General features: G+C 38.3%; 1 long non-coding RNA gene across 1 annotated transcript; it reads left to right on the top strand.

Moving 5' to 3' along the window:
- The first annotated feature begins 40,422 nt into the window (after positions 1 to 40,422).
- LOC145521325 (uncharacterized) lies at positions 40,423 to 64,446 on the top strand. Its single transcript, XR_014065320.1, has 3 exons — positions 40,423 to 40,562; positions 40,648 to 40,791; positions 63,450 to 64,446. It is a non-coding gene; the product is annotated as an uncharacterized LOC145521325 (long non-coding RNA).
- The last annotated feature ends 7,643 nt before the right edge of the window (positions 64,447 to 72,089 follow it).

Below are 72,089 nucleotides of genomic sequence, written 5' to 3'. Positions count from 1 at the left end.
ACCCACTCGAACGCTGGTTTCAGAAATAATTTCTGTAAAACCCAAGGTGACTAGTCATTCTGGTTTGCCTGGGATAGAAATGTTTCCCAGGATGTGGGATATTCAGTGCTATAATTAGGAAAATCCCAGGAAAACCAGGACGACTTGGTCACCCTAATAATAGCCGGTGGCCTGAAAAAGTTACATAACAGAATCTCTTGCTCAGGCACCAAAATTGTTCCAAAATATTTGTCTAAATACTGTATATCAACCCCATATAGATTTTCTTAGGCATATATAAATGTGTCTATGTCTCATCTTCATATCTCTTATCTCCATATGGCTATTAGATTGAATCACATAAAACTGACAGAATTCAACTATTTTTTGACAAAAAAATTCTCACAAAACCCAATCTTTTCATATAGTTCAACCTATTCTTATTTATTGGAGAAGGAAATGGCAACCCACTCCAGTATTGTTGCCTGGAGAATCCCATGGACAGAGCAGCCTTGTGGGCTACAGTCCATGGGGTCGCAAAGAGTCAGACACGACTGAGTGACTAAACAACAATTCTTATTTATATCTATCGTCTTAGGCTCTATGTTGAGCATCTTCCATGTATTAATATATGTAATTATCCTAACAACCTTTGGAGATTGTGTGACTACATCATCTGATAACAAAGAAGCTAAGATGTTAAGTTAAGCAGGATATATAACAAGTAACAACAAATTAGATGCTGCATTTTCCCACCTAAGACCAAGTATCGTCAATTCTTTTTTTTTTTTTTTGGCCAAGCCACCCAGCTTGCAAGATTTTAGTTCCTTGACCAGGGATTGGACCCATGCACTCTGGAGTGGAAGCTCAGAGTCCTAATTACTGGACTTCCAGGGAAAGTCCCATTTTCACTAACTTGTAAGGTGGGGGTTTGCTGTACTTATTTTGTAGATTAAAGCAATGACATAAGGAGAGTTTGCACAAAGTGCTCAACTTTCTTTAAAGATTATTGTCTCATCTCATGCTGCCCTTCACCAGGCCAGTTTTCTTCTAAAAATGTACTGGCTTTAGGAATGACCTTGGTCTTCATGCATTTAACTAAATACAATTGTTTCTCAGTATTGTCTTGCAAAAAATTACAAATACAGAAAATTTGTAAGAATTTTATAGTGAATATGTTTATTTCCATGCCTAGATTCTATCATTTTAACGTTTTGACATACTTGCTTTATTGTATATCTATTCATCTGAACATCTGTTTAACCATCGAATCATCTTACTTTTCAGAGAAGGCAATGGCAACCCACTCTAGTACTCTTGCCTGGAAATCCCATGAATGGAGGAGCCTTGTGGGCTGCCATCTATGGGGTTGCACAGAGTCGGACATGACTGGAGCGACTTAGCAGCAGCAGCATCTTACTTTTTGATGCATTTCAAAGTGAGTTATAGACATCAGTAACTTTCACCCCTAAACATTTCAGCATGTATATCATTAATGAGTTCAATATTGGTTTATAGTCTTTCCTTTTTAAAAAATTGAGACATAATTGACACATATTAGTTTTAGATGTTTTCAGGCTCCTTTTTAAAGGTAAAGTTCACGCGCGTGTGTGTGTGCGTGCGCTCAGTCACTCAGTGTCCAGCTTTTTGTGACCCCATGGACTGTACCCCACCAGGCTCCTCTGCTCATAGGCTTCTCCAGGCAAGAATACTGGAGTGGGTAGCCATTTTCTTCTCCAGGGTATCTTCCTAACCCAGGAATTCAACCTGGGTCTCCCGCATTGCAGGTGGATTCTTTACAGTCTGAGCCATCAGTGAAGCCCAAAATTCACACACAACACCTAAATATTAAATATACCATTTGATAACTTCTAAGAGACACATATGCCTGCATATAATAGCCCAAACCTTTATAAAGATGGAGAATACTTTTTATTATCCAGAAGATTTCTTCAAGCAACTTTCTAGTTGGACTTGATCCCCACTTCCACCTTCATGGGTAACTAATGTTCTGATTTTTTTTTCACATAGATTAATTTTCTCTGCTCTAGAACTCCATATAGATGGAATCAAACAATAAGAGCTAGTGTGTGTAATACTTCTTTCACCCAACATAATTATTTTGAAAGTTTTTATCCAAGTTTTTACACAAATCAATAGTTTATTGCTTTTATCGTTTTCATATCCCCATTCAATGACATGATCTAGTTATCCATTTTCTTGTTGATAGGAGAATAGATTATCAATCAGTTGCTTCATTCTTTTACTGTTATGAATAAAACCCACACTGAACATTCTTTTATAAATTTCTGTGAAGACATATGGATTTATTTCTCTTGGGTAAAAACCTAGAATTAGAGCTGTTCAATTACAGGAAGGTGTATGCTTAATTTTATAAGAAATTGGCAGAACTTTTGCCAAAGAGGTTGTGTCCCATGAGTAATGTATGAGAATTCTGGTTGCTTTATCTCCTCATAACTCTTGATATTAATGTTTTTAGTCATTCTGGTTGCTGTGTGTCAGTATCTCATTGTGGTTTTGATTTGCATTTCCCTGATGATTAATGATTTGGTCACTTTTTCCATGTGCTTATTGGCCATTCATATATTTTCTTTGCTTAATGACTGTTCAAATTGTTTGCTCATGTTTTTTTATTTTTGAGTGAGCATGAATTTTCAGTGGCAGCCATACCACTCCCAAGTAGGCAAAAATTGGCTCTTTAGAGGAGGGGTGAAAACATCTTAAGTATTACAATAGTTTGTAGCCATACAAAAGGCCACAATACATAAAATATATACAGTATATTTGTAGTATTAAATTTTAATGGAGGGTGGGAGATTAGGGGGAAAAATGTTTAAAAAGTCTCGTAGGGGTATCTGTATTGAAAAAAAGGTTGAAAAACTCTGTGACTGAGTTGTGCAGATTTTTAAAATATATATTCTGTGCACAAATCATTTTTCAAATGTATTTTGACAAGTATTTTCTCCCAATCTATGGCTTGTTTATTCATTTTCATTATTGTATCTTTTGTTAAGCAAAATTTTACAATTTTATAAAGGTTATATTTTCAGTTTTTAAAAAATATTTTCTGTATCCTGCCTATGAAATCTTTGCCTACTTTTAGCTTTTGATGAAATCAATATTTATGAATTTTGCAAATTTTCTTCTGTTGTTAATTTCCAATTTCATTTCATGTGGTAGTAGAAAATATTTTGCATGATCAATCCTGTACATTTATTGAGGCTTGCTTTATAGCCTAACATAAGATGGTTTTCCCTGGAAAATATTCCATATGTACTTGAATAAACTGTGTATTCTTTTTTTGTTGTGTGGATACCTGTTAGTTCTAGTTGGTTTATAGTGTTAAGTCTTCTATTTCCTTGTTGATCGTCTGTCTATTTGTTCCATCTATTATTAAAATAGCTGATTTAAAGTCTTTGTCTAGTTAATCCAACATCTGAGTTCCCTCAAGAACAGTTTTATGGACTGCATTTTTTTCCTGGATATGAGCCTATATTAGTCAGAATTCTCTAATAAAACAAAACCATTAGGGGATCTATCTATCTACCTATCTATCTAAATGTATCTCCTGTATATGCAAGTGCTACATTCTTTAATTTATCCCAAGTTCATTTTCCCCATGTTATCACATGTGCTAGGCTATGTTCCCTTCTATTTCCACTCTTTCACTTCTTTTTCACATTAGTCTCTGCTCTTAAGGATATGACCCAGACTTCTTGGCCTTCTCAATGCCTCCACCTAATTGGAGAATTTCAGACTAATGGTGTAACTGATTTCCTTTTTCTGATCTTTGCTGACCCCTTTGACTATCTTGAATTACAACTATACTTTCCATTCTGGCTTATGTTTAATACCACCCACACCCTCTCCATTCATTTCTGACTTTCAGATGCATTTAGCTCCTTCTAATTTACTGGAAGAAGCTGTTAATAATTTTTCTCAGAAAGACGATCTGATACTTTCTCAATCACATGCTCTTTCTGTATGATGTTATATTATTTTCCTTTTCAGTTTTTTTCTTACATAATTGTAAGATGAGAGACAAAATGCTTGGGTTTTCCCTGTGGGAACTACTACTCATATTCTTATTGTTGCTGCTGAAAGACTGTCTTTTAATCTTTAGACTTCTCACTTCACTGAACTTGCATAACAACTGCATGCTTTATGTCTATATACACAAACTGCAACCCAGAAGCACATAGAGTAAAAATTCATTTCAAGAACTGGCTACTTTAAATTGCTAGCAAAAATTCAAACCAGTAAGATCTTTTTTTCCCCTACACTCTTCTCTGAATTTGAAGATGTGTCATATAACACATATCTGAGATAGTGTGGGAGCAGCCTGGGAATGGTAACTGTGCATTCTTAAAACAACAAAAATGTCATGTAGCACTTTGGTTTAGATAAGTGAACATTTGGGCTGAGGACAAGATGTAGGCAGAGGATACTAAAGCTCCAACTAATTAGGGAGTTATCACTTGAAAAGTTACATAGCTCTGGGTCACTGAAGTAACAGCTATCAAAGGAAACTTCTGGAAGCCATCTTGCTTTCATTTCACAATCTTCTGATGACAGAATAAGAAGTATGATATGGGAGCATGTTCTTTGAAATATCACTGCCTTTTTCCATGTCAGTGACAGAATACAAAGATCATGAAGGAACAGAAAAGCATTCCAATAGTTTTAAATTCTGTGACTTTTAAATGGATTCTATTAGATATTAGAATTAACTAGACTTAGCTCAAATTACATAGAATTAAGCTCCTTAAAAGCAAACAGTGCCTATTGCTCATTGAAACTCAAAAAAAAAAAAAAAATTCAAAAGATTTTTGACATTTGTTTGTCTCTGACACTATAAGGACTTTTCTAATGATCTTGGAAAATCGGAAGTTAGAGCAATAAAGGATGTGACAAATTTTTTACTTTTTAAAAATTTCTGAATATAATATGTAGGCATAAAGGGGCCATAAAGCTCCCTTGTCTCTTTTTGTTTAAGCTACATAATTGTCATCTCTAATGTATAAAATATTGATACATGTTTTAGGGTCACACACATATACACATGCAGAACACATTTTTAAATGATGTTTACAATCTGAAATACGGTTGTAAAATATGAGCATTTTGACAACTAAATTTAGTATAGAAATTAAGATAAAAGGGAGATTATTTGGGGATTTGGTGGCCGGGAAGAGTTCATGAAGGATGTAATCCTTGAAAGATAAACATATTTAGAGGTGAGCAAGTGGCAGCAGCACAAACCAAAGTTGTAGGTTGCAACCCACATTAAATGGGAACCATATAGGAGACCAGTTTTGCTGTCAAAAGGGGTTCATGTAGAGACTGCCGGGAGGAAGCATCTTCTGAGGCCATGCTATAGTTACAAATCAGACCTACTCTACATTTTATGTCAGAAACTGTGAGCAGCAGCAGTGGCAGTGCTTCAGCGTCCCTGTTGCTTGTCCTTGTCTGGCATGCTGCTCCTTCATGGCAGGACTTCCATGGCTTCTTTCATTTCAAATATCATTTATTCATTTATTTTGCTGCATCGGGTCTTAGTTGTGGCATGCAAAATCTTAGTTGCAGGATGTGGGATCTAGTTTCCTGATCAAGGATTGAACCCAGCCCCCCCCCCCCACATTGGGAGTGTGGAGGCTTAGCCACGGAACTACCAGGGAGTTTCCCCCCATGGCTTCTTAACTTGTCCTCTATCTCTCTGCTCCTTCTTCTTCCATTGCTTCTCCTTGCTGGCCTCATTCAACATCCTATCTCACCTCTTACAGCCCATTTGATTATTTAAGTGCATATGATTGAATCCTTTTATATTGCTGAAGCCCTTTTAAAATTTAACTTTCTTACTTCTGGAAAAGAAAAAAAAAATGAGATAGTGTCCCAAATCACACAACACAGTAAGATTTAAAAATATTAAGACATTAGCACCAAAGAATATTTTAAATGCATAAATAAATAAAGGCAAAGGCAAAATAAAGTTTGAACTGTAACTACTAATGGTGGATTTTAAATTTGGATCTTAGCAAAAAAAGTGCAGGGCAATGACACTGCATGTACAGGATTTACACAGCTTAGGACTCATTAATCTGTAGGTGACTATTTTGATGTAGCCCAAAGTCTTCAAGACTAGAAATAAAAAGCGTACTAGTCTAAATTCTAGTCTTAGCTCTTTCAGTAATGGCTGTTGACAATCATGCAATCTCATGAAGTCTTAGTATCCTCATATGATTTTTTAAAAAGTTTAGTTCGAACAGTCAGAAAAGCTCTTCCCAACTTGAACATTCACTTTATATACTCTGGCGTATAAATTTTTCGAGCAAACATGTCCTTGAGAAAACCCAACTAAAAAGGAATGAAAAGTGAAATAGAAACTCTTCTAATGCAGGAGACATAAGAGACACAGGTTCGATCCCTGGGTCGGAAATGACAACACATTCCAGTATTCTTGCCTGGGAAATCGCATGGACAGAGGAGCCTGGCAGGCTACAGTCTATAGGGTCTCAAAAGAATAGGACATGACTTAGTGACTAAACAACAACAATAACAAATGGGTCTTAACCCAATAGGTCACATTTAGGAAAGCAACCAGACTGGGTCATATTTAGCTTGGAATAAAAAGAATGTGTATTCTGGTCCAACAGGATTGAGAATGGGCTCAGAATTGTACAGGAGGCAGGGATCAAGACCATCCCCAAGGAAAAGAAATGCAAAAAGGCAAAATGGTTGTCTAAGGAGGGCTTACAAATAGCTGAGAAAAGAAAAGACACAAAAGGCAAAGGAGAAAAGGAAAGGTATACCCATCTGAACACAGAGTTCCAAAGAATAGCAAGGAGAGAAAAGAAAGCCTTCCTCAGTGAGCAATGCAAAGAAATAGAGGAAAACAATAGAATGGGAAAGACTAGAGATCTCTTAAAGAAAATTAGAGATACCAAGGGAACATTTCATGCAACGATGGGCATAATAAAGGCCAGAAATGGTATGGACCTAACAGAAGCAGAAAATATTAGGAAGTGTTTAGAATATATAGAAGAACTACATTAAAAAAATCTTCATGACCCAGATAACCACGATGGTGTGATCACTCACCTAGAGCCAGACATCCTGGAATGTGAAGTTAAATGGGCCTTAGGAAGCCTCACTATGAACAAAGCTAGTGGAGGTGATGGAATTCCAGTTGAGCTATTTCAAATCCTAAAAGATGATGCTGTGAAAGTGCTGCATTCAAAATGTCAGAAAATTTGGAAAACTCAACGAGGGTCACAGGACTGGAAAAGGTCAGATTTCATTCAAATCCCAAAGAAAGGCAAGCCAAATAAAGTTCAAACTACTGCACGATTGCACTCATAGCACACACTACTAAGTAATGCTCAAAATTCTCCAAGCCAGGCTTCAATAGTACGTGAACCGTGAAGTTCCAGATGTTTAAGCTGGATTTAGAAAAGATAGTGGAACCAGAGATCAAATTGCCAACATTTGTTGGACCACTGAAAAAGCAAGAGAGTTCCAGAAAAACATCTACTTTTGCTTTATTGACTATGCCAAAGCTTTTGACTGTGTGGATCACAACTGTGGAAAATTCTTCAAGAGATGGGAATACCAGACCACATGACTTGCCTCCTGAGAAATCTGATGCGGGTCAAGAAGCAGCAGTTAGAACTGGACGTGGAACAACAGACTGGTTCCAAATTGGGGAAGGAGTACATCAAGGCTGTATATTGTCACCCTGCTTATTTAACTTATATGCAGAGTACATCATGAGAAATGCTGGGCTGGATGAAGCACAAGCTGGAATCAAGATTTCCAGAAGAAGCATCAATAACCTCAGATATGCAGATGACACCACTTTTATGGCAGAAAGTGAAGAAGAACTAAAGAGCCTATTGATGAAAATGAAAGAGGAGAGTAAAAATTTGGCTTAAAACTCGACAATCAGAAAACTAAGATAATGGCATCCGGTTCCATCACTTCATGGCAAATAGATGGGGAAACAATGGAAACAGTGACAGACTATTTTTTTGAGCTCCCAAATCACTGTAGATGGTGACTGCAGCCATGAAATTAAAAGATGTTTGCTCCTTGGAAGAAAAGCTATGACCGACCTAGACAGCATATTAAAAAGCAGAGACATTACTTTGCCAATAAAGCTCCGTCTAGTCAAGGCTATGATTTTTCCAGTAGTCATGTATGGATGTGAGAGTTGGACTATAAAGAAAACTGAGCACTGAAGAATTGATGCTTTTGAGCTGTGGTTTGGAGAAGACCCTTGAGAGTCCATTGGACTGCAAGGAGATCCAACCAGTCCATCCTAATGGAAATCAGTCCTGAATATTCACTGGAAGGACTGATGCTGAAACTGAAACTCCAATACTTTAGCCACCTGATAGGAAGAACTGACTCACTGGAAAAGACCCTGGTGCTGGGAAAGGTTGAAGGCAGGAGGAGAAGGGGATGACAGAGGATGAGGTGATGGCATCACCAACTCTATGGACATGAGTTTGAGTAAGCTCCAGGAGTTGATAGGGAAGCAGCAGTCTATGGAGTCGCAAAGAGTCGGACACGACTGAGAGACTGAACTGAACTGAACTGAATTGATTCTGGTCCAACAGGATTGAGAATGGGTCACATGGCAATCTCCAGGGAGAGACGGAAGATGACCTCTCTACTTTCTACCAGCTCTAAGTCAGTTTTAGTCCCTCTCCCCACCACCACATCCTTATTCCTGCCATACCAGCCACAAGGAAATACACCAGTTATGCTTTATGTCTTAAAGTTCAGGTACAAGCAATCATCTCACTTTTATTCATACTCTAAGATAAAATTTTCCATCATCAAATATAGGAGTGAAATGGTAGTTTAAATATTTGTAGTTCTTACTCTACTGGGTTTTCAGTGTTCCACTTATCATTGGGTTAAAAGCGCAATCAGCGAGTGTAGCTTTTCCTGGCATACTGTCTAGCAACATCTTCAGGACACACCAGCGTGTAAGTGATATTCTTCAGCACACACCACATTTTTCATAGTAGCAATTTTGCTTTCAGCTGATGAAGCAAGACCTTACATTCTTGCTGTTTGGGCAGGACTAAAAGATACCGTCCTATAAATGAAAACAGTACAGCATATGATGGCATGGTAGTTCCACAAACAAAGCATTATTATTTGATAATGTGTTTCACTGCAGGCTTCGCTCGTGGCTCAGATAGTAAAGCGTCTGCCTGTAATGCGGGAGACCCAGGTTCAATCCCTGGGTTGGGAAGATCCCCTGGAGAAGGAAATGGCAACCCACTCTAGTACCTTTGCCTGGAAAATCCCATGGACAGAGAAGCTTGGTAGGCTATAGTCCAAGGGGTTGCAAAGACATGGACACAATTGAGCAATTTCACTTTCACTTTTCTAAGTTTTCTATGAAGATTAGCTACACCCTTATTCAGAGGATCATTCTGAAAAACATCTTCAAAGGAGTACACATTCAAGGCATCTTACCAGGGGAGAGGCAGAACCCATAGGGCTGGGAATCCCACCTCTGATTCCTGGGTCCAGAATGGAGAAGCAGGGTTTAGGCTAACCCATAGCATCACATACTTTGCTCTTCTCCAAATTGTCTTATAATATTCTTAAAGTCCAAAGAAGACATTCAGAGGTGTGTTTTTTTTTTAAATCACTTCCAAACTTTAATTACTAAATAGATAACACAGAGATGTCCCATATATAAATATTTCAATTTTCATGTTAATATAGATTTTTGAAAATCTAAAAATGAAGTAATAAACAAATCTTACTTTAATATCTTTTATATCAAGAATCTTTTTAAAATTAATTAATTTATTTTAATTGGAGGGTAATTACAGTACTGTGATGGTTTTTGCCATATATCAACTTGAATCAGAAAGAGAAAGCAAATACTGTATATTAACACATATATATGGAATTTAGAAAGACAGTAGTGATGATCCTACATGCAGGGGAATAAAGGAGACACAGATGTAAAGAACAGACTTTTGGACTCAGTGGGAAAAGGGGAGGGTGGGATGATTTGAGAGAATAGCATTCAGAGGTTTTTAAAACATCCTCAATTCAACACATTCTTTTTTTCAACTTCCAAAAGGTATCAAACAGTTCCCTTCTATATGCAAAGTCATTTTCTAGACTCACGGAAAGATAGAGAAAAGCCATAAAATATGACCTCCCCCTGAGGTGACTGGGAAAATAGGAACTAGCATTTCTGAGCTCTTAGTACATGCCGGGCACTGTGCATTTTCTTGTTTGATTTTCACAAGACAATTCTGACAGGTAGGTACTGTTATTATCCCATGTTACAGATGAAAACCCTGAAGTTTAGACTGTTTAAAAACCTCAGTAAACAAAACAGCTAGGATTCAAATTCTAGCCAGCTGGCTCCATAACTCATCTCTTCCATGATGCATCATCAATGGGGTTGGAAACTGGTCTAGAAGGTTGCAGTGTGATGAACCAAAGAACTGGTGATAGACACTTCCCAAAGCCAGTTGAATGCAGACTTTTTTTTGTTACTTGGGAATTCACAGATACACAATAGTTTCATAGTATTAGGGAAATACATAAAAAGAGTCCTGCACAAAAGTCTTTTGAGTGCTGCAGAGATTGATAAATATGCCCCCTCCTTTCATTCACACTAAATATAGTATTTCTGCTGCTTAACATGGACCACAAGATCAGTAGTTCTTAAAGAGAAAATAGTTTAAATTTTTCTTTCTAGATTAATTTCAAACTGTGTCTTTATCCAGGGCTGACCGTATTTATAATATTATGTGGTCACCATGGCCATTTCTAGACGATATTACTTCGTGCTATCTGCCTGCAATGCAGATCTGGATTCGATTCCTGGATCAGGAAGATCCCCTGGAGAAGGACATGGCAATCCACTCAAGTATTCTTGCCTGGGAAATCCAATGGACAGAGGAGCCTGGTGGGCTACAGTCCATAGGATTGCACAGAGTTGGACATGACTGAGCAACTTAAACACAATACACTTACTCATTATGTTCAAGGTACAAGAAGGGTGTTCAGTTTTCCTTTCCATTTTTAATAGCTCTGCTAGAAAAGCGGATGTTACATTTTTCTCCTTTTTCAGATATATACATTTAGATTTCCATAGAACTCATGTTGGGAAATACTTGTGTTCTTACTCATTGAAGTATGCCATTTTTTAAAGGCAAAATATTGTATCTGAAGAGTTTAAGGTGCAAAATTCAATGTCCTTATAGCTACTGATCAATCAGGAGAGGAAGGCACTGCTAGGGTACTAAAGGAATTGATCTCCCTAGAGATTTTCCAGGCTAACTTTGCCTCTGGGGCTCACAAAGCACAATTCTGTCATAGATGTCTCATCTCTGAGCTGTTAATGCTATGAGCCGTTAAAACCACAGGACCACCATTGACTACTCCTGGAGTGGCAGCATTTTTCCAACTGCAGTCTGGTAATACTTGGTACAGATTTATCTAAGGAGCTAATTAAAAAAAAAAAATGCGGAGTCTTATGACTCTACCTGAAGTCCTAGGTGAGGCTCTGGAATTTTCATTTTAAGTAAGCTTGTCAGGGCCTGTGTGCCAAATCAGTTTGTCATGTCTGACCCTTTGCGACTCTCTGGACTGTAGCCCTCCAGGCTCCTCTGTCCGTGGGATTCTCCAGGCAAGAATACTGGAGTGGGTTGCCATGCCCTCCTTCAGGAGATCTTCCCTACCCAGGGATCGAACCTGTGGCTCCTGCATTGCAGGAGGATTCTTTACCGCTGAACCACAGGGGTAGCCCAAATAAGCTTCTCAAGTGACCTTGCTTTGAGGAATTCTGATCTCAAAGTAGTTCTGTGAGCCTCAAGAGAATTGCAAGCCAGTGTGCCTTCAATCCATACATTCTGAGAAATTCCAAAAGGTTTCATCAGTGTTTTCTAAAGTAATTTCTGCAGAATGACAATCCCAAGAGATGATTTGTAATGAACAATTTCCACAGCTAAATAAGTTTGGGAAAATTCCTTCCAAGAGCCTTCCTCTTAGAGGTTCCTAGCACGCATTTTAAAGGTTCTGAGATGTATGGCAGGAAATAAACTTGTGCAACTAAACCCAAGTGTTTCCCAGGCAGGTTACACAATAGGACTCTTTTTTGGAGGGGATAACACTTGCCATGGAACTAATAGTATTCTTTAAGCTTCCTTTGGAGTAATGCCAGTTATAGGCTCATGGTAGAATTTCCAGAGGAGATGAACTAGGTTTGGAGATCCAGGGACTCAGCTTTAATTCTCGATTCTTAGGAATCATATGGAAAGGTGAGAAACTCTGTAGCTTATTAATTACACTTCACATCTGTGTGGTTTTTATAGTTCCACAGGCCCTTTTTCACACCTTTTCTCATTAAAGAAAAATCCTCATTTGATTTCTGTGAGCCAAGCAGATTAGGCATTACTATCCCCATATTACAAGTGAATAAATACATTTATAGAGGGTAAAGGGTTTGCTTACTGAGGTCATGAAACTCTGCTTCTTGTGCTTTCTTCATAACATCCCAGCTTTGGAATGACCTGGCAGCTAAGGTTCCTAAAACATATCAGCCTATAAAATTTTGCTGAATTCACTAATAAAGTATTATCTTTTTAATAGAACTGGTGATGATACTGATTGGCTATTGGTAGAAAGACCTGTGAATTATTTTTCCAATGGGGTGATAAATTGACTTGAACTCAGGTCTTCTGGTTCATCCCTCCTGTATCTGCTGCTGCTGCTGCTAAGTCGCGTCAGTCGTGTCCGACTCTGTGCGACCCCATAGATGGCAGCCCACCAGGCTCCTCCATCCCTGGGATTCTCCAGGCAAGAATACTGGAGTGGGTTGCCATTTCCTCCTCCAGTGCATGAAAGGGAAAAGTGAAAGTGAAGTCGCTCAGTCGTGGAGCCCAAACGTCCAGATTATTATATATAGTCATGTCTAGGCGAAGGAGGTTTGTAATGGGGAATTTATTTTCCTCAGTGTAGTTTTATTTGGTCTTTATAAGACATGAATTAAATTGCTCCTACACTATGTCCTGATCACATAAGTTAACATATTTCTTGATGTAATCGTATTTCTTTTAGCAAACAAAACCTAGGGTTTTGGGGACTTTTCTGGCCATCCAGTGGATAAGACTTTGCCTTCCAATGAAGTGGGTTCAGATTCCATCCCTTGTCAGGGGGCTGAGATCCCATATGCCTTGAGACCAAAAAATAAAAACAGAAAACAAAAACAATACTGTAACAAATTCAACAAAGACTTAAAAAAAAAAAAAAAACCCTAGGGCTTTTAAGGGTTATTATCTTAGTAACTTTAGTCTTCTTTCATTTTTGTGACTTTTTTTTTTTTTTACATTTTCTACAGCTTGACTTCTCTGGGGCTTATTCTAATTTCTTTCAGTCCCAAGACTTACAGGTTTTGCTTCACAAACGTGACTGTCACAGAAATATTTAGACCAATAGCAAATTTATAAGATGATGTTTAAACACATCTGTAATAAATGATTCCAAACAGTGAGCATAGATCTGTGTGTATCTGGAGAAGTTTTCTGCATGTCCAACTTTCTTGATAATGTGGATAAATGACACATTCCTAGATTTAATATATCTTCCCCCGCCCTCTCTCAACTATCATCCAACAATTCAGCCTTAAATTTTGTGACAAATTTAGGATATGAATGTAGCTTAGTTTAAATTTCAAGGATTATTGAACATGTGTAATTGAACAAATTTCCCCTGAGTTTTAGTTTCTGTATTTTTTTCAATGTCCAAAAATTCACTAAGTTATTTCCAGCAACTTCTTTTCTTGTGGATTAAACTGGCTTTATTTTCTTAGGCTTTTTAGCTAAAAAATATTTCTAGAAGCAGTCTATTCTCCACCCCAACCCTGTAATCTGTTTTGTTCTAACTGATCCAGAAAAAATAAAAATGCATCATGTTTGAAGTCTTCACCGTTCGAGGGTAAACTGTGTCTCACTTTGAGTCATATTATATGTTCATTATATCTACAAAAACAATTTGGATAATAAAAGTGCCAAATGTTAACTCCAGCTATAAACATACAATGGCATATTTACATCATGCATCAAACTTTTCTAGATTTCTTTGCTTAATGCTTCTCTTCTTGCACTAAAATTCTTAACCCATTTGTTCCATGATTTATGGGATAGATTAATTATTTTTGATGAATAAAAATTGGAAACTATAATTGGATGCTATTTGAGGTTTGGTTGCATTAAATGAATCTACTGGTGATCAAAAATGTATTTTTAAAGGGAGTTTAGGCTAATATATCAACAAATGAGGAGCTATAAACATGATTAATATACACATTAGACTTTCCTTATCACATTCTGCTGGCAGTTTTTATCCGGTCACAGCTGAAATTCCATTGAGATCTTTCTCCTTTTGTATAAAATACAGATTATGTGGAGACAGCAGTCTGAGCAACTGGAGTTTCATCATGTCTGCCCATTAATTATTAATGCTGTTTCAGTACTTCTTATCTATCACTGCGAGAGATGGAGGGCTGTATTTTTATAGTCAGTTTCCAGTAAGAAAACAGGCTGGATGGTGCCTCTGCACTTGGCAATAGAGAAAGGATCAAAAGTACTTCCATTTTTATGGAACCTTGAAAAAGGAATGTTCTACATCATTCACTTAGCTATTGCCCTGAAAGGTGGTATGATTTTTGAAGCATAAATAAAAACTGAGAAGAGCATATGTCTAATTTTGATATCTTTTTTTTCCAAAATACTGTAATTTCCAAGGTATTGAATCCAAGCCACATGGAGAATTGGGAGATTATGCATTGTTCAGATTATGTCAATATGTCCATGTGAGTACAATTTAGCTTTAAGGACTTGACGGTCCTACAGAGGTACAGTGTTGTGATTAGAGTCCAGGCTGCAATGTAAGAACACTAGCTAAGCCAAGCGACAGAGTATCGAGTCTCAATTCCCTCATTTGTATGAGGATACATTTTTCACCTGGGAGGGTGGTGGTGAAAAGGTTTAAATAAAACATAGCATTTCAATGCACAGAAAGTTTCAAGCAAGGCTAGTAAACTCTGAAACTTCATTGCTATTGTCTGTTTTGTTTACTAAGATCAATGAAATGTACAACCCTAATGCTCAATAGGAAATAAAACAAAAAAGTGGATTCAAGAGTATTTCAACCACTGAACTGAATTGAAGTTGGGGGCTGAGAGGGAGTGAGGGGGAAAACACAATAAAATTGCTGGACTAGGATTTTCATCAATTCTGATGAATAGTAGAAAAGTATAATAGGAGATCTGATTTACTAAGTAGAATTGCATTTGAGATATTGAGACACATTTTCATAATTATTTGATGACTTAAAACAGATTACCTATATTCCTGCCCATGTTCAATTTCTCCTTTATTAAATGCATCAGGTAATCCTGATGTATGTGTGGAAAATCTCAGTGAACATGAGAACACACACATACCACACACACAGCCTTATATTTACATCTACAACAGCTCCAGGCTCCTCTGTCCATGATATTTTCCAGGCAAGAATACTAGAGTGAGTTGCCATTTCCTCCTCCAGGGAATCTTCCCGATCCAGGGATTGAACCCGCATCTCCTGCATTGGCAGGTGGATTCTTTACCACTGAGCCACCTGGGAAGCCCTTGGGCTTGGGGTAGTGACCCTACATCAACTATGTGAGCAGGATAAAATCATAGCAGTGTGCAAAGTAACAACATGGAAGGGACCCGAGTCACTGGATGATCCTGCAAAGAAAAAGAAACTACCCATCTCTTCCACAAATTGTAATGCAGAAAAAAATGAACTTCTATAGCATTTGATGCTTCCGTTTGGAGTTTCTTATTTATTTATTATTTTGCAGCACCTTACCATAATCCTAACAAAACAGTGGCTGTTTTTCCTAAGTGTTAGGTCTCTTAATGTAGGTGGCTAACTGATGGATATATGTAACTTGAAAGAATGGATGTGCTTCATGATGCAGATGACTCTGGTCTGTCATTGTGACTTGCAGCAGAATGTAGTTTCTAGTTCAAAAATAAAAAATATATTCTTTGGTATACACATAAAATGTTATGATATTTATTCATTCTTTATCTTTTTATGTTTGGGGGACAAATAGATGAAGGAAGAGAGACCGAGGGCCATACAAATAGAAATTTCTTGCTGATGTTGTGACCTGGATTTTGTGGTAAGAATGCATTTTAGAGACTCTGGGACAGAAAGTAATACTGACTGTCAAATCTGATATACATAGCAGCTGCTGATACCAAAAATAATGAAGTCTCATTGTACAAATCCCTAATTCCTTTCCCTAATGTATTACTACTTCCCTGAGGACACAATTATTATTTTGATTCACAGTGGTGTTTTACCAGCCAATAGAAACACAATAATATTAGTGCACATACTAGGATTAACACAACTCCAAGCTATGATAAGAACTAAATGCCTTTGAGCTGTCTGCATTGAACCTAATATGTGACATGTCATAAAATAATAATATTTTATGAAATGTTAATATATTATAATAAAATAGGATGAAGCACAAGCTGGAATCGATTGCTGGGAGAAATGTTAATAACCTCAGATACACATATGACACCACCCTTATGGCAGAAAGTGAAGAAGAACTAGAGACTCTTGATGAAAGTGACAGAGGAGAGTGAAAAAGTTGGCTTAAAGCTCAACATTCAGAAAACTAAGATCATGGCATCCGGTCCCATCACTTCATGGCAAATAGATGGGGAAATAATGGAAACAGTGAGAGACTTTATTTCTTTGGGCTCCAAAATCACTGCAGATAGTGACTGCAGCCATGAAATTAAAAGACGCTTAGCTGCTTGGAAGAAACGCTATGACCAACCTAGACACCATATTAAAAAACAGAGACATTACTTTGCCAACAAAGGTCCGTCTAGTCAAAGCTATGGTTTTTCCAGTAATCACGTATGAACGTGAGAGTTGGACTATAAAGAAAGCTGAGTGCCGAAGAATTGATGCTTTTGAACTGTGGTATTGGAGAAGACTCTTGAGAGTCCCTTGGACTGCAAGGAGATCCAACCAGTCCATCCTAAAGGAAATCAGTCCTGAATATTCATTGGAAGGACTGATGCTGAAGCTGAAACTCCAATACTTTGGCCACTTGATGGGAAGAATTGACTCACTGGAAAAGACCCTGATGCTGGGAAAGGTTGAAGGCAGGAGGAGAAGGGGATGACAGAGGATGAGATGGTTGGATGGCATCACCAACGCGATGGACATGAGTTTGAGTAGGCTCTGGGAGTTGCTAATGGATAGGGAAGCCTGGCATGCTGCAGTCCATGGGGTCGCAAAGAGTTGGACATGACTGAGCGACTGTACTGATGATAATATATTATGATAAAAACAATAATGATAAAATTGATACTAAGGGAATGATAAATTGATCCCTTCACCTCTAAAGCATGGGTCTAATTCACTCTCTACATCTCAAAAGTTTAACATCTTTCTAGTCATTTTTCTAGGATTAGTTTGGGACCAATGTATTGGTTCATCCAAATTCCCTTTATAATATGCATATGTAACTCCTCTCCCAGTCAAGGGGTTCATGTGACACTAATTAGCCTATACATGGCTTTAACAGGAAAAAGAAAGTCTAAATAACTGAGCTAATCAAACCAGCTATGTTTGGTGGTTCTGTCTGTAAAGACTCTGCCTTCAGTGCAGGAGATTGCCTGCAATGCAGGAGTCCTGAGTTTGATCCCTGGGTTGGGAAGATCCCATGGAGAAGCAAATGGCAACCCACTCCAGTATTCTTGCCCAGGAAATCCCATGGACAGGAAGCCTGAAGCGCTACAGTCCATGAGGTCATGAGAGTCAGACACAACTTAGAGACTAAATCACCACCATGTTAAAAGTACATATGCGAAACTCAAAATGCTATAGTTGATTTCCTACTACCATAATTAAATCATAAGTAGTTAAGAAAAGGAATATCATACCTAGATCATTGGGAAGGCATTAGTGGTTAATTGCCAGTTCAAATCTTTGTGAAAAATATTCCCAAAGTATGCAATACTCTTCCTATCAGACACTGCTGAGCAAATAATGGGCATTTAAGTATTCTCTGGTGTATCTGTGGCCCAAAAATTAGCCGGGGGCAAAAGTTGTGTTTTAACCACCAAGTAATCTTCCTGCTCTGATTAAACATATACTTTAGCAACAATTTCTAGAAGACACTAAAGTTTTCATGCAAAAAAACATTTGAACTGTTGCTGAATTCCTGCCTATCTGGTTTCTCTTTATAGCATCTGAATTAGTTTGACAGGTGAAGCTATAGTTGACCTCTAAAATGTGGCAGTGAGATAACTGGCTTAGTGACAAGAAGACCCAAATCAGGAAACAAGGGAAAATAGCAATCCAGAGAATAATGGCTGAAAGAAGAACATTAATACTAAATAATGAAGAAGAATGTAAACAGATAAGTGATTCAGAGAGTCCTAGATATTTAAAAGGCTGAAAGAGGGATGGTAAAGATAAAAAATGATAAGACCTGTCATGAAGAACAAAGTCAGTGTGTGTGCATTATTCAGTTTAAGGAATTAGAGTCACAAGGTCAAGTGTGGGTAACATTAAATATGAATAATGAGGAATAAAATCAGTAAAAAGCAAGTTAGTTTCATAAATCAATTCCAGAGCAACTTGGCTGGGGGATGGAGAAAAGGAGAATGGAGGATAACCCACTGTAGCCTGTTGAAATGTCAGGATCTATTACCAATTACCAAATATCAATATGGTCATGCAACATGCCAGTGTTTGGGGTCGTAAAACAGTGCATTCCATTGACCAGTGGGAACTACAGGATTTGCACTTTGAAGTGTGTTTAAACAAAACAAAATAGGACAAAACAGAAAACACTGGCATTTCTAAGAGGAGGGAATTGTATGTGCAACAGCAGATGGAGACAAGAACACATGGGTTCCCATCACCCTATGTTATCCCAGGACGGTTTCTGAGGTGACCTGGGAGGGAACCCCTTTTTCTGCCTCTTTGCAGTGTGGACAATGCCAAGGAAGAAGCTGCTATAAAGGATAAGCAGAAGGGGGAAGATCTGGAATGAAGATTTGGGCAACAGTCATACTTCAAGGTTAAGGGCCAGAGCTCCTGCTCTTCATGCTCTCCCACTGGGAGCTGTCCAGGCAGGAGGAACCGGGATGGGCCCCTTGAGGAAGAAGGGGGACACTGGAGTCAGCCACTAACAACAGATTAAAGCCAAATGTAAATAGTGTGCCGGACACATGTGGGCTGCAGAGAGAGGGGTGATGAATAAGCATGCATCCAGACAAGGACTTCAAACAGAAGGAGGCTGAGCGATGATGAAAATGATTCAGTGCCTTCACCAATGACTTGGGAGGAGCAGAGAATGTGAGGAAAATAAAGAAGAAGTGTCTGCATTTATCAAAGCACTTGACAAAGGAGAGGGGGCTGCACAATTAGAGGGAACAAATCATCAGGACAGGAGAGGGAAAGGAAAGAGGCTGTGGCCAATGTGAAAAGAAGAAATCCAATGATGGAAGAGCAGTGTTATAAAATGATAGATTAATCCACTCTCACTGAAAGGTACTGAATACAAACTAATAATCCAGCTTTAATCCAAGGGACATCTGAATCACATCTGTCTAGCACTGGTCTCTACCTGCTTTGGGATCATCTCTATTCATGGGCTCTTTCTCCCTTTAGAGAAGGCTGATATCCAGCAGGTACCCATGGGCAGGGCCTGACTAGGTGTTACTGTGCCCATACCATCCCTAATTGGGCAGTGTTTACACACTATGCATTGCTGCAAGGTTTGATTATCATCTGTGCCTTCAGTTATTCTATGATAATACATATCTTTCTTGACTTACAATGGAGTTGTCGTTGTTTAGTAGCTAAGTCGTGTCTGACTCTTTGTGTCTGACCCATGGACTGTAGCCCTCCAGGCTCCTCTGTCCATTGGATTTCCCAGGCAAAAATAAATACTGGAGTAAGTTGCCATTTCCTCCTCCAGGAGATCTTCCTGATGCAGGAATCGAATTCCACATCTCTTGCATTGGCAGGTGGATTCTTTATCAGTGAGCCACCAAGGAAGCCCAAATAGAGTCACGTCCTGATAAACTCATTGTGAGTTGAAAACACCATAATTCAAAAATGCATTTAATAACCTAACCTAGTGAACATCATAGCTTAACCTAGCCTTCCTTAGATGTACTCAGAACCCTTACATTAGCCTAGAGTTGGACAAAATCACTTAATACAAAGTCTACTTTATGTATTGACTATATACTTTATTGAATACTGTACTGATAGTGGAAAGCAAAAAACGGAATGGCTGTATGGGTACAGAATAGCTTTAAATGTATTGGTTGTCTACCCTCTTGAGGGCAGGGCTGACTGGAAGTTACAATCCCCTGCTGCTGTGTCATGAAAGAGGATTGTAACACATTTAGCTAGCCTGGGAAAAGCTCAAAATTCAAAATTCGAAGTATGGTGGCTACTAGGTGCATATCTCTTTTGGATCATTGAAACTTCAGAAATCATTAAGTTGAATCATCCTAAGTCTATATTCTGAATCCATTTGAACTAAGCCTTTCTTAAAATTATAGTTGATGCACAATGTTACATGAGTTACAGGTGTATCATAACTGTGAATTCACAATATTTGAAGGTTATACTCCATTTATAGTTATAGCTTATTTTATGCATAATAGTTTGTACTTCTACTCCTATATTGCCCCTCCGCTTCCCTCTCCCCACTGATAACCACTAGTTTGTTCTCTGTATCTGTGAGTCTGCTTTTTTCATTTACTCACTAGCTTGTTGGATTTTTTAGATTTCCTTATAAATGATATCATACAGTATATGTCTTTCTCTTCCTGACTTATTTCACTTAGCATAATACCCTCCAAGTACATCCATATTGTTGCAGGTGGCAAATTTTATCCTTTTTTTATGGTTGAGTAATATTTGATTGTATATATGTACCACATCTTTATTCTTTATTCATTCCATCTGTTGATGGACACTTAAGTTGCTCCCATGATACAAAAATGTAAATTATGCTGCTATGAATATTGAGATGCATGTATCTTTTCAAATTAGTGGGGTCCCCCCCAATATATATATCCAGAAGTGGTATTGCTGGGTCATATGGTAAATCTATTTTTAGGTTTTTTGAGGAGAATCCATACTGTTTTCCACAGTGGCTGCACCAATTTACATGCCCATAAACTGTGTATGAAGTTTACCCTTTCTGCACATCCTTGCCAACATTTATTATTTATGTTCTTTTTGATGATAGCCATTCTAACAAGTATGAGGTGGTATCTCACCTCATGAGATATGTGAGTGGTTTTGACTCACATTTCCCTGATAATTAGAGAGACTGAGCATCTTTTCATGTGTCCATTGGCCATCTGTATTTTCTCTTTGGAAAAATGTCTATTTGGGTCCTCTGTCCATTTTTTAACTGGCTTGCTTGCTTTTTTGATGTTGAGTTTGTACGAGCAGTTTGTATATTTTGGAAATTATGCTCTTGTCAGTCAAATCATTTGCAAATATTTTCTCATACTCCGCAGGTTGTATTTTTGTTTTGTTTATGGTTTTCTTTGCTGTGCAAAAACTTCCAAGTTTGTGTACAGTCTAAGTGTTCATCAAGAGTAAAATGAATTCTTATTGGTCTGTTTCTACAGAGGAATACTATACTCTACAGTAATGAGAATGAATGAAATTCAAAATATGCAACAACACAGGGTACCTCTCATAAATATAATACTAAGTAAAAGAAACAAGACATGTTAGGGCACATAATTTATGAATCCGCTTATATAAAATCCAAAAATCATGTAAGCTAATCAATGTTATTGGCTAAATCAGGATGATGGTTTCTCTTGAAGGAATAGTGGGGGTAGTTACACAGTGTGTTCACTTTGTATATATTATACTTCCAATGAGCATTTCCTTGCATGTATATGATTTTTCAATAAATTAAATTTAATGCAATATTGGGGGAAAAAACTTTCAAGTTTAATTGGTTATATTTGTTTAGTTTTGTTTTGATTTCCATTATCCTAGGAGATGGATTCAAAAAGATCTTGCTGCAATTTATGTCAGAATGTTCTACCTATGTTTTTCTCTAGGAATATTACAGTATCTAGTTTTAGCTTTAGGTCTTTAATCCATTTTGAGTTTTTTATAATATGGTACTAGAGAATGCTCTAATTCTTTTACATGTAACTGTTCTGTTTCCCCAGCACCACTTATTGAAGAGACTGTCTTTTCTCCAATGTATATTCTTGCCTCCATTGCTGTAGGTTAATTGACCATAAATATGTGGGTTTATTTTTGGATGCTCTATTCTATTCCATTCAGCAATATGTCTGTTTTTGTGTCAGTACCATACTGTTTTGATTACTATAGCTTTGTAAGTATAGTCTTAAGTCAGGGAGTGTAAATTCTTCATCTCTGTTCTTCTTTCTCAAGATTTTGGCTACTCAGTCTTCTGGCTATTTAAGGTGTTTAGTGTTTCCATACAGATTTTAAAATTATTTGTTCTAGTTCTGGGAAAAATGCCATTGGTATTTTGATAGGGATTGCACCAAATCTGTAGATCATTCTGGGTAGCATGGTCATTTTAACACTGTTAATTTTTCCAAATGACCCATATAATCTTGAAAAAGAAATTTGAGGCAGAGGAATCAGGCTCCCTGACTTCAGACTATACTACAAAGCTACAATAATCCGGACAGTGTGGAAAGTGTAGTACTGGCACAAAAAACAGAAATACAGATCAATGGAGCCAGATAGAAAGCCCAGAGACAAACTCATACACATATGGAGGCAAGACTATACAATGGAGAAAAGACAGTCTCTTCAATAAATGGTGCCTGGCAAGCTAGATGACTACATGTAGAAGAATGAAATTAGAACACTCCCTAACACCAAACACAAAAATGAACTCAAAATGGATTAAAGGTCTAAATAGAAGGCCAGACACAATAAAACTCTTGGAGGAAAACATAGGCAGAACACTCTTTGACATAAATCACAGCAAGATCTTTTTTGACTCACCTCCTAGAGTAATGAAAATAAAAATAAAAGTAAACAAATAAGACCTAATTAAAAGCTTTTGTGCAGCAAATAAAACCATAAACAAGATGAAAATACAATTTCCAGAATAGAAGAAAGTATTTGCAAATGAAGCAACTGACAAGGGATTAATCTCCTAAAATATACAAACATCTCATTCACTTCAATATTAAAAAACAAACACACACAAACAACCCAATCAAAAACTGGACAGAAGACCTAAATAAGCATTTCTCCGAAGAGGACATATAGATAGCCAATAAGCACATGAAAAGCTGCTCAACACCACTAATTATTGGAGAAATGTAAATGAAAACTGCAATGAAGTATCTCCTCACACCAGTGAGAATGGCCATTATCAAAAAATCTACAAGCAGTAAATGCTAGAGAAGGTGCAGAGAAAAGGGAACTCTGTTACACCGTTGGCAGAAATGTAAATTGATACAACCACTATGAAGAACAGTATGGAAGGGCCTTAAAAAACTAAGAATAAATTGATCATATGACCCAGCACTCCTGGCAATATACTCAGAGAAAACCGTAATTCAAAAATATACAGGCACCCCAATGTTCATTATAGCACTATTTACAATAGCCAGGACACGGGAGCAACCTAAATGTCCATCAATAGAGGAATGAATAAAGAAGATGTGATACATATACACAATGGAATATTACTCAGCCAAAAAAAGGAACAAAACTGTGCTTTTTGCAGAGATGTGGATGGACCTAGAGACTGTCATACCATATGAAGCAAGCCAGAAAGAGAAAAACAAATACCATATTTTAAAGCATATATGTGGAATATAGAAAAATGGAGTTAGATAAACTTGTATATATATATATATATATATATATATATATATATATATATATATATATATACACAGAGACAAACCTATATATAATATATATAGGTTGCCTATATAATATATATAGATTGCCATGCCCTCCTCCAGGGGATCTTCCCAACCAGGGAATCAAACCCAGGTCTCCCGCATTGCAGACAGATTCTTTACCATCTAAGACACCAGGAATATATACTATGATGTATAAAATAGATAACTAATGAGAACCTGCTGTATAGCACAGGGTACTCAATGCTCTGTGGTGATCTAAATGGGAAGGAAATCCAAAAAAGAGGGGAGATATACATACATATTGTTGATTCACTTTGCTGGACAGCAGAAACTAACATAACATTGTAAGGCAATTATAATTCAATATAAAATAAAATAGACTTTCCAGAGAGACTTCCTTGGCAGTCCAGTGGATAAGCTTCTGAGCTTCCACTGCAGGGGCTATGGGCTTAATCCATGGTCAGGGAACTAAGGTCCTGCATGCTACACAGAGGAGCCAAAAAGAGAGAGAGTATAAAATGATACAGACTTCCTGAGAAGAATGTCTTACCCTGAGGAGTTTTTATTATTATTATTATTAATAGGAAGCTGTAAATTTTAGCAGGTGATAGTGAAAAAATTTGAGGGCTGATGGAATCCTTTTTACCCCTCAGATCTAACTCCATGTCAATATGTTTGTATGGCATTGGCCCTTCACCTTGTTCTGTCCTGACCTTCCACTAGATGAAAGACTAGAGCATTTCACTCCATTGCTTAGTTCCAAATTCTCAGGCACTTATTTTTCAAGATATTCAAGTATCTGCTGCTGCTGCTAAGTCGCTTTAGACGTGTCCGACTCTGTGCGACCCCATAGACGGCAGCCCACCAGGCTCCCCCCTCCCTGGGATTCTCCAGGCAAGAACACTGGAGTGGGTTGCCATTTCCTTCTCCAATGCATGAAAGTGAAAAGTGAAAGTGAAGTCGCTCAGTCGTGTCCAACTCTTAGCGACCCCATGGACTGTATCCTACCAGGCTCCTCCATCCATGGGATTTTTCCAGGCAAGAGTACTGGAGTGGGGTGCCATTGCCTTCTCCATTCAAGTATCAGATGGATATTTTTAAAAGTTCTTTCTCCTTACTAAACATTAATGCCACAAAAAAGAAAATAATTGTCTTAATTTTTTTTAGTTTTGAGGAGATAATTTTCTTAGTTTTCTTAATTGTGAAGTGTGAAATTGCTGTATCTCATAACTCTGTGTTTCCTATAGACAGCAGGTATAATGGGGATTCAGCAGAAGAGGCTGGGTTTTGGAGTCAGGTTGTCCAAGATTTGAATGCTAGCACATATACTTTTGAGAAAGTCACTTCTCTGAGGTTCAGTTTCCTCACCTGTAAAATGGATATAATAATACCACATTCCAGGATGCTTTTGGAGATCAAATATTCCTGACAAATAGAGGGCACACAGTCAATATTTATTTCCCCTTCCCACCCAAGAGGAATTTTTGTGGGGAAACTTCTCATTAAAAAACCGCTAATTCCTTTTAAATTAAATAGGTCTTCATTGACGAATTTATTAAGTTACAATAAGAAGAGTAAATCCATACTTTGCCACACTTTCACGGATCGGCAAAGGGCTTTTCATCCAAGGCTGTCCCATATCGGGGTAGTGAAGCACTAGAGTTGTTAACAAGCATGAATGCAGCTGTGCCCCACTGTACACTTTGGCACCACACTATTCTGCGTTGACTCATATACAAATATGAGTTGGACTTGGGAATCTGATTGAATGCTAGAAACAAATGTGATTCATTCCAGCATCACCCTTGAGACACTTCACAGCCAGATGAGTTCATTCCATGGCTAAACCAAGTGACCCTGCAATTCACTGAAGTTGCTGCAGCAGCTACTGGAAGCATCGGTTACCAAGAGGTTGGTATTCCAAGATGGGATTACAGACAATCAGGCCAGCACACTGTCTGCACTGGATTGCAGAATTATTCCTTTCTTTACCAGCTTTACTTATGCTATTTATTCTGCCTCTAAAATACACTCTCATCATGACTCTACAGGGACAACTTTTCAAACTTCTGCACAAGATTCATTTCCTTCATGAAAAGACCTGACTATCTAAAAATCACTCTTCCAGCCTACAGGCCTCTCTGCAGGCATTGCATAGGTTTGGGAGTTTATATTCCATTTATTTGTGCCATTTACTGTTTTTATTAGTCTTGTCTCCTTAAATATTATAGATTGAATATTTCATGAGGTCAAGGGTTATTTCATTGTTGACTTTGTCAGTTTCCTTGATGTTTAACAAAATAGCTACAACAAGATTAATTCACTGACTGATCCTCACAGAATTATTTGCCAATTTCCTATCTCCATTTAAAATAAGGTTTTCTCCACTTTTCATTATTTCCTTCCTTCTTTCATCCATTTTTTTATTCAATAAATAATTATTTGATGCCAGTTAAGTGCTAAGCATGGCAACCCACTCCAGTACTCTTGCCTGGAAAATCTCATGGACGGAGGAGCCTGGTAGGCTGCAGTCCATGGGGTCGCTAAGAGTCGGACACGACTGAGTGACTTCACTTTCACTTTTCACTTTCATGCATTGGAGAAGGAAATGGCAACCCACTCCAGTATTCTTGCCTGGAGAATCCCAGGGAGGGGGGAGCCTGGTGGGCTGCCGTCTATGGGGTCGCACAGAGTCGGACACGACTGAAGCGACTTAGCAGCAGCAGCAGCAGCAGCAGCAGCAGCAAGTGCTAAGCATTGGTCTAAGCCATTAGGAAGCACAAATGAACCCTATGTTTTCTTCCCTCAAGAATACTGGAGTGGGTTGCCATTTCCTCTTCCAGAGGATCTTCCCAGTCCAGGGGCTGACCCCATATCTCCTGTTTCTCCTGCATTGCAGGCGGACCTGCTGAGTCATCGGGAAAGCTTGCCTGAGTTTAAAAGGTCACAAAGAGAACCCTGGGGAAGGTGGAACTGGGGAAGTATCCTTGTTTACACATCTGAATTCTTCATACAAACAATATCAGGGGGGATTGTATTCCAGGAAAGAGAAGAATATAGTCATCCCTCATGGATCCCTCAGTATCCATGTGGGATTGGTTCCAACATTCTGCAGGTACCAAAATCCATGGATGCTCAAGTCCCTTACAAGTCAGGGTTATACAGCTTCACACAGGGATACACATTCCTTTTGCAGATATGGAACCTTCAGATGTGAAGGGTCAACTAAATGTGTGCCATAGCATTGTGTGCTGAACCATGAGACACAGATAGCAAGTAATCAGTGGTGGTAAGTGAGGTTAATGAAGTAGGCAGAGGGGGCAGAACTATGAAGAATCCTGGAAGCCATTGGCTTTCAAAACTAGGTGTTTGGGCAATGGTTCTTCAATTTTTGTTCTAGATTTAAGCAATTTATTTCTTAAATTAATCATGACTTCGAGCAATTTAGTACAGTGCAACTTTGTGAAAAAACAACTTTTTTTTCTCCTTAAAAAAAACCTAGACATATTGAGGGTTAGTCTCCGGTGCAGCTCTTAAATGTTGAGGTGCCACATGTGGAGTTCAAATCCTTTGCTCCTCAAGAAGCTGAGAGTTGTGAGTTCTCTCCCAATTTTAGGTTCCCATACCAGTACAGTTTATGGTGATATTATGTTTCGTTCTCTCTTACCTCTGTGATGTGGAGTTTTTTTTTTTTGTTTGTTTGCTCAATGCATAGAATTTTCTCAGCTAGCTTTTGTTTTATACTCCTCAGAGGAACTTTCTCTGTCCATGGCTATAGATGTGTGTCCCCTGGAGGAGATGGGTTCAGGATCCTCCTATCGTTATATTGAATCCAAATCCTAATATTATATTTTATAAGGTTGAATTTGCATCCACCATGTTAGCTTTGATTTTCTGTATGTCTCAATCTTTCCCCCTCCGTTCTTCTTCTTTTTTTTTTTTTTTGCTTTTTTGGTATTATGTACATATTTTGAAGTGTGACGTTTTAGTTGCTTTACTGATTTCTCTGTTTTATTTCTTGAATTGTTTTCTTAGTTCTTGCTCTAAAGCTTGTGATATACAACTTATCAGAATGCATTTTGGATTTTTACTTCCTTAGATCCAATGAAATACAGAAACTTTAATGTAAACTTTACTCTCATTCCTTCCTGCCCTGTCTTTTTGGGCTATTATGTTACATGTATTATGCTTACATGTTTTATAAACTGAACAATATATTGATCCAATTATCGTTTTATGAAAACTATGTCTTTTAAAGAAGCTGAGAGGAAAAAAGAAAAAATATACATTAACTGAATTAGCTATATTAATTTTCTTATTTACTCTGCCTGGTTTTTTTTGTTTCTTCCTATGGATTCAAGTTGCCATGTGGTGCTATTTCTTCTTCCACTATAGTTTTGTTCCTGTCTTCTTCCTTTGCATTGTGATTGTCAAGTATATTACATGTCTATGCGTTATAGAACCAGCATCACAATTAAAAGCATATTGTTTTATGTGATTATGTTTTAAGTCAGTTAGGAGAACAAGCAGAAGAAACATGCAATTATTCTACTTTTCACAATTATTTCTACTGATGCTTTTGGTTTTTTCATATGGATTCAAGTTACTGTGCTGTCACTTGCTTTCTGTCTGGAGAACTCTGCCAGTTAGATTTTTGTCTTTTATCATTATATATCTGTGTGACTTGGAGGCTTCTATTACAGTTCAGGGAAGCTTGTTCTAAAGATAAAATCTGTGTCACTGACTGCACCTTTATCTGAATCATGCATCCTCCAAGACTGACTTTAATGAACGGCAACAGGTGGTAGAAAACTGAGCATGTTGTGGGAAAACTTGTGCCAACTCTTGAAATGGTAAATCAAGATATACATTGGCAATTTTACATGTAATAATAACTTAGTTAAGAGTATTATAACAAGTGTGCTAAAATCTTCAAAGTATCTTAATTAATGTTATGATTACTAAGAAGGAATTTGTATTCAATAAGGCAGTCAGGGTATCTATCTCAAGGTAGAGTAATCTTAGAAGAGAAATATGTATGTGTATAAAGTAAAGTGAGTCAACTGTTTCAGAGAAGGAGTAGAATGGGAAATCTAGATTGACTGACCAACAGATGGTCAGAGTCCTTGATAGACTGTGGCTGGATTTGATTGCTACCTCTTTCCCCAGCTCCTGCAATGTACCTGATGATACCTCCATAAGATTAGCCGAAAGATCTCTGTCAGCAATTTGAGTTACAAGATATTTGCCCAGTTCTATGTGTTTAATACTTTTTATGCATTTATAGACTGCCATTGTTCTAGATATTGAACATAATTTGTAGACAAAAAAAAGGATACCTAGTCTGTATTGGTGAATATTTATGGATAACTAAATCTAAAGCTGGGGACTGGATCAGTCTAAGCATGGTTGAAGATTCTGAGGTCGCTTACTGATGGAAGGAGAAGAAATTTAAGGCAAAAATGAGAAAAGAAAAGGGGACATCAAAAAAGTCCAGAAGCTGAGGGTAGGGTGGGATATGGGTTGGAATGAGGAAGAGGCAGAAGATGCAAATATCAAGATAAGTTTTGGACAAATACAGCAAGGCTCACATAGTCTCTTTTCTCTTAATACAAAGCTATTTCATGTCACTAAGGGGATATCTGTCAACAAAGATTTTTTTCTATTGTGCAGTTTTTTTCTCAGATAGGGGCCATGGCCATATACTTGAAAAAATTTAAATATAGTAGATATACAATATTATAGCAGTTTCAGATGTATAGCACTGTGATTCACTACTTTTATATATTATACTCTATTAAAAGTTATTATAAGCTAATGGCTATAATGCCCTGTGCTATGTATATGTATATACACTTCTTGCTTATCTATCTTACACATTCTAGCTTTTATCTCTTATGCTCATACTCTTAATTTTCTCCATCTCATTTCCTTCTCCTCTTTGGGAACCGTTAGCTTGTTTTCTATATCTGTTAGTCTGTTTCTGTCTTTCATATACACTCATCTGTATTGTTTTTTAGATTCCATGTATAAATTATATCATATAGTATTTGTGTCTGATTCATTTCACTAAGCATAATATTCTCTAGATCCATGTACACTGCTGCAAATGGCAGACTTTCATCCTTTTTATGGCTGAGTAATATTCCTATATATATATCTCACATTTTCTTTATGCATTTGTCTAAAGGTAATCAGTACACGAAGAGGATGTTATAATCATTAACATAAATGTACCCAATACAAGAGCATATAATGTATAAGGCAAGTACTAATAGACATAAAGGCAGAATTTGACAGTAATACAATAGTAGTATGGGACTTTAATAGCCCACTGACATCAATGGACAGATCATCCAGAGAGAAAATCAATCAATCATCTTAAATGACACAATAGACCAGCTGAACTTAATAGATATCTACAGGATATTACATCCCAAACCAACAGAGTACACACTCCTTTCAAGTGCACATGGAACATTCTCCAAGAGAGAGCTCAGGGACACAGAACAAGTTTTAACACATTTAATAGAGTAGAAGTTATAGCAAACATTTTTTTTTCTGACCACAATGCAGAATTCTAAGAGCTGGATTTATTTCATTTCTCCCCTATCCCCAGAAACTTTGATTTAGCAGTTTAGCAATTTAGGCTATAATCTGTCTCAATAATTTTTTGATATTTTTTACAATATTAAATCTACTTAACTAACTCTAAGGGTGCTTTCCTGGTGGCTCAGATGGTAAAGAATCTGCCTGCAATGCAGGAGACTGGATTCAACATCTGGACCAAGAAGATCCCCTGGAGAAGGGAATGGTTACCCACTCCAGTATTATTGCCTAGAAAATTCCATGGACAGAGGAACCTGGCAGGATATAGTCCATGGGGTGGCAAAGAGTTGGACACAACTAAGTGACTAACACTCACTTTGCAACTACCTCTGAAGTAACTATGGTGAGAAAAACTTCTGTAGGTTAAGATCTTGGCCATAGTGTCCCCATTTATATTATTTGAAAGAATTAAGAATGATTATTTGACTAAATTCATAGAAACAGAGAACAGATACATGGTTGTTAGAGGCAAGAGTGTAGGGTGAGCATAATGGGTGAAGGTGGTCAAAACGTGCAAACTTCCAGCTATAAAATTGGTAAGTCCTAGGAATATAGTGTACGCCATGGTGCCTATAGTTAATAATACTGTATTAAACATTGAAAGTTGCTATGAATGTAAATAGATTTAAGGGATTAGATCTGATAGACAGAGTGCCTGAAGAAATATGGATGGAGGTTCATGATATTGTACAGGAGTCAGGGATAAAGAGCATCACCAAGGAAAAGAAATGCAAAAAGGCAAAATGGTTGTCTGAGGAAGCCTTACAAATAGCTGTGAAAAGAGGAGAAGCGAAACGCAAAGGAGAAAAGGAAAGATATACGATCTGAACTCAGAGTTCCAAAGAATAGCAAGGAGAGATAAGAAAGCCTTCCTCAGTGATCAATGCAAAGAAATAGAGGAAGACAATAGAATGGAAAAGACTAGAGATCTCTTCAAGAAAATTAGAGATACCAAGGGCACATTTCATGCAAAGATGGGTACAATAAAGGCCAGAAATGGTATGGATCTAACAGAAGCAGAAGATACTAAGAAGAGGAGGCAAGAATATACAGAAAAACTATACAAAAAAGATCTTCATGACCCAGATAACCACGATGCTATGATCACTCATCTAGAGCTAGACATCCTGGAATGTGAAGTCAAATGGGCCTTAGGAAGCCTCACTACCAACAAAGCTAGTGGAGGTGATGGAATTCCAGTTGAGCTATTTCAAATCCTGAAAGATGATGCTGTGAAAGTGCTGCACTCAATATGCCAGCAAATTTGGAAAACTCAGCAGTGGCCACAGGATTGGAAAAGGACAGTTTTCGTTCACATCCCAAAGAAAGGCAATGCCAAAGAATGTTCAAACTACCGCACAACTGCACTCATCTCACATGCTAGCAAAGTAATGCTCAAAATTCTCCAAGCCAGGCTTCAACAGTACGTGAACCATGAACTTCCAGATGTTCAAGCTAGATTTAGAAAAGGTAGAGGAACCAGAGATCAAATTGCCAATATCTGTTGGATCATTGAAAAAGCAAGAGAATACCAGAAAAACATCTACTTCTGTTTTAATGATTAGACCAAAACCTTTGACTGTGTGTATCACAACAAACTGTGGAAAATTCTTAAAGAATTAGGAATAGCAGACCACCTTACTTGCCTCCTTAGAAATCTGTACGTAGGTTGAGAAACAACAGTTAGAACTGGGCATGGAACAACAGACTGGTTCCAAATTGAGAAAGGAGTATGTCTAGGCTGTATATTGTCACCCAGCTTATTTAACTTATATACAGATTATATCATGCGAAATGCCAGGCTGGAGGAAGCACAAGCTGGAATCAAGATTGCTGGGAGAAATATCAATAACCTCAGATACACAGATGACACCACCCTTACGGAAGAAAGTGAAGAAGAACTAAAGAACCTCTTGATGAAAGTGAAAGAGGAGAGTGAAAAAGCTGGATTAATACTCAGCATTCAAAAAACAAAGATCATGGCATCCTGTCCCATCACTTCATGGCAAATAGATGCGAAAACAATGGAAACAGTGACAGACTTTATATTTTTGGGCTCCAAAGTCACTGCAGATGGTGACTGCAGCCATGAAATTAAAAGACGCTTGCTTCTTGGAAGACAAGCTATGACCAACCTAGACATCATATTAAAAAGCAGAGACATTATTTTGCCAACAAAGGTTCATCTCGTCAAAGCTATGGTTTTTCCAGTAGTCATGTATGGATGTGAGAGTTGGACTATAAAGAAAGCTTAGCACAGAGGAATTGATGCTTTTGAACTGTGGTATTGGAGAAGACTCTTGAGAGTCCCTTGGACTGCAAGGAGGTCAATCCTAAAGGAAATCAGTCCTGAATATTCATTGGAAGGACTGATGCTGAAGCTGAAACCCCAATACTTTGGCCACTTGATGTGAATAACTGACTTCTTGGAAAAGACCCTGATATGGGAAAGACTGAAGGCAGCAGGAAAAAGGGATGACAGAGGATAAGGTGGCTGGATGGCATCACCAAGTCTATGGACATGAGTTTGAGCAAGCTCTGGGAGCTGGTGATGGACAGGGAAGCCTGGAGTGTTGCAATTCATAGGATCGCAAGGAGTAGAACACAACTAAGTGACTCAACTGAACTGAACTGATTTGATGAGTATAAATTGCTCACCACAAGAAAAAAAAGTGAAAATTAGTGTGGTGATGGATACTAACTAGACTTATTGTTATGATGGTTTCACAACATACACAAATATCAAATCATTATATTGTAACATCTGAGACGAATATAATGTTATATAACAATTCCAATACCCATTCATGATTAAATAAAACCACTCAACAAACAAGGTATGAAAAGAAATGTCTTCAAACTGATAAATGGCATCTAAGAAATGGCCACATTTACATCATGCTCATAGTGAAAGAGTGAATGCTTTTCCCTTAGATGAGGAACAAGACAAGGATGCCAATTTCATCACTTCTATTCAGCTTTGTACTGGAGCTTCTAGCCAGGAAAATTAGAGAAGAAAAAGAAATAAAAGGCATTTAACTTGGAAAGGAAGATGCAAAATAATTTCTATTCTCAGATGACATGCTAATACAATCTTGTATACAGAAAGTCCTAAGAAATCCGATTTAAAAAAAATCTTAAGTTTAGCAAGTGTGAAGGATGAAAGATCAATATAGAAAACTCAGTTTTACTTCTACACATTACCAATCAACAATACAAAAATGAAATTAGGAAGACAACTCCATTTACAATAGAGTCAAAAATGATACCATACTTAAAGATAAATTTAACACAAGAAGTGCAAGATTTTTCCATGGAAAAAAACATCGTTGAAAGAACATCCCGTGTTTATAGGTCATAAGATTTAATATTGTTAAATGACAATACTCTCCAAATTTATTTATGCATTCACACAACTTCTATGAAAATTTCAGCCGATGTTTTTCGATATGTTGACCTGCTGATTGTTAAAATTCATATGTAAATGCAAGGGACCAGAATAGGCAAAATGATCTTAAAAAAGAAGACAAAGTTGAAGTACTGATCTCCCAGTTTCAAAAGCCACAGTAAAAAAGACAGAATTGTACTGACATAGAGTAGACAAATAGATCAATAGAATAGATTTGAAAATTCAATGACAACCCTTACATTTATGGTCAATTGGTTTTATAAAAAAGTGTCAAAGCAATTCAGTGGGGAATACTATCCTCAATAAATATAGATTAGATATATACTGGCAAGTGAATGAAGTTGGGTTTCTTCCTTTTCTTCAAAGAAGGTACACAAATGGCTAGTAAGCCCTTAAAGAGATGCTCAATGTCATTAACCATCAGTGATATGCAATTTAAAACCACAATAAGATATCACTTTATACCACTAAGGAGGCCATAATAAAAGGACAAGCAATAACAAGTGATGACTAGCATGTGGAAAAATGAGATCCCTCCTACACTGAGGAAGAGAATGTAACATGGTTAAGATACTTTGGAGAGCTATTTGGCAGAGTGGATTTTTGTTTCATTTAATTAACAAATATTTCTTGAATCCGTAACATGTGCTAGTCATTTGTACTAAATTATCAGGATATAAGATAGCTAAATTATCATCCTTATTATTATATGAAGACAGACCTGTAATCAAAAGATTGTAGTACATTGTATCAAGTCCTATGTACTAGGCTTGATGTTGGAATAAAGGAAGAGAATAGCAAGGAGCTCAGAATGACCGAAGGGATATGACAGGAAATTGATCCCTGCAGACCAAATTAGGTGTAATTCTCTAGATCACTGAGAGCCACTGCCACTGAGTGACCTCAAGTAGAAAGTGGTAATAGTACATCTGCCCTGTCAAGGAACACTTATGGGATGGCCTGGAGCATGAACTGGAGAGAGACGATGAAGATCTAACCTAAGGAATTATCCATGGGGTGTACAGAAACCGACAAATTCAAGCAACATTTCTGAATTAAAATCTAGGGGGATTGAGTAATTACTTGAATGTAGGGCATCGCTGGTGGCTCAGTGGTAAAGAATCTGCCTGCCAATGCAGGAGATGCGGGTTCAATCCCTAGATTGGGAAGATCACATGGAGGAAGAAATTGCAAGCCACTCTAGTATTCTTGCCAGGAAAATCCCACAGACAGAGGAGCCTGGCAGGCTATAGTCCATAGATTAGTAGTTCATAGTAAAGAGTTGGATATTACTGAGCACAACTCCCCCCCACCCACACACACACACCCCACACACAAAGGATGAGAGAAGTGGAGAAATAGTAGATGGTTCTCAGATAATGGTGTGCTGATAAATGCTCAACAACTGGATCCCTGAAAAAAAATATGTGTGCATATATAAAAGTACATGAAGTGAAGTGAAGTGAAAGTTGCATCCGAGGTTTTGCTGTACAGGCCATGGAATTCTCCAGGCCAGGATAGTGGAATGGGTAGCCTTTCCCTTCTCCAGGGGATCTTCTCAACCTAGGGATCAAACCCAGGTCTCCCGCATTGCAGGCGGATTCTTTACCAGCTGAGCCACAAGGGAAGCCCAAGAATACTGGAGTGGGTAGCCTATCCCTTTTCCAGGGGATCTTCCTGACCCAGGAATCAAACCGGGGTCTCCTGCATTGCAGGCATATTCTTTACCAACTGAGCTATCAGGGATTTATTATAAATTTTACTGATAGAAAGTATATGTAGTACATAATTTAAAAATAATAAAATATGCAATAGTCTTCCCTGTAAATTTCTTATGGCTGATTAATTCTCACAGAATGCTATCATTAATTTTTGCTTAACCCTTATAATTATAACCCTTATTAATTATTGCTGAACCCACCTATAGTTCTAATCCACCCATAGTTAGACAAATGAAGTTGTATCCCAATCTGCTGCCTCTTTAACCAATAGAATTACTTTCACTAAGTCTAATAGGTGGCCTACTATTAAACTATTTCCCACCCCCATACAAGTAATATTCATTAAATTGAAACTTCTTTCAACTTCAGTACTAGATACAACATACTTTTAAGTTTAACTTTCATTATTAACACTGAATCAGTTTGCTGTACACCAGAAACTAATACATCATTGTAAATTAACTACACTTCAACTTAAAAAAAAAAACTGTAAAATAAAATTTAAAGAAAAGACAAACAGAAAAAACAGAAAGGGCATGCACTTTGGATTAAATACAGCATCACAACTCAGAAGGATGGGGTGGGGAGGGAGTGGGAGGGAGATTCAGGATGGGGGAACACATGTGCCCCCGTGGCTGATTCATGTCGATGTATGGCAAAAACCACCACAATATTGTAAAGTAATTAGCCTCCAATTAAAATAAATTATTTTTTTAAAAAAAACACAAAGTTAATCTTTTTAAACATGCATAGTAATATTTGATTCAGCTTACATCAAGACCACCACCAACAAAAACTTCTGACTTAAACAAGATAAAAGTTGGTTTCTCTCTGGTATATTAAAAGGGAAGCTGCCTCGTCCCCACAGGGTCATCAAGACCCAGGTTCCTTGTTCTTATGCTTTACCACCTCATGGTCCAAGATGGCTGCCTAGCTCTGATTATCACATCTACTTTCTAGCCAGCCTAAAGGAGGGAAAGGCAAAAAAAAAGACAAGTCTCTCTATTGTAAGACACTTCCGGGAGGTAGCAAAAATGTTTCCAATTAAATATCATGGGCTAAAATGTAATCACATGGTACTTGTAGATTCACGAAAAACTAAGGAATATAGTCTTTTAGCTGGATGGCAATGCCTAGCTATGAATCAGAGTTCATATTACTAAGGATAAATGGATGAATGAATATTGGGAAGCAGCTTAGAGTCCCTTCCCCCGAAGTTTCATTTTTTCTCCATTGACTTACCAATGGTAATGAGAAGAAAACACGATATACCTTAAAAGAGCACAACCCACTCAGAGAACAACACCTGAGTACCTAAAGTGTGTTCTGCCCCAGTCCAACCTGCTCTGCCATCATCAGACCTGGCATGGGCTGTGCCCCAAATAGGCTGGAGACATTTTCTCCTCATTATCACCTTGTTAAGCAACCCCCTGCCTCTGAGGCATGTTCTGGGATCTTAACGAGGTGATAATGAGGAGAAAAATGATGTGGCAGTCCTTGGTCTGGTCTAGTCTTCATAGTTCAGAGGAGACCCAAGCTTTAATTAAAAATACTTTGCTTTGATATAAAATGTTCAGAAGACATACATTTTTGATGTGCTTGAATAGAAGCAAAACAAGGAGAAATGTGTGTTTCTATTCATGCATATCTTGGAGATGGCTCTTCATAATCCAAGCAAAGAGAGATGCATTCCTTGACACTACAAGAAGAGACATGAAGTTGAATAGATAGGGGTAAGGAAAGTGGGGAGAGAAAACAGGCTTGAAGAAAAAGAAGTCTGGGGAGTTCTGCATCTTATAGGTAGAAAATCTAGATTTTCCCTCTATTTAAAAAAAGTATGTATTTATTTATTTAGGCTGTACTGGATCTTCATTGTTGCGTGGGTTTTTCTCTAGTTGCAGCAAGTGGGAGCTACTCTCCGGCTGTGGTTCATGGCCTTCTCATTGTAGTGGCTTCTCTTGTTGCAGAGAAAAGGCTCTACGGTGTGTGGGCTTCAGTAGCTGTGGCACATAGGCTCAGTAGTTGCGGCTCCTGAGCTCTGGAGCACGGGCTCAATAGTTGCGGCTCATGGGCTCAGCTGCTCCCGTGGCATGAGGGATCCTCCCAGACCAGGGATTGAACCCATGTCTCTTGTATTGGCAGGCAGACTCTTCAACACTGAGCCACCAGTGAAGCCCCTCCCTTCATTTTTATCTGACCACTTGGTGCTCTATGGGATTATTCTCTCTAGAATAGTGTTTTATTATATCTCTGTGTTTGGTCCATTAGTGCCACTTTAGCTCATTATACAAACCAGATAATTCATTCCAAATGTAAAAGGTTTATATGACATTTGAAGAGAGGATACTTCACAGTGATTAGTTTGAAGGGTTTCCCTTATTTCTTTAAAATGTAATTCTGGATTGTTTGTTAAAGGTAAAAGATAGCTTCTTCGTTGCCTACAAATGATTTTAAAATCAACCAACTTCATCAGTGTTTAAGATACTCACTGATCACTTCTTCTTGATGGGGAAATCCCTCATGCATTTAAACGGTCTTTCTTCTGAAGAGGTCAAAATACTTCCCTTTCAGTTTATCTCAATGAGATAGTTAATAAATAAAGAAGGAAAGAAAGAAAATTTATAGCCACCATGTTACCCATGGTGACACGGAGCACTCTGTTTCAAGAAGCAAAGCACTGGATCACAGCCCGGAAGACCCATCGGCTCTGTTTCCCAGCGGCTGTCCATCTTCATGACAAATCCTGACCACCCAACAGTCCATTTGGCTGTGGTGAACACAGGCGGATGAAGAGAAATGGCCAAAACTCACCATGCTGACACACCATCATGCCACAGTCCATTTGTTCATTTGTGCTTGCAGTCTGAAGCAAATGGAGTTGAAGCAACTTTCCCAAGGCTGATTCCTTGTCAAAGACAGATTCACTTCTTCATCTATTTGGCCATATCACACAGTTGATTAAACGTTCCACAGACAATCCCATTGTATTATTATAAAGTCATTACACCCTCACTTGATTTGATTTCTAGTCAATCCCTCCACGGTCCATCAATGTCATGATCACTCTTCATTACACACATCGTCATCAAGAAAAAAAAAGTATTTTTCTATCTGAACTAAGCCATTTATCAATAAGGAACTTTCAAGATTGTTAATGCATGAAGTGTTTTGCTCACATCTGATCTTGATTTCTTCTATTAGCTTCATTTCCAGTTTTCTAAATATTTGATTAAAACTTAAGAAAGAGGAGTACTATGGCTTTGTTTTCATTGGCATGTGAAAGTTGGAGATAGTTTCTAAATAAGTGTAATCAACTCTAATCTGTCTGTTTTCATGGAGAAACACAGGAGCAAAGATTATTCTAAGTTGTAGATGATCAAAGACATATTCATGTCCTCTTGAATAATCCTAATTTTCTTGTGAAGATGCTACATTAATTTTTATCCCCTGGCCTTTCATCAAGCAATCATGAAGAAAGAAGTATAAAAATCACAATCTGAGTAGTAAAAGAAAAGCTCAAACATTCCCCCAACATAAAACACATTGGTGATGAGTGAACCTCAGTGGAACACTGAGTTTTCTGAATATATTTTACACTTTAAAGCCAGAATGTTTTCTATCTTTAATAAGTGTAAGACAGAGATTTGACATATACAAAATCAATATGAATAGCATTTCTGTTTAGCTTGAATCTAGAGAAATAGCCTCTTCTTTCAGAAAAGCATTCCTGCTAAAGAAAACTATATTCACTCTCATTTCTCATCATATAGAAAATGACAAGATTGAATTAAAGCAAATGTTCAGAGTTTTACATAGTCAATTACCCTGAAGCCAGGATCTACGCTGGCAAATTAGAATACTGTATTTCTGTAGCAAATTTGCAATCAAGTGGATTATTTCGCTGTTTAAATAATCAGGATTGAACAAACTCTACCACCAGCAGGTAACTGTGAACTCTTGCACTAGCGTTCCTTCAACATCAGCTGGAGCACCAGTGAGGAAGTATAACTGGCAGTAGAGGTGAATGTTATGTTTGATTTCTGTCCTAAATCAGCCACCAAAGAGACGGGTGGCCCTAGGCGAATCACTTCACCTCTGTTGGCCTCAGAATCCTCATCTATAAAACGTGAAAGTTGCACTAAATGACTTTTAAAATCACTTCTAGTTCCGTGGGTTTTATGCCTACGAGGAGAAAGTGGGGTAGACAGGACCCCTCGAGCAATAGACTCAGAGTTTTGTAATAAAATCCAGCCGGGAATCATCCTCCTGCCTTCGCTCTAATTATGTCCTTTTCTTTCCCACGCACCCCCCAGCACACCATTAGGAAATACAACGAGGAAGAAAGCAAACCTCCTGTCGCATGCAAAAAGCAGCTCTTCCCTCTGGTAAAGTGCTGAGTGAGCTGGAGCCTTTCGCTGACCATATCGGATTGTATTTTAATTAGATGTCAAGTTCTAAAACCACGAAGCCGACATGATAAAGAGCAGGCTAATTCATGGTCCTAATTTCAGAGCCCCCAGTATCTCTTAATTTATGTACTGATAATCTCCCGGTAATTCTCAGGGTGCTGCCGCCGCGCCCACGATCCCAATTCTCCTGCTCCGCCAGGACTCGCCCTCTCCGGCCATCCCGGTCCCGCTCGGCCGGTTCACGTAGAACCTCCGTTCCTCGCAGCCAAACCGCTGGCCTCCGCGGGAGCGAGGGGAGCGAACCGCAGCGCATCTGCCGCCGAGCCTTCGGTGGAAGTGTGGCCAATTAGTCACACGTTTGGCGTTCTAATTAGGCGAGGCTGGGCCTTTGGAAAATGTGCTGTTGATTTAGGTACTTCCTCAAACAATGCGAAATTGTGTTATGTGAAATTCAATTAGTCTTTTTCTAAACGTTTCCACATCTGTTCTTCTTTAAGCCGCAAGTGATGAGGAGAGAAAGAGAAGTGAAAAGCCAGAGTCTCCACTGGTGAAATATGTTAGGCCTCAGAGACCAGCCCTTTTCCAGCATTTGACCCTGAACAGTGATATACAGGAAGGAACAAAGTTGGAGAGCTATCATGGTGAGGCCCTTTTAAATAAATCATTAGAGAAGAAATACTGCGACTGCACGGGAATGTAATCTCAGATGATGGCTATAAACTCAGCTTTGTTTGAAAATGGATGGCATGGGGGAGGAACCATTAAGAAGTAAATGATTATAAATTCTGCCTTAAAGGTACTGTTTGTGGCCATTCTGGTTATATATTTTTTTTGAAGAATCTTAAAAAAAAATCCTTCGGTTTAATATTTCATGTCTAGGTCCACTGTCACGAGTTTTTGTCTCCTCTTATCCACTGAAATTTTCCATAGGAAGCTGAAAACAGCCTGAAATCTCAAAACACTTGAGGATTCAAAGAAAAAGAAGTAGGGAGAAGAAGTAGAAGGAGGAGGAAGAGGAGGGGGAGAAAGATGGGGAGAAGAAGAAAAAATTCACTTGTTCTGAAAGGTTTCATAGTTTCCATCTGAGCCACTATTGTTGCCTCATGACGGCATGTTGCTTTGATCTTTCCGGCTCTGTGGCAAGCTGTGCCAACCCCTTATTCTCCAATTTGCTAGACATGCTGGGTTATTGCTTCACAACATCTCTTAATTCCAGCACTTTCCCAGCAGTGCATCTAACACCATGTCCACTGTGTGTTTTCATGCAATATCACGCTAGGCATATCCACTGACTTTGCCAAGAGACCAAATAGCAATATGTTTTCGTAAGGTGGCATGGCTCAAAACCACAGGCTGCCACAGGTGAAGGGGTACATGCATTTGATCCTTGTTGCTGTTATCACCTTTTCAGTGACTAACATTTCATTTCAAAATCTTATCTGTGGTTGGCAGGCCATGTTTCAGGTTTTGTCAAAGCCCGGATATAGACTGTGTGGTTTTTCAGATGATATATCTCCTTAAGATTTGTGGAATGCTATAGATGGAGTTGTCAACACTACTTTATGGCACCTTGGTGCATGTCAGAAAAGGAAAATATTTTCAGAAGTGATAGCATTATTTTGACTGATGACATGCTCTTTTAAGACAAAGACTTATTAAAATTAAAACAATTCAAGAAAAGAAGCCAAAATGAGTCATTACCAGTAAGCAAGGTGATTAATCTGATGTCTAAGGGCTCATCATCAAGAGAAAGAAAGATAACAAAAAATAGAATGATAACACTTCTATAACTAGTCTGGGTTTGTAATTTTTGTAAACTAAAAAGCCTTCTGGATTTGATGATTGTGTTTAAATTTAAATTCCCATTCACTAAAGGGATTATGCTCCTCTGAATATAAACAACAAATATTTCCAGAATACAATAAACCAAATGAGCAAAAGTAAGATGCAAACAGTTTAATACATTTAAATAAAATATGACCTCTGTGGTTTTCAGAATCAGTTTAAAAGACAACAGCAGATGTAAATAAATAAGTTTTTTACTCTAGAAGATATCTGTAAGCCTGAAGATGTCAATAATACGGTATTAAATCTAGTTTTGCAGATATATTGGTTGTTAATTATAGTCTATTTATATTTGTCCCACTTAATGGATTATTTACCAATATCATAATATTCACAGCTATTGTTGAATAACAATTTTACTTTAATTCTTCAATTTATCTTTACCTACTTTGTGACTTAATAAAGCTGGATTAACTATGAGACAGCATTCACCTCACAGAGCAACACTATTTGATTTTTTTAAAACTCTATTAAAAGGAAAAACAATATAGATAACTTTAAGCTGAATGTTGATAAAAGAAAGTATTTAAGTCATGGTTTCTGCAAAGATAAATAAGTCTTATGCTGCTTAAAGGCTCAATCAGATCATCCATCATCGTTGAACTTATGCTGTTCTTATAGCATTTAAACGACATCACTGTGGACCTGTCCATTCTGGCTATTCTGAGTAAAACTATCTTGCTTCCTAAGTCATCAGTTAACAAAAAGACATCACTCATCTCCATGTTCTTTGAGCATATGTGCTATGACTCAGTTCAGTTCAGTTCAGTCGCTCAGTCGTGTCCGACTCTTTGCGACCCCATGAATTGCAGCACGCCAGGCCTCCCTGTCCATCACCAACTCCCGGAGTTTACCCAAACCCATGTCCATCGAGCCGATGATGCCATCCAACCATCTCATCCTCTGTTGTCCCCTTCTCCTCCTGCCCCCAATCCTTCCCAGCATTAGGGTCTTTTCCAATGAGTCAACTCATGCCTAGTACATGTCAAAAGACTTGTAGTGATCACAGGCACAGGTTCAAAATCATTCTTCCCTCTAAAATGCCAATCTTGGGGAAAGGCATCATCAGAACACTGTGGACTAATTTCATGTACTAGAAACCAAATGTCTAAAATAATTTTCTCTGGGCTTCTCTGGTGGCTCAGATGGTAAAGAATCCACCTGCAATGCAGGAGACCTGGGTTCGATCCCTGGGTTGGGAAGATCCTTTGGAGGAGGACATGGCAACCCACTCCAATATTCTTGCCTGGAGAATCCCCATGGATAGAGGAGCCTGGTGAGCTACAGTCCATGGGGTCGCAAAGAGTCAAACATGATTGAGAGACTAAGCACAGTTTTCTCTAGGTTATTGGTTCAAACCCAAATGAAACTTTATGTAACAATGGCAAGCCTCTGGGGAGAGGTGGGAAGCAGGTCTGCAGATGTCACTACTCCAGACTGCCCCTTGCCTTCAGAGAGATGTGCTTGCTCAGCTGAGGGGCGCCCTCACCCTTCTTATTTTTGCAGAGTGGCGTTCAGAGTCGGTTTTCAATGCATTCCACATGTGGTTGTCTTTTGCTGATTCTGAGTTGGCCTTGTGCTGAGCCAGGCCTGTCTCTGGGGTTATCTTTTATTTTGATAGACAAGATGTCATGTTTTGTTCTCCTTTCACAGCACTTCTGGTAACGATACCAATGAACAATATATGTAGCTTTTTGTCATGGATAAACAATAACTTGAAGTGAATTTTTCCAGTTTTAAGTTTTAAAATTGCTCTCCTAAACTCTTGTTTTTTTAACTTAAATTGTCATCTATTTCCTGGCTTATGTGGAGAGTGAATTCTATAGGGGGAGATATTGCTTTCCATACATGTCTATTTCCTGTGTGGTAATTACTGAATGTATATATCTATTAATTTGTTTTGATTGATGATCCTAAGTGCTACTGGGTTTGTGCCATAGCACAATGGCCACAAATTCCACATCTCAAGATGTTGGAACCACCTCAAATTTGGATTTCAGACCACAAACAACTCTAGTTTCTTTTGTCACCTGTTGTTAGGCTGGTGTTACCAGTGATTTTCATGTGTATTTTATACTTGGGGTCTGGAATGGCTGGGAAGTGATAGAAGGATAGGTTTCCTAGACACATTCAGACGGGAACCAACTTAACAGAATTAAAGCATAGAACAGCATTGAGGATGGAAAGGTATGTTGAAGGATTAAGAAAAATAATTATTCATCTAGAAAGAACTAAACCATAAATAAGGGTTAAATTGTCAAATAAAATACAACCATACATGACATGGCATTAAGTGCCTGTCTGTGATGGATGGGTAGGGTGTGAATAAATGAAGGAGATTAAAGAAGGTATTTCTAGGCATTTCCAGTACAGAGATTGACATGAACTAAGGCAAGGAAGCAATTAAGGTAGCTGTCCTCATACCTCATGGGTTTCTCTCCATCTTCTTTACTGCTGCTTCTTTCTCTTCCTCATCTCCAAAGGTTCAATCTTCAGAGTTCTTCTCTGTTTTATGTGCCTTCACACCCTAGGGGATGCCATTCAGTTCTACTGATTTTTTTTGGTTTTGAGCATAATTGCTTTACAATGTTGTTTTAGTTTCTGCTGTACAACGAAGTGAATCAGCTCTACACATACATATATCCCCTCCCTCTTGGGTCTCCCTTTCACCCTCCCATCTCACCCTTCTTGGTCATCACACAGTGCCAAGCTGAGCTCCCTCTGCTACGTAGCAGCTTCCCACTAGCTATCTATTTCACACATGGTAGTATATATATGTCAATCCTACTCTCCCAATTTGTCACACCCTCCTCTTACCTCCCATGTCCACAAGTCTGTTCTCTATGTCTGCATCTCTATTCCTGCCCTGCAAATAGATTCATCTGTACCGTTTTTCTGGATTCCACATATATGTGTTAATGTATATTTGATTTTGTCTGGCTTACTTCACTCTGTTTGTATAATGATAACTTCCCAATTTTTATCTAAGCCAGGAGCACCCTCCTGGCTTAGATATCCTGCTTATTCAACATTTTTATTTGTATGTCTGATGGCATGTCAAAGCTTTGCAAAATTGCCCCAAATCAAACTTTGGATTTCCCAGTTTCCACCTCTAAAAACTGCTCCCAAAATTATTTCATGAAAATTCTATTCTTTGATTTGCTCCTATAAAAAAAAAAATCTTAGTCATGCCTAACTTTTCTTTTTTTCTTATTCTTCATTTAAGTCATCAGCCAGCCTTCACAATGCTCTTTCAAAATATTATATATACAGAATATAATGACTTCTCATTACCATCCTGCCACCATCCTGGGCCAAATTGTCTTTCCCTCTCACTGAGTTGATAATTTGTAATTGGTTTCTTTACCCCAACCCACTTTTAAGCTACTCTAACACTGACCCAGAGTGTTCCTCTTATGAAGAACATCAGGTCATGTTATACTTTTGCTAAAATTCTGTCATGGATTTCCATGTCTTTCTCTGGAAAAGTCAAAGTGCTTATCATGGTTTAATCAGTCCAACCCAAGTTCATCCTCCCACTATTTCTTTATTCCTATCACTCCCTCCCCAATCACTCCACTCCAGTCACACTGGTCTCCTTGCTCTCCTTGAACATTCCAAGCACATTCCCACTGCCAGACCTTGGCACATGCTCTTCCCTCTTCCCCAGGCTATCCACATGGCCTGCAGCCTAGCTTCCCTCCAGCCATCTCTGCTCAAATATTTTCTCACTAGAGGCTACCATGACCTGCCCTCCCTATGTGAAACATGTCCCAAGCTTTGATCACTCTCAGTGTATTGTCGTCATAGACCTTGTCAATACCAGTCCCATTAAATTTATGTGTTAGAATTGTATTTATTTGTTTGTTTACTGCCAATCTCTTCTTACCAGAGTATAAATTATTTAAGGTCATGAAATTCATCTGTGTTATTCAGAGAGTTAATCCTGAGTGCCTAGAATAAACCCTGGATCATGGTAGGTGCTTAAAGAATATCTGTAGAATAAATGAATAAATGAAGGATGACAGTGAGTAAATTGATTTTTAGGCAGACAAAGAATTTGCCTTGGGAAGTGCTGGGTCATGTTGGAAAGTCAGCATGGACTCAGATGGAGGAACACCTTTAATATTAGAGGAAGGAGTATGGGTTTTCTTCTGTAAGTAAAGCGTAGCTACTCACATATTTTAAGTGGGAATATACATGATTAATACAAAATTTGGAGATTATCAGTCTAGTGATAACCTATAAAGTATATTTTAAAGTTGGAGACTTTCTCAGTAATCCAGGTTTTCATCCCCATGAAGGGTATAAATGCATACCTTAGGTAAAATTAACTGCAAATTGAAATATACTTATTATTCCAAAGAACTATACTTTTTAAAGCAGCAATAAGAATATCTAAGTCATTGAAATCATGCTAAGGACAAGATTGTAGGTTTGAACAGTATCCTCTTGGCCACAAATATCCAGAGTGAGACGTGAAAAATCTCATTTAGCTATCCAGAGAGATTGTCTTCCTAAGGCTAAAAACAGCTGCATTTCTAGAAAAAAGAGGGTCTATTTTCTATTTTTCTTCTGCACCATTACCTTGGGTTCAGTTGGATGGCATTCCTCAACTGTGCTCACCTGAGCAGCCAAAGGTTTCTTGAACAAAAGATGTGATCTCAGGAGAAGAGGAGTTGGAGGGATGAACAGTGATGAGAACTTACCAGGGGAAGGTTTCACCAGGCTGTCAGCTCTACTGAAAAGACAATCAAGAGACTATGGTTCCTGGGGTCCCACAATCATCGAGCAAAAAAGTAATGAAAGAGACATAGATTCTGGGAATTCCCCTGGCCTTCCCTCCAGTGTTTCCATGTTTTACTAGAGTGACTAATTTATTCTTCTAAGGTGCTCACTTCTTAAACTTTACCCCAAGAATCAGAGATTTATCTATCTTCATCACCAGAGGTTACATGTCTGTTTTCTTAATTCAGCTTCTTGAAGATCTTGAATTTCTCCAATGTGGGAGTGACTCTTTCCAGACATTGGCTTTTATTGTGGGTAATTCAGTTGGGGGAAGTTTGGTTGTTATTGTTGCAGCTTTTCCTATGTTAAAAAGAGCTTCTCATTTCAAAGAAATACATGAAAGAAATGCATCTTGCATCAGTATGATTGTAGTGAAGATTTTAATGATTTTATTATTCAAATTGTTATGAGATCAGAAAATTCAGGGACTTCCCTGGTGGTCCAGTGGCTAAGACTGCAAGCTCCCAGTGCAGGGGGCTTTGGTTCAATCCCTGGTTGGGGAACTAGATCCCACATGCCACTACTAAGACTCAGTGCAGAAAATCCAAATGCCTCTTGTATCACCAGTAGGGGAAATTTAGAATGTTTTGGTTTATCTAGAGGCTGAAGGTCCACTGTGGCTCTGAGTGGGGCAGTGAATGCTGTCCTTTCACTGAGGCTCTTTGTGGTCTCTAAGCCCATCATTAGTGACTTGACTGACTCACAGAATTAGCAGGTCCACCCATCAGTGACTGTAAAACATTTGGAAGATGTCTGGGAAAGTGGCTGTCATTAGTTCCTTGTGAAACAGTCATTTTCTGTGGGAATGATGCAAGATATGATGATGAAGGGAAAAGAATCCTATGAGTTATACCAACCATGTGTCCAATGGTACAGGCACTATCATGTTTAAGAAGTCTGTGTCCTTAATAGTTTGCAATGTGGTAAAATCTAGGATGATCTAAAAATAAAATAGTTACATGATCTATGAGCCATCAACCACAGAATCCCCAAAAGATTTTTCATTCTTATGACCTAATTCCAGTGTCAGCACAACATTGCTCCACCTCCCACTTAGAAGGCAGGACACAGGAGAAAGGTGTATTTTACCTTGATTTGGGGAGGCGCTGCTCATGGAAAGAACCTAGGTTTGGCAGTAGAAGGTTGGAGTTAAAGTACTTGCTTTGCAGTTGTATGAGTTTCTCACTTCAATTAGAAGGTAGGAACAGACTTTTGTCTGCAAAAGTCAGTTAGGAACTGACTTTTAGGAACTCTTTTTGTCTGCAAAAGGGAGGTGATAATAATGCTTGCCTTACTGATAGCAAGGATTATTAAGATGTGAAAATAAAATAATGTGTGAGAAAACGCTTCTTCAATTATGAAGCACTATGAAAAAAATGGCCATGTTTTCTGTAGGTGATCCTTGTATTTAGTTTGGATTAATTTACTATTGTAGATATCAACCAATTCACACAGAAGGAACTTGTAGGAAAGGACCACAGTTATGGAAGGAAACAAATGCCTTGGATACCCTAACAGCTACCCTTGGAGCCCTAGTTCCCTCCCAAACCCTCCCTAGAATTCAAGGAAGGTGATCTGTAGACTGTATTTAAGTTGCTCCTGCAGTAGTTAAGCAAGAAACTAAGCAAACATGTGCTGACAAAATTGAAGGCTGGGGATATAACAATGAACAAAGCAGAAGTGGTCCCTAACTCCTTGGAATCTGCATTTGAGTAAAGGGAAGAGAAAGTAATGAAACAATCACCCAAAATTGCAACTGTAGTTAGTGCAAAGAAGGAGAAGAACATGGTGTTATAGCACTTAGAGGGAGTGCTCTCCTGGTCAAGTATGTCTGGAAGGCTTCCCTGAGGAACAGGTCATTTGGAGCTGAGATCTGAAGGATGCATGGGCGATGACAGGGTGAAAAGGAAGAACAAAGCGTGTCTTCTTTTCAAAGAGGTTTTATGCAGGGAGGGAACTCAGTTCATTCAGGAACAGTTAGGTTGGACAGTACAAAACTGCTGATATTCAACTGCTTTTAACTTTGAAAGGTGACATTTTGTATTGTACTTGTTTAGTTGCCAAGTTGTGTCTGACTTTGTGACCCCTATGGACTGTAGCCCACCAGGCTCCTCTGTCCATGGAATTTCCAAGGCAAGAATACTGAAGTGGCTATAGGACAGAAAGTAAGAGTAAGCTTGGTTTAGGATGATATAGGAGAGGTAGGGAGGGGCTACTTGTGAATGGCTTCGTAAGCTATTAGGAATCCTAGACTTGGTCCCCATAGCAACAGAAGTCTATGAAGACCCACACTTGGTGAAGATGACCTTGGTCCTGGCATGGGTGATGGAACAGCAGGAGTTATTTGTACCTATTAGGATGATACTGGGGTCACCTAGGAAAGCATTGCTGGTAGCTTAGAGCCTCCCTACTCACAAAGGGTGCATGTAGACCAACAATATGGGCATCCCCGAGGAGCCTATTAGAAATGCAGACCTGCTGATTCTGGATCTGCATTTTACCAAGCTCCCCAGGTGGATCACTCATACACATAATAGAATTGTGGCTTAAACCACACCAGAAGTTGGCAGATGGATGAGAATGGATTCAAGAAATATTAAGAGAATAAAGGCATGCATATTGTGACAGCTCAGACATGGAGAAGCAGTGAGGAAGGAGGATAGGACAGGGTGAGTTCCAAATTTCTGTTTTGTACAATTAGATGGAAAAAGAGAACCTTCTCTGAGATCTGTGCACTGGTAAAGGACCAGGTTTAGAGGAAAGGATCATGCATCAAGTGCTGGGTTTGCTGAGTTTGAAATTATTTTAAAGCACTCAGCTGCAGAAGTTGAAACAGCAGTTGGATCTATGGATCATAAGTTCTGAGGAAAAATATGACGATAATTCTACATTTGAATCATACACAGAGGTAAGTGTCAGCCATGAAAGAAGTAGGAGAAGAGTATTTAAGTCAGAGGCAATAGTGAGAAGTGAGAAGTTCCCTGAGGTAAGAGAGTACATCCTTGACTTAAAGAATTGAGAGACCTTCAGACAGCCTTGGAGCAGAGTGTGTGTGTGTGTGTGTGTGGTGGGGGGTGGGATGAGAGGGGAGAACATGGTGAGCAGTGAGGCAGAAAGGTAGACAGAGGCCTGACTCTTCCTTCATATCAACGTTCTCATCCCTGACTAATCTCAGAAATCGTCAAGATTCTGAAGGGATGGTTTTCTTTAAGATAGGAAGGGATGATCTGATCAGATTACTTCCAAAGGATTATCAAGGCTGTTTGTCCCTGAGAGAAAGGACTAGAGGGGCCATTGGTCGTCTTCTAGAGGAAGAGTCTATGCCATCAGGCACAGGAGGCTCCAGAACTTTCTTTTGTTGGCTCTTGGGCCAAGACCTCTCCCCTTACCCAGCTCCACTGCCACTGCCCACACCAAAAGCAGAGGGGAACATGTCCCCCATAATATTGCCCCAACTTTTAGATTACAAAACAGCATTAATTTTGCCCCTAGATTCACATAGAAATTCTATTAGCTGGAGGAAAACTTTGTTCCAAGTTTAATGGACCTCTTCTCACTGAAACGACTGTCACATATGCTACCAATGTAATTTGGTCTGTAACTTTCTTCTGCAGTGTATCAGCATCACCCCATTCTTTCTAGTCACCCAAATTGTTTGAAATTCCAAATTATCTACTCTGCCTATGCTTCCTAACTCTATCAAGTCTGCTTTTTCCTACCTGGAAATGAAATCTGGCTGTTTGAATCCAGAGCACAGATCTTTACAGGAAGACTGACCCACATGTGCCAATTAGCCTTTGATTTTACCTGAATACAGACACAGCACAAGAAAGGGGCAACACAAAGTTTATGGAAATACTTGCTGAGGATTGGAAGCAATCCCTAATAAGTTATAACTTTTCATTCTTGACAGATCACTTATTACTCCAGTAGAATAACTAGAACATAGGGAAGTACATACGTCCTCTGCTTGGCTCATGGTAGCTGCAGAGCAGTCTAGTCACCTGGAGCAGAATTGATGTACAAATGGTAAAAACCTGCATGTATAGCAAAATAAAGAGCTCAAAGTAAAGAGCCAGATGCCTAGGTCTGAATTCTGACAACAATATTTATGATCAGCATGTGTGCATGCTAAGTCACTTCAGTAGTTTTTGACTCTTTGCGTCCCTATGGACTGTAGCCCACCAGGCTCCTCTATCCATGGGGTTCTTCAGACAAGAATACTGGAGTGGATTACCATGTCCTCCTCCAGGGAATCTTCCTGACCCAGGGATTGAACCCGTGTTTCCTGCAGCTCCTGCTTTACAGGCGGATTCTTTACTGCTGAGCCACTGGGGAAACCTATGAATAGCATAACTGGTCAAAATTACTCAGGGTGCCTCAGTTTCCCCTTGGGTAAAGTATAAATTTGCTATGAAGAGTAAATGACTTAATATTCATAAAGTGCTTAAAATAGTGACTGGCACAATATAAGTGCTTGTTAAAGAGAAACTTTCATTTTTATTTGTTTCAAATAACCAGATTTTCAAAAGGCATCATTAATGGTTCTTGAAATAGAACTTCTTTTCCATCAACTGAGGGTCTTCCCTACCCACCAGCCTCAAGGAGTTATTATCTGTGGGTGGAAAGGATATGGAAAGATTAGAAATTCAGCATCCCTAGCCTCCAAGAAAATTTCCAGTGGGTTTATATTGGACCTTGGATCCATCAAATAATTTCATTGTTTTCTCAAATACGAGGTAATGGTGATGGCTGTGTTCCCACACAGATCTGCAGCAGCTCACTATGTCACTTTAGAGTTTCCTTTGAAATGAAGGTCTGTACTTCCCTGGAGGTTCTATGGTTAAGACTCCATGCTTCAAATGCAGAGGGCTAGGGTTCAATCTCTGGTTGGGGAAATAGGATCACACATAGTGAATGGCACAAAAATTAAGAAAATAAAATGAAATAAATGTCAAATCATTCTCATGATACACAATTTCAAACCCATGTAACTCTTTCTCTTCAAATGCCACTTTTACATAAATGCACACACAATGTTCTCTGCCAACTGTCTCTGTGCAGTGTATAGAAATTTTGAAAACAGCTTTTCTGCCAAAGTTACCATATCATGTCTCTTTTACTTTCAATTCAGGGCTGGGATAGAAACCTATGAGGGATTTGTGTCAAAAGTACCTTTACTTGACTTGAGTCAGCCTTCCTTTCATAGACCTTTCAAAAACTAAATGTCAGTGTTCCTCCTGAACCTATTCAGGCAAAATGCCCTTTCTTGCAGAATCTTCTGGTAGAAATAGTATATGGTAAACTATTCATGTTTGAGGCATTTTTGAAATAAAATGGCCTCAAAGACAAACACATTTACTGCTGAGGAACTGTATGATTGTCAGATGAAGGGAGGTTTCAATATATAACAAATAATCATTTTTTGCTACATAATGGAGAGGTGCTCTGCTAAGTTCAAAAACTGAATTATTTAGAAAGCATTTGGAAATATTTTCTAACAGTCCATTGTGAAGTCCTTCAGGAAAATTCTCAAGAATAACAATTTGTTCTATTCATGAAGCCTTAAGTGATTTTAGGAAACTTTGAGGAACTGCTTCAAACCCAGATTTAAACATTAAGAATTAACATGTCAGTTTTAAATGTAATATCGAATATGTTCCAAACTCACTCACCTGATCAGTTTAGTCTAGGAGCATTCACAGTATTCACTTGGGTTTTTCAATTTGCTTTACTTTCATGGTTTGTATGGTAATTTTGTCCTAGTCTCTCTCTACCTTTCAAATATATATATATTTTTTAATTTACAAAACTAAGGCCAAGTCTGTACTAGCAAATTGAAGTTGTAAAGTAAGGCACTTTTGAGGATAAGTTCAAAGGAAAACTATCTTTCTAGTTACTACGGTTTTTGAATTACTGACAAATATCCTCTGATTGTCTAAGTTCTCCACATTTTGTTTGTGTTTTAGACTTCACAAGGCAAACCTCTTCCTAAATCTTGGAATACTACAGCAAATGCTATTCCATTTAAAATTCCTATATAAGTAAGATTTTATTGCCTTTTCAACAGATGTATATATTTCATGTCTTATTCTAAATGTATGATTTGCACAAAAGTATTTACATAGAACTCTGCCTTTTTTCAAGAGCTTTAAATTTTAAAAAATATAAAGGCCAACTTACCTATATATAATCTCAGTTTAAAAATGCAATAATAATGTATAAAAGGGAATATAGAGACTCAATCTCAGCATGTCCTAAACAACTAAATAATGATTACATTGTTTTGCCTTTTTAATTAGTTATATCTCAAGATAACCAGATTCTTCAGTTTGTTCCACATCCATTTAAATTTAATAGCTGTGTTCCCTTTATATGACTTTGGAAAATAGAAAGAAATGTATCTCCTTATTTTGACTTATAAATTACAAGCCAAAATTCTATCATTTTGCCTTTGTTTTGGTGAATTCTAGCTTCGATGAGAGGAAGAGAAGTTTCCTGACATCCTAGGCTGGCAGTACCAGCTAAGCCTTGGTGTTCTGTGGAGCATAAGCCATTTTAAAAAAAACACCGACATCAACCAAGGCATCCTGTGTCCATGTGGATCAAGACAGAAATGAGGGCACTCCTTGATCTTTCCTGAACACAGACAAAACCAGGAATATTTCCAAACCACAAAGATGACCAAAACCTACCCTTGTCTTGGCTACACGAGTGACTGCTGCTTTTACCTATTACAGCTTTGTCTTCTCTAGTTTTCCTTCCTTTTAGATAAAATATATTAAGATATAGAATTTCCCCCACTTCCTGAAGTGATCCAATCAGAGAGCAGTCCTGCTTTCATGAACTATGCCCCAAATCACCGTACACAAGCCCAAACCCTGTAATAATTTCTAGCGCCCTCTTGTTGAGATGTCCACCATCTCTGTGATGTGCATTGTCCTTATTGCCACAAGTCAACCTGCTTAACTCTGGATATGTTTCGGGTGGTCTTAGAGCGGAGGCAGTGACACAAAGCAAGACCCTAGTTCCAAAACATGTTTTAAAACAGGTTCAAGGGGCTTCCCCAATGGCCCAGTGGTTAAGACTCCAATGCAGGGAGCACAGGTTTGATCCCTGGTCAGGGAGTTAATATCTCGCATGCCACATGGCCCCAAAATAGAATAAATAAATAAAAAGAAAATTTAAAAAACAGTTTCACTGGAGGTAGGAAATAATTTTAAGCAGGTATGTGGTATGGAAAAATTTGAAGTCATGTGTTAGAATTCTAAACAATTTATGGTAATGTAAGCTTCAGAGATCCAACCAGTCCATCCTAAAGGAAATCAGTCCTGAATATTCATTGGAAGGACTGATGCTGAAGCTGAAACTCTAATACTTTGGCCACCTGATGGGAAGAACTGACTCATTGGAAAAGACTCTGATTCTGGGAAACAATGAAGGAGGGAGAAGGGGACGATAGAGGATGAGATGGTTGGATGGCATCACTGACTCAATGGGCATGAGTTTGAGTAAACTCCGGGAGTTGGTGATGGACAGGGAGGCCTGGCATGCTGCGGCCCCTGGGGTCGCAAAGAGTCGAACACGACTAAGCAACTGAACTGAACTGAACTAGAGCTTCTGTTTCTTATCAAAAAAAAAAAAAAGAACCAAGTTCCCATATTGGTCAATCACTTTTATCTTTGTTGAGATCTTTGTGGGATGTGCCTGACAGCTAAGTGGGCAAAGATGAGGGTGAGAGTGAGCCCACACAGATTATCTGGAAGTCTGTGAGCCTGCCTCCAATATTCTCTAGGAGAGAAAGAATTGGTTTGGTACTTCATGGTCCTCATGTAGAACTTTGTGTTGGAGTTGAGAGTAGAAGGATGCCATTTTGCCTAATTTTGGTACAAAGTAAAAATTGCTTGCTTTCTCCCTCCCTCCCTTCCTTCCTTCCTGTCTCTATGTTTGCATACTTTCCTCCCTGCCTCTCTCTTTTCCCCACTTCTTTCTCTTTTCCTTTCCTTTATTGCTCTTACAATGCAGGAAATTAATATTAATAAAACACCCTCAATTTTTATTTTCTGCAAAATCAAATTTTCATGCAATACACACACAAAGTAGACGCAAAAGGATCATAACAATATGTGAAAATGAAAGTTGCTCAGTTGTGTCCAACTGTTTGTGACCCCATGACTATACTGCCCATGGAATTCTCCAGGCCAGAATACTAGAGTAGGTAGCCGTTCCCTTCTCCGGGGGATCTTCCCAACCCAGGGATCGGACCCAGGTCTCCCATATTGCAGGTGGATTCTTTACCAGCTGAGCCACCAGAGAAGCCCAAGAATACTGGAGTGGATAGCCTATCCCTTCACCAGTGGCTCAGGAATCAAACTGGGGTCTCCTGCATTGCAGGCGGATTCTTTACCAGCGGAGCTATCAGGGAAGCTGTAACAATATATAAATGTGGTATTTTGGTAACAGAGTAGCTGAATGATCTTTGACCATTTAAAAGAAAAAGAATTGTATATTGAAATATTGTCAGCTTGATTTTATAACTTCTAATAAAAAATATTTTTTCAGTTCACTATGAATAGCCTCCCTCTCTCAGGCACCTCCCTCTCTTCAGCAAGCACTCTTTCCCTTTGAGTGGTATAAGTTGCTCTAAAGTGCAAACCGAGGTGCTAGAAGGCAAAAAGTCAGAGAAATCGAAGCTTCTCCTGCTGTTTCTTCTGTGCAGCCTGGACTCCTGCTAAGTCCCCTTCTCTGCCGCACTTGAGAGAAGAGTGTTGAGTCCCTAAATTCACTAGCAAGGCACACAGCAACTTCCCCTGTCTGTCTGTGTCCTTTCAGGGGCTCAGGTTTCGTTCTGTGCCAGGAGTCATACATCACACTCAACCATGTGTCTCCAGAGCCAACTGAGGAAAGTGCAGAAAAACTACTGTTAACAAGGGAGTCATTACATTCGACCTAAATTAATTATTGGCCACTCAGGACTGCTGAGCAAGGGCCACACAGATGGCCTCTGACTCAGTTCCCACCTTTGAGGAAAGAAATATTCCAATTTGGTGCACATGACCGCATAAGATAACAAGAGGCAGGTTATTTCTGGTCTACTGATCTTGAATTTACCATATTTGCTAATATGACAGGGGGCTTATTTGCGTTAACACTGTAGGTAGATTGTATTTTGGGGGAAAACATGACTGATAGTCACTTGGGACGGAGGTCATTTCATGGCAGTCAGCATTGGGATCAGTGAAGCCAAGGCAGGGGCCTTTAAAATGCAATCTAGTCAAAAGAACAGGTCGTGGATCAGTGAGCAGGTGATGGAAGGTGTTCGTGAGGAATTTAGATTAGCACAAAATTCAAACAAACCACAAGAAACAGGCAAGAGAGAGAGCAGGACAACCTGGAGAGCAGGAAGCCATGGTCTCAGCAGGGTGGAGAGGAAGACACTGATGATCCCTGGATTCTATGCTCTGTGCTGGCAAAGGTAATGATTTCTCATTTGCTCTGTTTCCTCAGAGCCAGCATGATTGGCACACATTACATGAAAATGCAGTTGTTGGTATTGACCAGTCAATTTGTTCTGTTATTCATTTGTGAAATGTCATGCTCTCGCTAGACATCTACATAGAATCCACTCAGCTCAGTAAATGCTTTAGAGAATCTACTGTGTGCCAGGCACTATGATAGACACTAGAGAATATATAAGTCATGGCTCCTGTTCTCAAGAAATTTACAGAGTAGTGACTGAGGCAGAATGTAAATAGGCAATCACTAGCCACTCTGGCAGCTGTAATACTGGAAGAATTGAGATGGTAAATGGGTGGAACAAAGGAATTACAGATTGATTCTGTCAGAAAAAGTCCTCCTGGAATAATTTTGAAGTATAAATAGGACTATGTCAGATGAACACATTGCAGAAAGGGCAGTAGGAAAAAGAAACAGCATCAACATAGGCAGAGAGAACTGAGCAATCATAACAAGCTCAGGGAAAAGATAGTTAGTTCATTAGTGCTGGAGAAAACTAAGAACCATTCGTGGGTCAGGTCAGAAAGGGCCTTGAATGCCAATGTAAGGTCTTTAAGCTTGGGCCAGGGTATTGGGGGGCCCCAGGCAGAGCTGATGGAGAAGGAAATGGCAACCCACTCCAGTATTCTTGCCTAGAGAATCCTGTGGAGGAGCCTGGTGGGCTGCCGTCTATGGGGTCGCACAGAGTCGGACACAACTGAAGCGACTTAGCAGCAGCAGCAGCAGCAGCAGCAGCAGCAGCAGCAAGCAGAGCTGAAAGAAGAGAAGCATCCTTTTCCTTTCCTGTATGAGGTCATTAGCTTTCTCTTGTTTAAACAATATCAGTGACACCCACTGGAGTAATTTTCTTGCAGGGAAAACTGGTTGTCCTTAAAACCTCAGACATCGTATCAGTGCTTTCACACCTAGTCTGTAACAGGTTGATTGGTTGGTCAATTAAAACCTAGAATCAATGGTGGCCTATGTTAAATAAATAAAGAGTGAGATGACATAACTTCCTTGATAAACCATAGAGAAAGAAAGTCATAGGCACATGGAGGCAAGAATGCTGGAGATTCTCTAAGCGCAACCTTGTCACTCATTCCTTAACTCTTTTCTCCAGTGGGCCCACTATACATTCCTTTCACCAAGATTTTGAAAAATATACTAGTGAAAGGCAAACTGGCATCATTGATATTCTCTGTAGTGACCCTTCTCTGCAGGTCATAGATGACAGCAGCAATTAACCACCAGAAATTAGGTATGTATGCATGGTTACTCTAAAGAGTGGTGGGGCTGGAATAGCAGTGAGAATAGTTATATTCGAACAGAGTTTTGGTGGTAGTTAATTGATCATGGTGTCTCTATGATTGAGATAGGTGGACAGTCTATGTGTGCATATTTACTTAGTCACTCAGTTGTGTCCGACTCTTTTCGATCTCATGAATTGTAGCCCGCCAGGCTCCTCTGTTCATGGGATTCTCCAGGCAAGAATACTGGAGTGGGTAGCCATTCCTTTCTCCAGGGGATCTTCCTGACCCAGGGATTGAACCCAAGTCTCTTGCATTGCAGGCAGGTTCTTTACCATCTGAGCCAGTGGGAAGCCACAGAGCTTTGGTGGTAATTAATTGATCATGATATCTCTTTGACTGAGATAGGTGGACTGCCTATGCAAGTCTTACTTAATATTAGTAAGTGGTAAAAATTCTAAGTCTGATGAATAGAAATCTATTGTGTATCACGACAATAGGAAACTGTGGCTTCATCCAACTCTCAAACCTGAGCTAATTCATAGAATCAGAAACTCTTGATGAAAGGAGTGGCAGAGTCTGCTTAAAGACGAACTCAGCTACATCCCCAGAAGTTGATGTGAATCTTCCTCATCTTCTTTCCAAAGTGAGCTGGTTCAATTTACCAGGGTGACTTATCATTGGAATAATGGACATTTTCAGACCTTTAGCAAATACTGGATACTAGCTTTGAACTGCTGATCATTCTTAGGGGTCCCAAATCACACTTCATAAAAGTGAAGAAACAAATGGATTTTTGATCTGGATCCTGAACCCACCCCAAGGTTATCTCCTTAGTGCCTGAATGTATAACTGGAGTAGACATAACCAGATACCACCAGAATGCCCACATTTGTTCCTTAATCTGCAGAGAAATATTTATTCTGGGAGGAAGAGCCAAGTAGAAGCCCCTAAAACTGCTTCTCCCTATCAAAATAATACAAAGTAATGAGCTGAATCAATTCCACCTTTCTGGAGAAATTTGAGAAATAAGTGTATCAGTAAAGATTTCAAAGTTACAGAGTTCAAAGAAGTTCAAAGTAGATCTGGCTGTGTCCTTCCCTTACTTGGAGCAATTCTGGTCCCTTCTAGTCAACAAAGGCTGAACTGCTCCTGGTCATTCTTTTTTTTTTTTTTTTTAATTTATTTATTTTTAATTGGAGGATAATTGCTTTACAATATTGTGTTGATTGCTGCCATATATCAACATGAATCAGCCATAGGTATACATATGTCCCCTCCCTCTTAAACCTCTTTCCCGCCTCCCACCCTATTCCACCCTTCTAGGTTATCACAGAGCACCTGATTTGAGCTTTCTGCCTCAATGTCACCAAAAAAGACAATAACAGGCCAATATCACTGATGAACATAGATACAAAAATCCACAACAAAATTCTAGCAAATCGAATCCAACAACACATTAAAAGGATTATACAATCATGATCAAGTGGGCTTTACTCCAAGGATGCAAGAATTCTTCAATATATGCAAATTAATCAATATTAACAAATTGAAAGATAAAAATCATTTGATCATCTCAATAGATGCAGAGAAATCTTTTGACAAAATTCAACACCCATTTATGATAAAAATTCTCCAGAAAGTAGGCAGAGAAGGAACATACCTCAACATAATGAAGGCCATATACCACAAAACCACAGCAAACATTATTCTCAATGGTGAAAAACGGAAAGTATTTCCTGTAAGATCTGGAATAAGACAAGGGTGCCCACTCTCACCACTATTATTCAACATAGTTTTAGAAGTCCTAGCTACAGTAATCAGAGAATAAAAAGAAATAAAAGGAATCCAGATTGAAAAAGGAGAAGTAAAACTCTCACTGTTTTCAGACAATGTGATACTATACATAGAAAACCCTGAAGATGCCACCAGAAAATTACCAGAGCTAATCAGTGAATATAGCAAACTTACAGGATATAAAATTAATACACTGGTCATTATTTATTATTTTAAGCCTTGGAAATAATAGATATATGGTATATCTGTGTCATACTTGGGCATTGTTCCATTTCTGGTGTACAGTGATGCTGGTCTTATTTTTGAGCTTCCTATGTATTTAAAATTTTCTTTTTCAAAGTTCATTCATCATTGTTACGTGTTTGGAGCACAAAGAGGTACATCAATGCTTGAATTTACTGTGCTTCTTAACCCAACATCATCAACCATTAGGTTTGTAATAAAATCATTAACCTGGGCAAAAATCTGCTAATTTACAGATTGTAGTGAGTAATAACCAGTGCATAGTTTTTTTAATAATAGTTCTTTCAAAGGACTCTGGCATCTTATTCTATAACACTTCTCTGCTTACCAGGATGTAGCCATAAAAATGCAGCAAGATTTTCATTTTTTTAAATGATACTGGAAGGGATATATTTTAAGGAATAAACCATAAATAGCTTTTACATGAGTAAAATAGCCCAAGTGAATGGATTCTTAATAATTGCAGGAGCTTTTTATTGCAAATGGATTCTGGCAATGTGGGAATTCCTATGACAAAAGTAGAAATGATTTTTCCTGTTGGGTATTTTCAAGTTTTGTTCTGTGGCTTACTTTGAATGTTCCTAGACATAATTTGGTGACTTAAACTGTTTAAGACTGAGTTCCCAAAGTTAATGCATCTAAATTATCCCAAATTTGGACCAGGACTGAAGTATTTTTATTCTATGGTGCCAAGCAACATTCTACAATAACGGGTAATTTGGGACTGCAACTGGGGCTTTTCAGTTCTGAGCACTTAGTTCTGAGGTTTTCTGAAATGCAACCTCTCAAAAATAGGGTCTACTTTTCTTGTATTCTCACTTAGTCTATCACTAGATTTGATACCCATTAATCTTAGGTGGCTCTAGTGGTAAAGAATCCACTTGCCAATGCAGGAGACATAAGAGACGCAGGTTCAATCCCTGGGTCAGGAAGATCACCTGGAGAAGGGCATGGCAACCCACTCCAGTATTTTTGCCTGGGAAATCCCAAGGACAGAGGAGCCTAGCTGGTTACATTCCATGGGGTCACAATGAAGCAGACACAACTGAAGCAACTCAGCATGTGCTTAGCACACAATCACACAAAAAATGCTTATTCAATGAATAAATCAAGACACAACCGTATATAAAAAGTGTTTGGATATAAATCAGGCCAAAAAAAGTAGAATTTGGTTTGATTTATCCAGATAATTTCATAAGTTTGGTTCAGAAATAATCAAAATGCCTGATCCACAACACGTGCTGAATAATCTGACATGCAGTAAGTGTTTAACACATGCTTATTATTAAAAATATGAAAAAATCAAGCAAATCTTTTGGGGCTTAAAATAACCAACCAAGGAGTACATTATTCACAATTTAGATACTCTTATTGAAAGAAATAATAATGAATAAATTTGTACATGTAATGAAAGTTTCCCTTTTACTCATTCTCTAAAGTTTCTCTTTTCAAAGGAATAAGTTTCTATTGGATTGAAATGATTGGATCAATCCTAAATGATGTATTAGAAAAATAGTTCCAAAGAACATACTGTCATTTGGGAAAAAATTTTTTGCTTTCTTTAGTCTGTGATTAAATCTGGATTTACTAGACACAAAGTTAAGAGATAATATAGCAATTATATCTTTAATTTAGGGCATACAAACAACTGTAAGAAGATATTTCAGGGGACCAGAACCCAAATTACCCAAAGCAGAATACCTGCATTAACCAGTAACTTACAAGTCTGCCCTGCTCTTGCTACTGTGTTAAATAGAACCAACACAGGTAAAGGCAAGGGGGTAAAATTCACTCCTGGCTCTTTGTTCATTTATTTACATTTTGAAAATGCCTCCTTCCACTCAAGTCACAAACAGTATTGTCTATGAAAATGATACATTTATATCATGGTTTGTTTTAAAGGAGAATTATCTTGTTCTGTATGGCAGAGACAATGCTACAGGTACATGAAACCATTTCTTTCTCCTAGTGGACACAGAAGGTGGTGCATTTCCTAACCATGTGACTAACTTTAGCCAATGGATAGGCAGTATGTGGGTGGTGTGTGCCCTTCCTGGCTCTTCTCTCAGAAACTCTTGCACAATCTCTAGGGTCTCTTCTCCAACCATCTCCACTCCAGTCACAGAGAATCACTCACTACAGTATCAATGAGACAGGAATTTTTTGTTTGTTAGTTTAGTTAAGCCACAGAGCTTTGGAGGGATAATGTACTAGCAACTACCTGGCTCATACTATATGAATCATAGCACTGTAGCCCATTCTACCTTTGGGAAAGGAAGGAGGGGGTTGTGCTTTAAAGTGGAAATGTAATTTGTATGTGCTATGTTTGTGCTCAGTTGCTCAGTCGTGTCCAACTCTTTGTGGCCTATGGACTGTAACCTGCCAGGCTCCTCTGTCCATGGGATTTCCCAGGCAAGATTACTGGAGTGGGTTGCCATTTCCTTCTCCAGGGGATCATCTGGATCCAGGGATCAAACTCTAGTCTCCTGCATTGGCAGGCAGATTCTCTACCCTAGCACCACCTGGGAAGTAGGTGTGTTGAATAGATTAAAAAATATGCATTTTCTTTAAGGAAAGGCTAAATACAACATTCTGTTTTAAGTCAGTTTAAACTGTATTAACTATCAAATATAAAGTTTTCTTAAGGATGTATTTCATGAATTTAATAAAAGTTTGTGGAGCTCTTTTTGGCTTTAAAATTATTGTCTAAGTTATTAAATTTACAATTTTCAAGCTTAGTTTTCCTTAAGGTTTTAAGTTTAGCATGCAATCGAATTGTTTTGTTTATAAGTTCAGTATCTGTTCAGCTGTCAATTTTAACAGACTTTGAATAATTGACAAACTTGTTAATAAAATTCCTGTAAATATATTAAATGGCATATGTACATTTAATATATTTGATATCTTTTGTGGTGAGGTAACTCAACTCTCTGACTTACAAGCAAAACTTTCCCAAATCCTTGACATAATTCATATAGCTAATGATTTAAATTTATAAATGTGATGAGAAGTAACTTCTCTTAAATCTTATAATGCTATATACAAATTTAGTAAGATTTCAACTTAAAAAGCACAGCTCTAAAGCAGTTCCTCAATTATTCATTTTAAATTGAAAATTTTAAAAACAAACCTGATTAATATGTAAAATTCTCTCACATATTAAAAATATATGATTTTAAATATGACATATTCTTAAGCAGAAAAATATTAACGATATCCTTTAAACATGTTTATACTTAATTACAAACCATCCTGAACTTAAAAGATTCTAACCTACTAAGAAAACAATGATGTCTCACCAAGTGAAATTTGAAGAGTCCCTTCTTATCCAATTAGGGTTATATGATAGCCAGAAATACTACGTTTCTTTTTTTTCACTTTAAAAAATTTACTATTTTATATTGGACTATAGTTGATTTACAATATTGTGTTAGCTTCAGGTGTACAGCAAAGTGATCAGTGTGTATGTTATATATTTTTTTTTCTCAGATTCTTTCCCCTTATAGGTTATTACAGAATGTGAGTAGTTTCCTGTGCTATACAGTAGATCCTTGTTGATTATCTTTACATATATATATATATATATATATGAACCACTTTAAAAATTTTATTTTTTATTGAAGTACAGTTGATTTACAATGTTGTGTTAGTTTCAGGTATACAGCAAAATGATTCAGTTATATGTATACATGTACTAGATTCTTCATGGTGACAGTGAAGGGTTTACAGCAGGGTTTGCTTTATAACTTACTCCTTAAGTTGGTCTTGTGACCTCCTTTGTAGTTTTCATCCCTAGAGAACCCAGAGAAGACTGTTTATTTGATTCTTAAATTCAAATGGACATTTAAGCTTTTAGTGTTTCATTTTCTTCCTGTCTATAGGACTGTACAAACGGGATCCAGTTGAATTGTGGAAATCTCTCATGGCTTAGATGAATCACAACTTCCAAGGCCTTTCTATGACAGTAACATCAAACCAATGTTGCCCCATATGCAGGCCCTTTCTGATGGGATTAATGAATGTGATTAAGCCTTCTCACTATATACTTAGACTGAGAACTCTGCCCCACTGAGGTACATACATTTGGAATCCCAAGAATCATTGCGTCTCCAACAAATAAAGACCTGACCATAGGGCCCACATCACTGGGCCTCCACACACACTCATCTTTGAGTGGATCCTGAAGACTGGCTCAGAGCTGCTTTGTTTGACTTTAGTCACCGAGGATAAAAACGAAATATATACAGAGAAATGTTCTGTAGACATTACTAGTTAAGGGCAAGGCTAATACTTTCACCATGAACTCCTGAGTGTGGGTCATTGTTCTTGCTCAGCAAAGACAAGCCTAAGATGTGCAGAGAATCAAGAACCACAAGGTAGAGAAAGGCAGGTATATAATCTCTCAGCCTCAGAAAGAAGACCTTGTCCTGCTTCTACCAGGTCATCCAGCTCCCAGCACAAAGGCCGAAGGACTAGAGCTCTCTTATCACCTTTACAACATTGCTGTGAAACTCTGCTGTGAGTGAACTTATTTCCCTGAAATGAGACCCTTGGAACAGTTCAATAATGAGTAACTTCAGCTGCAAACATCTGTGATGTCTAAGTTGATTATGGCTCAACAGATATCGTTGCTGTGAATGCACAAAAGTTCAGTTTCAAAAGAAAACATTTCTAAGATGTTAGTTAAGGGTTAAAAGAAAGAAGAGACAGAAAGCTGTTTTGCTTTCCCAGGGGACTGACACGACTAGTGATTGCTTCAGGGGAAAAAAGATATTCTTGAACTGTAATGACTGCAGTTCTCAAACCCAAAGTTGAGAGAGATCCCACCATTATTAAAGTTAATAAATCAGAGACAAAGAGAGAGATTCTACTTGAAAATCTGCACCACTTTTGCATTTTTCCGCACACAGAACTTACAGGGCTTCTTTCCCCTTTCCCTCCCCTCTTCCTTTACCTCATTCACCACGGGTATCTTAAAAACAGCGAAGAGACTCGTGGGACGCACAGTTCTATGAGATGTAATTATGGTACCTTATTTTTAAGAGTTTAAAAGTGCATCTTTATGGCCTTCTGCAGCCATAGTAACTTTTATACGTTTGATTGACATAAAACATGCATTGGCATAAAACATTTCCTCGAGTTGTAGAAATGTGGAGATCTTGCTCACTCGGCTCCCCCCTCCTCCAAGGGGTGTCCCCTCTGTTCTTCCTGTCCCTCCTCATTTGTTTGGTAATATTGATCAGCTGTAGTTAGCAGAAGGCAGTTGGTGACCCCAGAACAGCTCTTCTGGTTGTTGTAAAAGCTAAAATGAACTGAAATAAAGGGCATGTGATTCATGAGCTACACATGCCTGTGGAACTCAGAAGGCCCAGCATTTACAGATCATTTTAAAGGTGATCTTTCATACATGAGGTTTACATAGTCCCAATTTAACTTTTGATTTTTTTTAAGTGAAAATAGTTGCCTTTCCCTCTCAGATAGAAGAGGTGTTTTTGTATAGCCGATATAAATACTTCTAAAGTTTTATAGGGTGACTAATACCCTGCAGAGATAAACTAGGCTGTCAACTTTCCTGAGATTTTTGGCTAGAACTCCATATGTTGGCTAAAGGCATCAAGGCAAGATTCTCATCTTAGAAAAAAGGCTTTCTATCCAGAGACCATAAATATGTGTATATGGAGGAACATATGTACACACCTATTCTTCCAAAATAGTGGAAAGTCTAGATTCTGAGAAAAATTCAAAGAAAGCGTGTATCAACTATATTTTTTAGCAGCTGCCATTTTATTTTTAACTTTTTATTTTATATTGGAATATGCCTGAATAGTTTCAGGTGGATAGCAAAGGGACTCTGCCATACATATGCATATATCCATTCTTCCCTAAACTCCCTCCCATCCAGGCTACCACATGATATTGAGCAGAGTTCCCTGTGCTGCACAGCAGGTCCTTGTTGGTTATCCATTTTAAACATAGCAGTGTGTACATGTCGATCTCATACTCCCTAACTATCCCTTCCCCTCATCTTTCCCCCTTGTAAGTATAAACATTCTCTAAGTCTGTGTATATCTACTATATTTTAATTTTCACTTGAGTATAACTTCATTAATATTGTCAAAAAACATAATAAGCTTTGACTATTTTTCCTTGAATATTACTTAGGATTCCTTAAAACACGATTGGCTGCTTCATGAACCAGCCTCCCATCTGTCTGAGTTCTAAATTGGAAAGGAGGAGGTTATCTGACATCATATTTTAAATTAGAAATTGAAATTTCAATAACCTCTCTATTGGTAATAAGACCTTTTTTGTTTGTTTGTTTTTGATGATTTCCCAAAAAAGCGTACCTCAAATACTCCTTCACATATTACTGAAATATCTTGTGTAAGGGTTTACTGAAAGCAAGCCCAGTTGTCCCTCTTTCTTTAAGTTTTTCTGACCAGATGTCTATTTTCAGTTACTGTGTGTAGCCACTAATAACTCTTCCCTCGGGTGACTGAGGAAGCACGGTGGCCTGGTTAATTTGTTTTACCTCCCCATTTTCCCACAAGTAGACCAGGAATTGTTGCCAATTAGTCAACGAGGATTTGCTAAGTGCCCACAAAGTAAAAGTGGTATGCTACATTGGGCATTTTGGTCAATACATCCTGAGAAAACATGTAGAGGTTTAACACAGAAAACCCCAGCTTCCTAGTGTTGGAGTTCCCAAGACCTTCAGGTCCCCAGAAAAACAGGTCCAGAAATAGCTAGAAAAATGAACAAAACTCCTGCAAAGCAGTCTTGAATTTCCAATAACCAATAAGAGACAGCAAAGAGGAGCCAAGATCCAAACACACTGTAACTGGTCCGTTAATTATGCAGAAAAGGAGTATATGATTGGCTTGTGAAGGTTATAAAAGATCATTCTGCACCTTCCAGTACCATCCTTTTGCTAGTAACAAGTAGGAAGCAGAAGTGAAAAATAGAAAATATAGAGAAATAGAACTTACTTGGTGGTCCAGTGACTTCCAATGCAGGTGGTGTGAGGTTCGATTCCTGGTCAGGGAGCTAAGATTCCACATGCCTCATGGCCAAAAAAGCCAAAACATGAAACAGAAACAAGATTGTAACAAATTCAAAAATGACTTTAAAAATGGTACACATTAAAAAAAAAAAACTTAAAATACAGAGAGAAGAAAGAAGGAAGAATCTTATTAGATCCTCATGAGGCAAAATGATATTTTGAGATTATTAATAACTGGATTCTTTCTCCTTGTGTTTGTCCTTGTCTCCTTTCATTTATTCATGAAGTTAGCAAGCTCTGTGCATTCTTTCTTCATGAAAGACCAGAGAGTCCAAGAGTTTCTAGATTGGTTTTTAAAAAATTAATTCCTTTTCTTAATATTTTTGCAGCAATGGTTTCTGAAAGATTTAGGAGTGAAAATCTTTGCACAGACAACCAGCAGTCAAACATCACACACACACACACACACACACACACACACACACACACACACACACGTTCAACAGCCTGGGCAGGAAGGGGAGTTTTGTGGTTCCAAGGAAGGACACCAAGGGCTCTTTTCCTGGGCAAAAGCCCAAAAGCAAGAGAAACAGCCCTACAGTGCACCCAGGATGACCACAGGAATTGCATCCCTGGCCTTGCCGAAAAGGACTGAATCCCAAAAGTGGATGCTAGTGAGCTCCAGGTGCCACTGCTGGCTTAGACATACAGGACATCAGTGATTCTCATAAGACCCTGGAGACTAGTAGTCCAAAACGTCCTTCACACTTTCCAGGCAACATGCAAGCCTTCCTGGTTTTGATGGGAGTAGTTCCAATGACGAATGGGTTGGAATCTATTACAAGCCAGACAAGGAGGCCTGGGGTCAGAAATGAATGTACACTATGGCAAATGAACTTAGATTTCTTAGATACTTGAATTTAAAGAATGAGACTCACACCTCCTATGCTCACAACAAACAGGTGATGAGTAATATTATGGCTATTTTAAAGAGTAGGAAACTTAAGTGAGTCATTAGCAAGTTGTACCAAGTTATGCCATTAGTATGTGATGGAACTGGGATTTGAAGACAGGGAGGGGATGGCAGAGGCCAGCAGCCTGATGAGGAGAAAAAATGGAGCAAAAAGTATTGCTTCAGGAAAGGGTAGAAAGTGAGATAAATAAATCCTGTGTCCCAAAGGACCAAAGAACCTGAAGATTAGGAGGAAAAGTCCCAAGTAGTGATGAGAAGCCCCTAAGGGCATATGTTAGGCCTACTAAAGACAAGAACCACGTAGCAATGGTTCTGTTATTATGCAATGAGAGCATCGTACTAAGAAATGCAGTTAGAATCTGGCTCCATCAGCAAACTAAGACCACAGATAAGACTTCTGGGTGCAGGCTCACAGGGAGCCCCATGCAGTCCAACAGAGTCCTTAAGTAAACAGGGATTATATTTTTTAATGGTGCTTGAACTCAAAGCATATTTATAGCAGTAATAAAGGGGGTAAAACCTAAAAGGAGGTTGCTTCAGTTTTGACTTGCTAATTTTATAGCAAGACATTTAATACTTTGACCAGCATCTATCAGACTTTATTCAACCTTAATACCAAAAAAGAAAATGTACCACCACTGGTTCTCATGAATAAAAAAAAAAGTAAAAAAAGAGGGAAGGAAGGAAAGAAAGAAAGGAGAGGGAGTGAAGGAAAATAAAAAGTACTTTTCATCATCAAGTGCTTTATCAAGTTCCAGAATTTCTTCAGAGGTTCATGACATTTTAACTCTTTGTGCCGATGCTATATCCCTGATAATCATAACAGAGACCATAAAATATTAAACTATATTTTATGAACTCTGTTATGGTAGTGGAAATTCTCATGCATTACTGTGCCTGTGTATATTGATAAAAATAAACTTCTATAAGGGCTGACCTGGTGGCTCAGTGGTAAAAATCCACCTGCCAATGTGGGAAATACAGGTTCAATCCCTGGGTTGGGAAGATCCCTTGGAAAAGGAGATGGCAACCTGATCCAATATTCTTGCCTGGGTAATCCCATGGACAGAGGAAACTGGTGCACTACAGTCCATGAGGTCACAAAAGAGTAACACTTAGTGACTAAACAACAAACTTCTATAAGGTAAATGGACAACCTGTAGCAAGAGTTTTTAAAAAATGCTCACATTCTCTTTCTCAGAATTTTATTTCTTGGACTTTATCTTGTATCTGTAAAAAAGCTACTTTCATGAAGAGATTAACCTTTGCACCATTTGTAAATCGAAAATTGGTATTTAAGTATTATATAGTCAACCATAGGACAATTGAGTAATTTTTGTAATATTTTATTTTTAAGTAAAATTACAGATACAAAGCCCATATAAAACATGGAAAATTGTTCTTCACATAAAGCTTAGTGAAAATCAGTATACAAATTTTAAACATTGATTACAATTATGTTAAAAATACATATGCACATGAGAAATGATTGGAAGAACGTAAACTAGTAGTATAAAATGCTAACCATGATTTTTTTGAATGAGGATATTACACAAGATTGAGTTATTTTTGCTTTATTAATTCTGTTTTCAAAACTTAATTACTAGGTTTTAAAGCATTCTGTTTCTTGTAAGATACTTCCACTTTGACAGGGAATAAAAGCTTAAGTCAAACTGGAATTTTAATGAGAACTAAATTTAATGTTGAAATAGATTCAGGTAAATGTTTATTATATTTTGCAATGATTTTTCTTTATAAATATGTTACATTTACAGAATTTAAAGGATTAATTTTGGGCTATTTGGGAAAATAAGACTATCTAGAATGATAAAAATCAAATTTTGGGGCTTCTCTGGTGGTACAATGGATGAAAGTCCATTTGCCAGTGCAGGAAACACGGGTTCAATCCCAGGTCCAGCAAGATGCTGAGGAGCAGCTAGGCCTATTTGCCACAATTACCGAGCCCATCTTCTAGAGCCTGAGAGCCACAACCACTGAACTTGCATGCTGCAACTGCTGAAGCCCGTGCACTGCAACAAGAGAAGCCACCAAAGGGGAAGCCCATGCACAACAACAAAGAGTAGCCCCCACTAGCCACAAGTAGAGAAAGCACAGGCACAGCAAAGAAGACCCAGCACTGCCAAAAATTAATAGCTTTTTTAAAAATCAAATTTTTACTGAAAGGCAAAATCAATCATATTTCTCTACTAACAAATATTGCTATGAGCTTTAATTTCTGTATACACATGAATACGTTGCAAGTGTGTGCAAATCAGAGGTAAACACATCGAAGTATATGTTTATTTCTGTTTTAGTATTTCCAGTATTTGCCTCACACAAAAATATATAAAGAAATATGGAAGCCGGATTCAAACATGCTAATATTACCTGAAATCTGGATAGATACACAAAATAAAAACCTAACAAGACTTTTTCAGCCAGATTTCTTTAAAATTATCAAGTACATACAATATCTGAGTTTTAAAGATGTTGAAATCAATCATTTGTAAAAGTTGACACAGAGTTGTTCTTGCAGTCTCGTTCCCATTAATGATGATGCTTAATTCATTTACTTCCTGAAGAATTTTTACACTTCAGCAGTGAATGAGAAATGAGTCATTAGTAGTACAATCTCAGCAGTCAGCATGTTTGATGGTGGAAAAATCTGGAGTCCTGAAATTACATGCTGAAGATGACTATTGATTTAAACTTTGCATAATACTGCTAATAGCTATTTGCAGGTACACAGATACACTTCACAAATTCAGATATCTCAACACAAATGCAACCAATGTTTGAGTTTAGGGCTTTGGGGAAACTTTTCTGATCCAATATTACCAAGACTGTAAACCCATCTGCATAACATTTGGAAAGAACAATTTGTTTTGTAGGTTAGTGAAAGAGGAGAGTGAAAAAGTTGGCTAAAACTCAGCATTCAGAAAACTAAGATCATGGCATCCAGTCCCATCACTTCATGGCAATTAGGTGGGGAAACAATGGAAATAGTGACAGACTTTGTTTTGAGGGGCTCCAAAGTCACTGCAGATGCTGATTGAAGCCATGAAATTAAAAGACACTTGGTCCTTGGAAGAAAGGCTATGACCAACCTAGAGAGCACATTAAAAAGCGGAGACATTACTTTGTCAACAAAGGTCCCTCTAGTCAAAGCTATGGTTTTTCCAGTAGTCATGTATGGATGTGAGAGTTGGATTATAAAGAAAGCTGAGTCCTGAATAATTGATGCTTTTGAACTGTGATATTGGAGAAGACTCTTGAGAGTCCCTTGGACTGCAAGGAGATCAAACCAGTTAATCCAAAAGGAAATCAGTCCTAAATATTCACTGAAAGGACTGATGCTGAAGCTGAATTTCCAATACTTTGGCCACCTGATCAGAAGAGCTGACTCATTGGAAAAGACCCTGATGCTGGGAAAGATTGAAGGCGGGAGGAGAAGGGGACGACAGAGGATGAGATGGTTGGGTGGTATCACCGACTCGATGGACATGAGTTTGAGTAAGCTCTGGGAGTTGGTGATGGACAGGGAAGCCTGGTGTGCTGCAGTCCATGGGGTTGCAAAGAGTCGGACACAACTGAGCGACTGAACTGAACTGAACTGAAGGAATAGACATGACCTTGTAATTATCTTTCTGCATGTCCACCTTTTGTCTCAGTTTGGTGGTATAATTAATATAGATGGGAAGATCCCCTGGAGGAGGAAATGGCACCCCACTCCAGTATTCTTACCTGGAGAATCTGACCCAGGAGCCTGTTGGGCTATAGTCTATGGGGTCACAAAGAGTTGGACACAACTGAGCATCTGAGCACAGGAGCCTGTTGGGCTGTAGTCTATGGGGTCACAAAGAGTTGGACACAACTGAGCATCTGAGCACACAGCATTAATAAACAGCCCAGTTCTTCACTTAGATCTGCAAAGGGGAGGAACCTGATAGACACTAGAGAATTGAGAACAGAGAACTTTGATGAGAGAATTGAGAACAGCACCTTTGTGTGGCTAATTATGTAAAGAAAACTGATAACTTTCTTCATCTATTTATTGATTTTTCCAGTCTTACACCTCAGACAGGTCAGGATTATATCCTTAACCAAGTTTCCAATAAATACAAAGTTCAAGAACGCCGACAGGAAAGAAAGTTGAAATTACTGGCTACAATAAGGTCTGGATTTCATAATAATTAGCCTCTTCAGGGTGTTATCAAGTCTGTATTCCATTATTATTGATAATTATGAGCTCACTACATAGTTTATGAGTTTGCCAAATGATTTTACAGGTCATGTTTGTATGTGTGTGTGCGCGCCAAATTTCATGCCCTCGTAGATAAAGACTGTGTTTGTCTCCCTTACTGTACTTAGTACTTTGGGAACTTATGCAAAGGAAGTCTACTTTTGGGATGGTGATCAAGGTGATACAGGTGGTGGTCTTTTGTGGTAATACTCCTCAATAGTCCATAAAAACAATCACAGTGGTGGAGATGCACCATTTAAATGGCTGCAACATGTCTCCTTGTGAAGTTGTGTAGGTAGTCA

The sequence above is a fragment of the Giraffa tippelskirchi genome, chromosome 9 (genome assembly GCF_054371585.1).
Source record: "Giraffa tippelskirchi isolate mGirTip1 chromosome 9, T2T-mGirTip1v1.2.pri, whole genome shotgun sequence".
Taxonomy (NCBI): domain Eukaryota; kingdom Metazoa; phylum Chordata; class Mammalia; order Artiodactyla; family Giraffidae; genus Giraffa; species Giraffa tippelskirchi.
Note: the sequence above shows the minus strand (reverse complement) of the source record. Positions and strands in the feature narration are given on the sequence as shown.